General features: G+C 52.1%; 1 protein-coding gene and 2 pseudogenes across 1 annotated transcript; 1 reads left to right on the forward strand and 2 right to left on the reverse strand.

Annotated features, from left to right (window-relative positions):
• Positions 1-19,508: 19,508 nt before the first annotated feature.
• Positions 19,509-20,258, reverse strand: LOC134434167 (olfactory receptor 14C36-like). Its single transcript, XM_063182849.1, has one exon. The coding sequence runs from the start codon at positions 20,256-20,258 to the stop codon at positions 19,509-19,511; it is 750 nt and encodes a 249-aa protein (XP_063038919.1).
• A 7,847-nt stretch (positions 20,259-28,105) lies between these two features.
• On the forward strand, positions 28,106-34,604 carry LOC134434116 (serine/threonine-protein kinase pim-1-like; annotated as a pseudogene).
• A 34,408-nt stretch (positions 34,605-69,012) lies between these two features.
• Positions 69,013-69,193, reverse strand: LOC134434196 (small nucleolar RNA SNORA74; annotated as a pseudogene).
• Between the last annotated feature and the right edge of the window lie 1,698 nt (positions 69,194-70,891).

Here is a 70,891-nt window from a genome sequence, read left to right on the forward strand (position 1 = left end):
CTCCTGGTGTTGCAAGGCTCAGCTTATATCCAGGTAGGAATGCTTGGCTCCTCCCCCTGGGCGGAGCATCCCACAATGGGATGATGGAATTTTATCAGTCCTGCAGAGACACACAATGGCCCATTAGCAGAAGATATCTCCCCTGGGGGGCGTTATCAGGGGTGAGTCATGCAAGAGATAAAGAACACTGCCCTGGCTTTTTACAGCAGTGGATGAAGATGGGGATTGAAAACATGCATTTGGTTACATTTTGCATGGCAACCTGAAACAGTGGGGTAATCCCTGCTCAGGGGTGAATAACCCCCACCCTGGGAAGGCCACAGACAGGGGACAATGTCACACTTGCCCTGCTCCAGGGGAGGTCTCTGTCCCTTGTCACTCCCTTGCTCTCTCCCCCTTTTCTCTTTCTTTCCATCTCTCTCTCTACCTCACATTTACTGTTCAATAAAATGCATTTTGGATTTGGTCTCATTAGCACCTTCCTGGCTGCAGAGGCATCTCTCTAATAATTTTCTTAACCAGATCGTGACATTGTTTTCGCACAGTGAGTTTAGGCACTATTCTCTGACTCCAAGTGCATTTAACAACAGCATGGTTCCCTCCACTTAGGATGGTTGTGGTGCTCTCTGAAAGAACTCTTGGAAACTTGGATGCAGCTTCCTCTGAACGACTTATGGGAGAATTGATGAAGAAAATAGGTGTTGTGGGTGGCCCGTGTAAAGAAAATATTTTGTTGTCCTTCCTTGAAAAGTTTGTTAAAATTGCTGGAGGAAAGGGAGCAAATGCTACCAGCCAGACTGACAAGGTTCATTCACTCCACGATGAGGAACACAAGGCTGCAGAAAGTCCCACAAGAACTCCAGCTCAAGTAGCTAAATTCCAGAATAACTTCTGAATTCACAGGCTTGGGGGCTTTGCCAAATGGGAGAATAATTTTTCTCTTCATTCCTGTCAGCTTTGTGACAGCTACACAGAGCTTTCCCTTCCTTTTCATAATCTGTATTGGGCCGAATTTCTACTTTGCTCTTATTGGAACCTACCAGCAGCTGAGCTGGAGCTGTTCAGGAACTGATCAAACTTGAAATTGCCACAAAATGGCTTCTATTTTTGGTTTATTCATGTTTGCAATTTATTTGTGTTTTCACATATGACTTGTGGGAAAAACAAGTATTCATCAAAGCGATTTATGCAGAGTCAGGTTTGATTTCTACTAAGTTTATTTTGTCCAGTGCCCAGGGGAATCTCCCATCCTGTCTGCAGCTGCTCCCACAGGGATGTGAGGGCTGATCAGAGAGCCCCAAGGGTCACAGTAAGGGCTGCCCTCAGGGAATGCTTGCCTGGTATTGAGGGACAGGGTGGGAGCACCTGGATCTTGGAGCACCCAGCTGCTCCTCATGTTTGGAGGTGCCTGAGGAGGGCTGGGACGATGCCAGGGACATCCTGCAGTGACATCCCTCTGTCCTGTTTTGGGTTAGCTCAGTCCCAAACATGACCCTGACCCTGGTCTCAATCTCACTCCATGTTTAGACACACTCACAGTTCTGTATTTAATCTCATCCCAGTGCCAGACTTGTCTAGCCCCAGACCCAATCCCAACCCCAGCCATAAAGCCAATCCCATGTGTAGCCTTAACCCCAATCCCAGCTCTAATCCAAATCTCAGCCCCAACTCCAACCCAGCCCCAATTCCAGCCCCTTCCTTAATCGTCAGCCCCAAACCAAATCCCAGGTTCAGCCCTTCTGGGGCTTTGGGGGTGTCTCTGTCCCTCTGACCCCGATGATGTTTGGGTGGGGTCACAGCAGGGCTGAGAGGGACAGAGACCCCCCCCCGGCCTCCCCAGGTGTGAGAAGGTCGGAGAGCCCCCCCAGCCCCGAGCACCCTCAGCGGTGAGAGGGACACAAAGCCCCTGGTCCCCAGCCCTGCACAGGCATTGCCTGAGGCCAGAGGGATGGAGACCCCCCGAGCATCCCCCAGGGCGAGGGGACAGAGAGCCCCAAGCATCTCCTGGGGTGAGAGAGACAGAGACTGCCCCGAGCACCCTTTTCAAGGAAGGACAACAAAATATTTTCGTTTTCACTGGTCAGTCAGAACAGCCATTTTCTTCATCATTTCTCCCATAAGTTCCCCAGGAGGAAGGAGGGACAGTTTCCAAGTCCTTCCAAGTTACCAAGAATTCTTCCAGAAAGAACCACAACCTCAACAGAGAAGGGAACCATGCTGTTGTCAAAGGCATTTGGAGTCAGAGAACAGCGCCCTGATCTCACTGTGCCCAAATAATGTCACAATCTGGTTAAGAAAATTATTAGAGAGATGCCTCTGCAGCCAGGAAGGTGCTAACGAGACCAAATCCAAAATGGATTTTACTGAACAGTAAATGTGAGGTAGAGAGAGAGATGGAAAGAAAGAGAGAAGGGGGAGAGAGCAAGGGACCGAGACCTAGCCTGGAGCAGGGCAAGTGTGACATTGTCCCCTGTGTGTGTCGGCTTCCCAGGGTGGGGGTTTTACACCTGAGCCAGTTTGGGTAAGGGGAGGGTTATTCACGCCCTGAGCAGGGATTACCCCACTGTTTCAGGTTGCCATGCAAGATGTAACCAAAGGCAGGTTTTCAATCCCCATCTTCATCAACTGCTATAAAATGGCAGGGCAGTGTTCTTTATCTCTTGCATGACTCACCCCTGATAACGCCCTCCAGGGGAGATATCTTCTGCTAATGGGCCATTGAGTGTCACTGCAGGACTGATAAAATTCCATCATCCCATTGTGGGATGCTCCGCCCAGGGGGAGGAGCCAAGCATTCCTACCTGGATATAAGCTGAGCCTTGCAATACCAGGAGCAGCTTGGCTACTGGATTTCCAGAGGACAAGATCTCCATAACCACCACTGGACCTTCAGAGGAAGACCAGACCCTTTTACAGGATCACTGCTCTGACAGAATCACGTTGATCACTCCAACAGGACTGAAGCCACCATTTAATGTGATTGCTGCCACCACCCTGACCAACAGGGTGTCAGATTATATCCTGACTCTGTCAGTTTAAGGCAGTGTTTCTGTATCATTGCCCTGATCTAAATTTTCTTCTTAAATTGTAACTCCGACTTAGACTCTCCCCCAAGTTTGCCTTCAAACCAGAACAAAAGACAATGTGCACACCCTTAGTTTTTTCCCCAGAACAGGATTTCACATTCCCAAATCTTGATTGGATGGAGGAAGAGGCTTTGAGGAAAAGGAAGGAGCCCTGGGACACCCAGGCAGGTGAGGAGGAAGTCAGTGCCCCTTTCCCCCTCTCTCCTGCTCCCTCTCCCAGCCCAGCACAGACCCCTGGATGCAGGACAACCCTGCTGCCAACACTGTCCTGCTGGGGATGCACTGGGGGGGATCTTCTTCCTCTTCCCTCTGGCACACAGGTAAATTCCATCCTCTCCTTGTCCTTCCTCCCCCAGACAAGAGGCTGAGGATGGAGACCACAGAGGACAAATCTCCTTGGAAGAACCTCATGGAAGAGACAGTTTCGAGTGACTCCACAGTGCAGAATTACAGTGGGGAGGAAAATCCACGGAGATTCCAAAGGAGGAGGGGCTTCAAACACAGCCCAGGTTGCTCTGAGGAGGAAAGACCCACTCTGTGCCAGGAAGGTGGACAGAGCTTCAGCCAGAGCTCAGAGTTGGTAGTCCATGAGCAGCTTCATGATGGGGAGAAGCGCCACAAGTGCTTGCAGTGTGGGAAGAGCTTCAAGCAGAGGAGCAGCCTGATCTGCCATCAGATGATCCACACCAGGGAATGGCCCTACAAGTGTGGGGAATGTGGGAAAGGGTTCAGCTGCTGCTCTGTCCTCATCACCCACCTGCGCATCCACACTGGGGAGAGGCCCTACGAGTGTCCTGAGTGTGGGAAGAGGTTTTGGACCAGCTCCCATCTCCTCCAGCACCAGCAGGTTCACACTGAGGAGAGGCCCTTCCTCTGCCCTGAGTGCGGGAAGGGCTTCAAGCACAACTCCCACCTTGTCACCCACCGGCGCACCCACACTGGAGAGAGGCCCTACGAGTGCCCGACCTGTGGGAAGAGATTTCAGAGCAGCTCCAATCTCCTCCTGCTCGAGTGGATTCACATGGAGGAGAGGCCCTTCCACTGCCCCAACTGCGGGAAGGGCTTAAAGCAAAACTTCACCCTCATCATCCACCGGCGCATCCACACTAGGGAGAGGCCCTACGAGTTTCCCCAGTGTGGGAAGAGCTTCACCCGGAGCTCTCACTTGACCAGACACCAATAGATTCACTGGTAATGGAAGTCCTGTAAATGCTCCAACTGCAGGGGGAGCTTTATCCCCAGTTCCAGCTTCATCCCCCATGTGAGGTCCCACATTGGGAGGAGCCGTGGTGGTCCATGTTCCTTGTGATTCCGTCTGGGAAGACACCTGTCCCTATTCCTGCCCCTGCCAATGACGTGATGTGAGATTGAAGAACATGAGGGTCTGGCCACGGCCTTGTCATTACATTCACTCTCACCTCAGGTCATTGCCAGGGGCAGGAAAGGGTCTCTCTTCCTGAGGAGAAGGGTGTCCTTTGCAGACAGGGGAAATTGTGGCCAGGCAGACCCTGTGAGTTGTGTTTAACTTTTCCTTGTAAACAATTTTATTTACCACTTTTGTTATCAATATTGTTTCTGATCCATTTGTTTCTTATCTTGCTGCTGTTCCCAATAAATTGTTCTTATCCCAGCCCAGGATCTTTGCCTTTCATGCGTTCCATGGGAGGCAGGAGGGCAGCGAGGGCAGCGTGGTTTTAGCAGGAGCAGGAAATTGGGGAATCCCATTCCTGAAGCCCAGCCCGTGGAAACCGAGCATCCCAGCTGGTCCCAGCCCTGGTGGCCATGGCAACAGCCTTGGGAGTGGGTCCCTGGCTGGGGCTGTGGGAACCTCTTCCCTCTGGTGCCCAGGGACAGGAGTGGAGGGAACGGCTGCAGCTGAGTCGGGGCATGCTCAGGTTGGATGTCAGGGAAAGGTTTTTGCCCAGAGGCTGCTGGGGCCCTGCCCAGGCTCCCCAGGGAAGGGTCCCAGCTCCAGGGCTCTCTGAGCTGCAGCAGCATTTGGACAGCGCTGCCAGGCTCAGGCTGGCATTGTTGGGGTGTCCTGTGCAGGGCCAGCAGTTGGACTGGAGGATCCTGATGGGTCCCTCGAAGCTCAGCCAATTCTGTGGTTCTGGGATCCCATAAGCCTGGGGATGGGGCTGCCAATGGTTGCCATGGCAACGGGCTCTGCCTGCAGGCCTGAGCTGGTGTCCATGGCAACCACCCCTGGCATGGGGTCTCCATGGAGCTGCCAAGGGACTGACCATAGCAACAGGGGGCTGGGGATGGTTGCCACGGAAACTGACCATAGCAACAGGGAGCTGGTGATGGTTGCCGTGGAAACTGACCATAGCAGCAGGGTCCTGCTGATGGTTGCCTGCTAGATCAGATTTGTCACAGGCCCTCAGAGGGGTTCCATTGGCATTTCCAGGAGTCTCCAGGCTGTTCCAGATCTGGAGTGTCACAGGCAGAGACAGGGGCTCCATGGACATCTCCCAGGGCTTTCTGGGATGGTAAAGAGCCCTGTGGTCAGAGGCAGTCACAGCCATTCCATGGTGACATCCCAGGGGACCTTGGGCTGCAAAGGCTCCAATCGGTCACAGGCACTCACTGGGGCTCCACAGTGAAATCCCAGGAGTCCCCAGGCTGCCAAAGAGCCGGGATGTCCCAGACACTCACAGGGGTTCCTGTCATGGGCACAATGGGAGCTTCAGGCAAAAGCTTTATTTCTTTATTGGAGAAACTCCTGCTGAGTCATGACATGGGGAAAATACACCCAACAGCCACCATGGATCCTCAGAACCCTGCAGGGCCCCCAGACTTCTAAAATTCCTTCTAAGAGAGGAGACTGTAAGTGGCTGGATGCAATCCTAGCCCCAGAATTTTTCAAAGATTTATATGTAAAATATTGGACAGATGGAATTGAACTTTAACCAAATTTGTCCCACAGGATTAATAATGGAATCCCAGTTAAATTTATATAAATATGGCTCTAGCTGATTCTGATCATGGTCAGATGGAAAGATCACTAGCACAGTTATTTACTCCACAGTTCAGGAGCTATAACCATTATTAGAATATAGTGCTCTAGGAAGCAGTTTTGAAGTCAGCAGGGCCTTGCTGGAGTTGTTGGAGCCCATTGCAGGCAGAGCCTCCTGCTCCAGCAGGAGCTGCCTTTCCTGTGCCATGAGCAGGGCAGGTCCCGCTGCAGGAAAAGCCCCAGGCCAGCCCCAGCACAGGGAAGGGCTCGGGCACAAGGGCAGAGCGCCGTGCTGGGAGCTGTGCCAGGGAGAGCCTGAGGCACCAAAGGCACCTTGGCAGCAGCAGCTGCTTGCAGGCCATGGCCAGAAGCCTCCCTTGGCAATCCGGCCTGGTGGCCACCACTGCAGAGCTGCTGCCTCAGGGCTCATTCCTGGCTGGGCTCTGAAAAGCCACTTCTGCCCCAGGAGCCTGACTGGGAAGCCATTGGCCCCAGCACCTTGAGGACAAGATATTAATGACAAAACTCTTCATGCCAGCAGAGCCAAGGCAGGGGCAAAGGAAAGGGGAGAGCCAGGCCCAGGGGACAGGGCTGCCATGGTGATGGCTGTGAGGTCACTGCCCCTGCAGCAGCCTGGCTGCCCTCAGCAGACATTCTGGCCAGAAGTGCTGTGAGGGCACCCAGCACATCAGGGAACCCACACTACAGGAATTCTGTCCTTAGGGATGAGAGGGTTTCAATGGGTCAGGTTGCACAAAAGTCCTGCTCTTGGACAGTTCCTGGGATTGGGCATCGTCTTCTCTGGAAATACACTTTCTTATAATTGTAAAATATTTCCTCCTTCTAACAAATGTAAATCCATCCTCATTCAGTTTAAAGATATTGACCCTTTTTCTGTCTTGGCAAGATTTGAGAGAAAATACCCTTAACCACTGCCTCTCCATTTTCACAGACCTTGGAGAGGACACAAAAATCTCTCAAGATGGGGTTTGGAGGCCTCATCACATAAGCATCAGGGAGAGGCTGAGGGCTCTGGGCTCAGTGGTGTGGAGACTGAGGACAGAACAGGAGTAGCCTGGGAGGAATGGAAGGGTGGTTCCACAGATTCTGGAGCTTTTCTTCATGGAGGATATAAGCATGAAAAGGAAAAAGTGGCACCAAAGGAACATAGGGAGGCCCAGACTGGACACCAGGAGAAAGGAATTTCCCTGCCAGGGCAGGGCTGTGGTGCCCCACATCCCCAGCAGGAACCTGGAGCAGCCCAAGGCTCGGTGTGGACAGACAGGGGCAGGCAGGAGGCAGAGCTGTCAGCAAAGGAAGGGCCCAGCCTCGTAGGGCAGCTGGGGGATGCCAACAGCCTGCAGGGACAGAGGCACAGGGCAGGGACACTGTGGGACAGCCTGGGCTGCACAGGGCACAGGGATGGGCAGCAGCTGCAAGACAGCCCTGCCAGAGCCAACTTGGGCAGCACTTTGGCCATGGCTGCTGGGCCTGGGCCTGAGGCCACGAGGGGACAAGTGACCCTTGCAGACCTGGGGCCTCATTGCCTCCTCGTCCCTGTTCAGCAGCCTGGCAGGGGCCGCCCCATGCTCCTGCCCTTGGCATTGCACATCCCCACATGCCAGTGCCCATGCCGGGAAGAGCCCTGAGCAAGGAGGGAGGAACAAGATGTGCCTGGCCAGGGGCTGGGGCTCAGGCCTTGGCCCTTTGCATTCCTGAAACACAGCCAGGTTTTGCTCAGCATCAGAGACACCTTTGCCTTGTTTGTCCGCAGCTTCCATCACTGCCTCCAGTGTTGTGCTCTACCTGGAACCTGGGGACACTTTCTCATTTGTGTCCCTGAAAGCGATCTCTTCAAAGTACAAGAAACTTCAGTGTTTCAATGTCACTGAGTTCTTGAGTGTTCAATGAGATCACAGAACTGGCTGTGATGTCACAGAGTAAGGTGTAATGCCATAGAGCAGAGTGTGCCATCATAGAGGGTAGCTCTGTGGCATCAGAGAGTGGGTTGTGACATCACCAGGTGGCTGCAACATATCATAGAGGAGGCTGTGACATCACAGAACAGACTGTGAAATCACAGTGTAACTTTGTGACATAGAAGTCTTCTGTGACATTGCAGCACTGCTGTATGACATCACAGGGTGACATCATAGAGTTGGCTCTGTGACATCACATGGGCTTTGTGTCACGTCTGGAGGCTTTGTGACATCAAAGGGGCAGTATGACATCACAGAGATGTCCATGTGACATCAAGGTGGGCGTTGTGATGTCACAGGGGTAGTATGATATCACAGAGATAGCTATTAGACATCCCAGGAGGCGATGTGACATGACAGGTGGTTCTATGACATCACAGGGGCTGTGTGACATCACAGGGGCAGTGTGACATCACAGGGGCTGTGTGAGGTCCCTGGGGAGGTCACTCTGTCCTGGCCCCCCTCACAGTTCCTCCCAGAGCAGTCCAACCCTGCTCGTGCACAGTGGGGTCCCCTGTCCCCCCGGGTCCCCCCGCCCCCGGCCCCGCAGCCTCCCCCAGAGGATGTTCCACGAGATCGACCCCAGAGCCTGACACGGGGACGGGGGGCCAGGGCCCTGGGGGTTGCACAGGGGGACAGGGACCCCCGGCAGCGTCCCCGTGTCCCCCAGGGCCAGAGCCTGGGCCAGGGCTCCTTCACTATCATGAACGAGGCCTTGAGAGCGCTGAAAAAATCCCCAGCAAGGGATCAGCAAAAACCAGATTTAATATTAAGGGACACGGCACAAAGTTCCTTGCCAAGAGTCACTCTACACCTGAGTGGACACTTCAGGCACATGAAAGAAACAAAGCAACAACAAAACCAAACATAATCCAGGCAATCAAACCAGAAATGAACCCAGAACTGTCCCTGTCTGTGTGTGTGACACAAGCACAGTAAGGGCATGGATAAAAGGAATATGGCTTAAAAGCTTAACAGACCTCAAGCTTAACAGGACTTATCTTATACCTTATATTTAACTGATACAGTCAAGTTCACAATTTAGCAAAAGAAAAGCACTTAACAGTATTTAACCTAACTGAAAACCTATGTTAGAAATTTAACATAGGAATTACACTTCACAATATTCAACTTAGCTTATAAGTTATATTAAACATAACAACTTAGCAAAAGAACAACTCTTAGCAGCATTTGACTTAGCTGAGACTTCATGACTTTACCTTACCTACAGTCCGGACTGACTCAGCTATTCAAGGCACTCCAACTCCTCAGAAAGGAGCATTTCTGCCACATTTCCCCAGCACAGGCACTCCTGTGTACACACAGACACCAAGAGTCAGTGCAAGGCACCTGTGAGAAATTCCCCTGAGGGCAGGGAATGCTCCCTGTGGATGCTTTGGCATCTCCCCAGTGGGTGAAGGGTTGAGCCTGGAGGAGTGGGGGGATCGGCCCAGGCTCTGTGGCTGTTCAGGATCCCCGAGTGCAGCAAACGGGAGAGTTCCCGGCTGGGAGAGGCCCCACTCAGAGGGAGTCGCTGGCCCAGGAGAGCTCCAAGGGCTCCTTTTGGAGCGCTGTTTGCAGGGCCCCAAGAGAGGGGCTTCAGTCCCGGCAGTGGTTCATCCTGGCCGCACTTGGCACCAACAGCTTTCTTTGGCAGTGTGAGAACAGGGATGTTATGCCACTGAGGGAACAAAAACAGTTCCCAGGGCTGATCCTCCAGAAACCAGGAGCTGGTTGGGCAGCAGCAGTGCCTGGAGCAGACAGTGTTTTAGCTGCAGAGGAGCTGAGCCCAGGGGCTGTTGGCCAAGGCCCAGGCCCAAGGATCATTTCTCAGCTGGCAGGGTGGCCTGAGAAGGGGAGGGGGGAATGCAGCAGTGCTGGGCCCATGGAACCAAGGGACCATTGTGACACTGTGGGGCCCTGTGACACCAAGGGACCAATCTGACAATGTGGTATCTTATGGAATCCATGGAGACCACTGTGACATTTCTGGGCTTCATGGAACTGAGGGGGCTGTACTGACACTGTGTGGCTCCATGGAGTGTAGGAATCATTGTGACACTGAGAGGCCCCATCAAACCAGGGGTCCATTGTGACACCACGGGGCCTCATGGAGACATGGAGACCATTGGGACACTTTGGGGTGTTATGGAACCAAGGGGCCATTGTGACACTGCAATACTCAATGGAGTCAAAGGTCCATTGTGATGTTTCAAGGCCTCATGGAACCATGGAGAGACCATTAAGACACTTCACAGCCTCATGGAACAAAGGGGCCATTGTGACACCGTTGGGCACCATGGAACCAAGGAGATCATTGTGACACTGAGGAGACTCATGGAATCATGGAGACCATTGTGAAACTGAGAGGACTCATGGAACCAGTGAGACCATTGTGGCCCTGGGAGTCCCAACAGAACCTAGAGGACCATGGTGATACTGTGGGGCCTCATGAAACTAAGAGGTTTTTGTGACACTGCAGGGCTGCATGGAACCAAAGCTCCAGGGTGACACAGAAGGGCCTCCTTTCATCAATGGTCCATTGAGACATTGTGGAGCCAAAGGAGACCATTGTGACACTGCAAACCTCCAGGGTCCAAAGGTCCATTGTGACATTGCAGGGCTCATGGAACAGAGGAGTCATATGACATTGTGGGGCCTGGGGAACCACGGAGACCATTGTGACACTGCAAGGCCTCATGGAATTGCTGGGACCCCCAGGGTCATTGAGGGGCTGTATGGAATCAAGTGGCCATTGTGAAAATACGGGGCACCATAAAACCAAGGGAACACAGAACAGGTCTGGCTGGTTTGGCCTCCCATGGACTGCCTGACTGGTCCAGCTGACCTTGGCATGTTCAGGGTCTCTTCTCATCTGCTGCTATGACACTGGGGCTCCATTCTTACCTTCCTATGGAAAAGATCTGTCATTCTCCTCCAGGCACCCATGTCCAGAATTGGGATTTCACCTACAAATATCCTTATTTCCAAAGATTGTTTCCATAGAAATATTGCCAGGACAAGTCTTTCTGGAAGTGGTTTCTCAAGGATCACCTCCCATCTGCTCCTGAAACACAGGGGAAGGCTCCATGCTTTCCTTTCTATGGGAAAGAATTGTGCTGCTTCTCCAGGTGCCAATGGCTGAGATTGAGATTCTACCTCCAAAATTCCATAAATCTAAAGACTGCTCTCAGACAAAATCTGCCATTCCTGATAAGTCTGGCTGGCCTTGGACTAGTGAGGCTCTCACCTGCCTTCCAAACACTGGGGATCTGTGCTATGGAAAAGAACTGTCCTTCTCCTCCAGGTGCCCATGGCCAAATTTGGGTTCCACCTCCAACATTCCCTGTTGTGACAGACTGGAGGAGATTGTTGGCTACAAACATTTCATGTGTCAGGCAGTAAGGGGCAGGTCCAGCCTTGCCTTGCCCTGGAACGCCAGCCCTGCCCTACCCTTGAACCCCAATCCCCCCAGAGCCTCTATCCCAGCCCAGCAGTGGCTGCCAGTCCCTGGCACAGCACAGGCAATGCTCCACAGCCACCTCTGCAGCCCCAGCCCAGCTCCTGAGGGACCAAATGAGCCCAATGGGGGAAGGGCCCAGGGAGACCAAGGGGTATTTAAGGCTGACCACAAGGCAAGCACACATCTTGGCCCTACCTTCTCTTGGAATTTCCATCTGAACTGTGCTGGAATCCAGGAGCTGGTAACTCTGTCTGTGCTTCTCTAAATCTTATTTTTATTTTCCTCTTTCTAATTCCCTCTTCTTGCAAATTTTTATTAACTTAAAATGCAACAGGCTTAGAGTTTGTGAAGTTGAATGGGCCAAGGTAATGGTTTGAGAAGTGTTTCTTGTTGATTGAATGTTGTATTAAACCTTTTGCCAAAATTTCTCTGAATTTCTAAAGTTCCCAGTAAAGGCTGTTTTCCTCTTTTGAGGTCTTGAGAATCTCTTGATAGTATTTCTCCAGTGAATCCAAATCAGAAGACACAGACAATTGTAATTCCTTTTAAATGTCTCCTTGAGTGAGTTGTTTTGGGAGATGGCAGTCAGGGCTTGTCTGTCCTGCTTGGCACAGCCCAGGCAGGGCTTTCCCAGCCACATTCCACACTCCATTTCCCAGCTGGAGCCCCTGGTGCCTCTGAGTTGTGCTGCCCCAGCCCCAGGGACGCTCTCCTTGTCTGCCCATTCCCCCACGGTCTCTGGGCAGGGATGGCCTCAGTGGGGGCTGCTGACATCCTCAGCACCTTGGAGGCTGCTGCTGAATTTTCCAGCTCCAAAAGCTTGTTCAGCCTTCAGCTCTTCAGTGCAGGAATTCAGTCTCCCAGGGCTCATTAACATTCAGAACACCTGAAAAACCCGAGCCTCTGGGAGTCATTTGATTTAAGTGTTCTAATCTTTTGTGGTTGATTAGTCAGATTTCAGAAGCCTATTCAATGTGATTACCCTGAGATTAAAAAGACAGCAAGAAAATATTTTTTTAGGTCCTATAATTTTTTTTTCACTAGTAATTCATTGACATGTGCAATGTTCAGACTGAATCCCTGTACCTCCTCATGCAGTTTGAATGGATATGAAAATCAAGACCCTTCATGGCTGACAATCAATCAGACTCTGTCCCTACCCCAACCCCACCATTTCCCCCATCCAAGCACTGGGACTCAGAGCAGCCTTGTGCAAATCTGAGCTCCTTCCACTCCACACTGGACCTAGCCAACAGACCACAGATGAACAGGATACATTTTAATAACAATCACACAATTAAAATAACAATCACACAATTACAAACTCTTCCCTGAGCCATGTGCAATGTCCCAGCAGGGTCTGATGAGTCCACCGTTCACAAGTGATTTCCATAATAAAATTTATTTCACACAAACATGGTTCTCTGATGCATATAAACACAATGAAGTTCTTGTATCAGGATTCTTGTCCCGGAGTGAGGACAGAACAGCTCGAACAATTCCTGATTTGCAAAGCTGTCAGTGGTGGATGGAGAAGGGAGTTTAGGCTGCTCTTGGTGTTGAGGAAGTGCTAAAACCAACCTGACTCATTTCATCTCCTCCTGTCCTGGCTGATCTCCCCTCTTTCCCCTTCCATCCATTGGCTTTTGTCTCCCACCAGGACCCCTGGTGCAGAGCCTGGCTCTGTGTTTTCCATCAGCTCCTTGCTGGCACTGCCAGGCTGGGATGATGAGTCCCTCAGCCTTCCCTGCTCCAGGCTGGACAAGCCCAGCTCCCTCAGTCTCTGCTCACAGCTCCGGACAAAATTGGTACTTCTTCCAAGTTCCCTACATGCAAGGGTTTCTCGTGGACAAAAGCTGCAAGGACAGACAGGCCTGGCTCAATTTGGCTTCTGGTGGTTGCCTCCAATCTGCCCTGGAAACACTGGGGCTCTGTCCTTTCCTTCCTGAGAGAAAGAACTGGCCTTCTCATCCAGGTGCTCATGGGCTGAAATTGGGATTCTTCCCCCAAAATCCCGTAAATCTGAGATACAGAATAGTTATATCTGAGATACAAGATATTTATTCTTTTGCTCCCAGATGAAAGCTGCCAGGACAGACAGATCTGGCTGGCCTTGGCCTCTAGTGGCTGCTGTTTATCAGCTCCTGGAAGACTGGGGCTCCATGCTTTCCTTCCTGTGGAACCATGGTGGCATTTCAGGGCCTCATGGATCCAAGGGACCATTGTGACACTGTGTAGCCTCGTGGAACCAAGGACATCATTGTGGCTCTGTTGGGCTGCATGGTCCCAAGAGGCCAGTGTGAAGCAGCAGGGCTTTGTGGAGCCAAGAGGCCATTGCTGCATTTCAGGCCCTTGTGGAGCCAAAGGACTGTTGTGATTCTGCAGGGCACCAGGGATCAATGGAGAGCATTGTGGCATTGCAAGGCCCCATAGAATCATGGAGACCATTGTGACACTGTAGGGCCCCAGGGAACCAAAGGGCCACTGTGATTCTGCAGGGCCTCTTGGAAGCATGGGGCCACTGTGACACTGCAGAAGCAAGGAGAACATTGTGATACAGCAGAGCACCATGAAACCAAGGGAACATGGAACAGATCTGGCTGGATTGGCCACCCAGAGCCCACTTGACAGGCCCAGCTGATCTTGGAATGTTGAGGGCTGCCTCTCCTCAGCCCCTGGAGAACTGGAGCCCAGTGCTTTTCTTTCCTATGAAAAAGAACCATTTGTCCTTCCAAGTGCCCACAGCCAAAATTGATACTCCCCTCGAAAATTCCCTGTATGCAAGGGTTGTCCCAGACAAAAGCTGCCAGGACAGAGAGCTCTGGCTGGCCTTGGCCTCTGGCGGTCACCTCTCATCTCAAGGAAGCCCTGAGGAAAGTATGTGAACAGGCTTGACTGTTGAAACATCAGTGAGTCTCACACTCTCAAAAACTCAGATGCTCTTCTGATTATGTGTCTTTTCTTTCTTATTGTGTATTATGTGTGAATTATTATTTTCAGCAAAAAATATTATTCTTATCAATTTACCCAAGTTACCTGAAACAAAACAGCTCATCTACATATGACTCCAGGTCACCTGTATAAGCAAACGCAAGAAACAATCCAGCAGGAATTATTTGTCCCTGCTCCCATCTATCACATCTCTGGAGCTGGAGGTGCAGCCCCAGCACTTGGCAGGGCTCAGAGGCTCACAAGCTCAGCTCCCACAAAGAGAACTTGTAGACCCTGGGCTGCTCTTCTTGGCCCCTGCACGCTCAGCCAGGCTGAGATGGACACTGATGGTTTCTGGGCCAGGCTCTCTGAGCCCAGCCCAGCTCCCTGCAAGCTCTGCCAGCTGCCCTGAGCTCTGGGCAGCACCAAGGGCCTCTCCCCAGCCCAGCCCAGCCCAGCTGGCTCTGGCCCCACAGCTCTGCTCAGGCCAGGCTGCTCTGGGCACTGCCCCACGGCCTCAGCCCCTGGCAAGGGCACAGCAGCAGCTGCAGCTGCCACAGGACTCAGCCCCAGCCATGGGGGAAGGTGCTTGGCCAAGGCCAAAGGAGGCTCCCTGGCTGCCCTGCTCCCCTCGGGCTGAGGTGCTGAGAGCTCTGCTGCCATCCCATCTACCCAGGGCAGCACAAGAGCCTTGGGGCCCTCAAGAGCTGCTCCTTCTCCAGGCCCAGGGCCCATGTCAAAGGTGGGGCAGGCACAAAGCTGTGCCCATTTCTGTTCATTGCTGCTCTGATGGGGATGGATCCTCATCCACTTGGAGGTTGCTGATGGATTTTATTACTCCAAAGGCCTCTTCTCTCTTGAGCTGTTCAGGAATTTAATAGGAAAAGTTCTTAAATGTTTGTTCAAATCACACAAAAAAGAAAATCCCTTGAAAATAATGCAAGATTTTTATTCTACTGTTAATTAGACGGATTACAAAAGTGTATTCAAAGTGAATATACTGTATTGAAAACAATGCAGAGATTACTGTTTTGTCCTGTGTTCCTGTTTATAGGTTGGTATCAGCAATCCCCAGTTGATATTGGCCCCCAGTTCCTTCTAATGCAGTCTGACGAGATATGAAGATCAAGACCCTCCATGGCTGACAATCAATCACACTTTGTCCCTATCCCCTCCCCACCATTTCCCTAACCTAACCCCACCATACCCCTATCCCTAACCCTTGGAACTCCTGTGGATCAGAAATGGTGCGTCCAGAAGGACCAGGGCAGTGATTCTTCCCCTGTGCTCAGCACTGGTTGGGCAGCACCTCGAGTGCTGTGTCCAGTTCTTTGCTCCCCAATTTAGGAAGGCCATGGAGGGGCTGGAGCGTGTCCAGAGAAGGGCAGCAAGGCTGGTGAGGGATCTGGAAAACGAGTCCTGTGAGGAGCAGCTGAGGGAGCTGCTGGGGCTCTTTATCCTGGAGGAGGCTCAGGGGAGACCTCATCACTCTCTACAACTTCCTGACAGGAGGGTGCAGCCAGGTGGGAGTTGGGCTCTTTTCCTTGGGAACAGTGACAGGACAAGAAGAGACAGCCTTCAGCTGAACCAGGGGATGTTTAGGCTGGACATTAAGAAATAATTCTTCACAGAAAGGGTGGTTGGGCATTGGAATGGGCTGCCCAGGTAGGTGGATGAATCAGCGTCCCTGGATGTGTTTAAGGAAATACTGAATGTGGCACTCAGTACCGTGGTCTGGGTAACAAGATGGTGTTGGGTCCCAGGTTGGACTTGATGCTCTCCAAGGTCTTTTGCAGCCTGATTGATTCTCCGATGATTTTGACCCTGCAGGGCCCTGGGAAAACAAGAGTCCATTGTGACACTGCAGGGCCTTGTGGAACCATGCAGAACATAGTGACAGAGCAGGACCTGGTGTCATGATGGGGCCATTGTGACACAGCAGGGCCCCATGGAACCAAGGGCCCAGGGCTGCTCCACAGGGACAGATGGAATGAAGGAAACATGTTTGACACCATGGTGGCCCTTGGGACCAAGAGGCCACTGTGTCGCTGTGGAAACAAGGAGAGCATTGCTGCACTGCCAGACCTCATGGAACCAAGGATCAATTGTGACACTGTGGGGCCTTGAGGGACCACAGTGCTATTGTGACACTGCAGGGCACAAGGATCCAAGGGACTTTGTGACAACAAGGGGTCCCATGGAACCAAAGGGACAACGTGACACTGGGAGGCCTCATGGAATCATGGAGACTATTGGGACATTCCAGGGACTCATGGATGCATGGTGTCACCAAGCTGTGTGAGTGTAGATCTGCTGTAGGGTAGGAGGGCTGTGCACAAGGCCCTGTGTTGTGGTGTGCTGTAGTGTCCCATTTTGGCCTTCCAGGTCATTTCCCCAAGTGTGCCTATACCTCTCTCCCTTCCCCCTTGCCCCCATGCTGAGTGAGTCCTGTCAATCAGGCTGAACATTCCAGCAAGGCGTCGTGTGGTTGGTCAAGTTCAAAGGATGCCCCTATGCCCAGAGGTCATTGGCCTTTCTCGGTGTCATCTTCCCCTGAGACCCTGCCCCTCTCACCTGGTTGGTGGCTCACCTGTACCTCCCCTCCCCCTGTCCCTGAGCTTAAAAAGGCGATCAGACCATGCGGCATAGTTCTGTTGGAGCAGTTCCTCACATTCAGACCTCTGTAACCATGGAATAAACCTCTGGACATTAAACCCTCCAGCAGAATCCCCTCCTTTTTCTCTTCACCATCGCCTGAAGCTATTCCTCCTGAGGTAAACGGGGTTCTTAACAAGCCTGGACTTGTTCAGTGCCCAGCTGCAACCCCCAGCAAGCCAAGGTATCTCTGGGGTGATACACCACATTTGCTGCCTTTGGCCCAGCAGCGAGGGTCAGACCAGCCCAGGCACTACATAACTGGTAATATTGGGAGCCTTTTTTTTCCAATAGCCCTGGAAAGGCTGGATCCAGGAACCAAATCCAACAAGGTGAGGTTTAAAAAGTCCAAGTGCCGGGTCCTGCCCTTTAGCCACAACAACCCCTGAGGTGCTGTGGGGCTGGAGAGCAGTCAGGCAGACAGAGGGGCTGGAGAGCAGTCAGGCAGAAAGGGACCTGCAGGGACTGATGAAAAGCAGGCTGGACAGGAGCCAGCAGTGTGCCCAGATGGCCAAGAAGGCCAATGGCTCCTGGCCTGGATCAGGAATGGTGTGGCCAGCAGGAGCAGGGCAGGGATTCTTCCCCTGTGCTCAGCACTGGTTGGGCAGCACCTCGAGTGCTGTGTCCAGTTCTGGGCCCCCAATTTAGGAAGGACATGGAGGGGCTGGAGCGTGTCCAGAGAAGGGCAACAAGGCTTGGGAGGTGTCTAGAACACAAGAGTTGTGAGGAGCGCTGAGGGAGCTGAAGTTGTTTACCCTGGAGGAGAGGAGGCCCAGGGAGACAAGGTGGTGTCAGGGCACAGGTTGGACTTGATCTCCATGGCCTCTTCCAACCTTGCTGATTCTGGGATTCTCTGAAACCACCCTTGGAGTAGTTGCAGGATGAGACCTGGGCCCCCTCTTCAGAAGCTCCAGCAGCCCAGGTTCTCCTGGCAGCCCCAAAGCCCATCCTGTCAGTCCTGCAGTGCCTCTGCAGCTCCTCCTCACTGCCCAGAACAGGGAGCCCCAGAGCCAGACACAGCAGCCCAGATGTGTCCCTCTGGCCTGGGGTGCCTCTGGCAAGGGAGCAGCACCAGGCAATGCAGGAGCCTGAAGACAATTCCTGCATCACTTGTAGGATGATCCTGCTGCCCAAGGGACGTTCCCATGGGGGCAAGTCAGGAACTGCAATGGGGAGTGGGGCCAGAGAGGAAAGGGCAAACAGGGATGGGCTGTTTGCAGGGGAGGGAACTGGGGTGGGAAAGAGGTAGAAATTTGTATCAGGGAGAGTAAAGAAAGCAAAGATGAAGCCAAGGAAATGCTGAGGGCAGTTTGGGGGTGGCTGCCAGGCAGCCTTGGCTCTGAGCAACAGCGTCTGCAGTGGGACAGGAAACTCCCAGCTGATGGGAACAAACTTTCTGGCTGAGTGCAGAGGCCAGGACAAAGCTGAGTGGTTTCCCTTGTGTCCCCCAGCCCTTGCTGGCCCCAGGGGCTGATGGCATTTGTGCTCCCTCAGGTTCATGTCCCCACACCAACAGCATGGGGGTGCTCCTGCCTGCTCTGTGCACAGCAAACAGGGGCTGCTGATCCCGTGCTGCTGTGTCTGTGCCTGCAAGGATGGGGCACCAGTGTGAGCTGGGGGAGAGGCCAGGGCTGCAGAGGGGGGATGTTGTTGGCAGCTCCATCAGGACGCTCTGGGATGCTGCCCTGGGCTGTCCAGTGCACTGGAGATGGATCAGCCCCTGCTCTGCTGCTCCTTCCCGTCTGCCCCAGGGCCCTTGCAGAGCCCCAGCCATGCTGTTTGCCCCCAGCCTGCCCAAGGCCAGCCTGGGGCTGCTCACGGGGGCTTTCTGTGCTGAGCATTGGCCTGGCCATGTTCTTGAATGAGCCTGGGCAAGGAGCCTGGAGCCCCCAGGGCCTGGGCTGAGGCGTCAGTGCTGCCCCAGCAGTGCCCATGGCCTGTCCCTGCTGCAGCCCCGGCACTGCCACCCCCAGGACTGTGCCCAGCCACGAGAGCACTCAGGCCCTGCAGCAGCACCAGGGCCACCAGGGCAGCAGGGCAGGGCCACGGCAGCAGCACTGGCAACACCAAGTGCTGCTGCTGCTGCTGGGCACAGCTGCTGGGCCAGCCCTGATCTGCCCCAGCTCTGCACACAGACATTGCTGCTGCAGCTCCAGAGAAGGCAACAAAAGGGCATCTCTGCAGAAAACTCTGCTGGTAGATCCTTTAGTTAATTTAAAGGCACCAAGAGCTCATTGACACAGTCTGTGGCCACAGGGAAGGTGAAGAGAAACAAAATGAAAAATGGCAAAAACAATTATATTTATTAGTGGACAAGACTAAAAAAGTAAAATAAAAAGAGAAAGAACCTCCAAAATGAACCAAAAAGAAGGATCAAAGATGACTTTATTTCAAGTGGTTTGCAGAAATTGGCCAGCAGTTTAATGTTTATGAAACTATCCAGTCATCAGTTTCCACACTGCAGCCTTGAGCTCCTGGTTCCTCAGGCTGTAGAAGAGGGGGTTCAGGGCTGGAGGCACCACTGAATAGAGAACTGACAGGGTCACATCCAGGGATGGGGAGAAGATCAAAGGGGGTTTCAAGTGAGAAAACACTGCAGTGGTGGTGAAGAGAGAGACCACGGCCAGGTGAGGGAGGCAGGTGGAAAAGGCTTTGTGCCGTCCCTGCTCAGATGGGATCCTCAGCACAGTCCTGAAGATCTGCACATAGGAGAAAACAATGAACACAAAAGATCCAGAAAATAAACAGGCACTAACAGCCAGAAGCCGAAGTTCCCTAAGATATGATTTGGCACAGGAGAGCTTGAGGATCTGAGGGATTTCACAGAAGAAATGTCCCAGGGCATTCCCCTTGCAAAGGGGGAGGGAAAATGTATTGGCCATGAGCATGAGAGCATTGAGAAAGCCAATGGCCCAGGCAGCTGCTGCCATGTGGGCACAAGCTCTGCTGCCCAGGAGGGTCCCGTAGTGCAGGGGTTTGCAGATGGACACATAGCGGTCGTAGCACATGACAGTCAGGAGGAAATACTCTGCTGAGATGAAGAAGAAACTCAGAAATAACTGTGCAGCACACCCTGCACAGGAGATGTCCCTGGTGTCCCAGAGGGAATTGTGCATGGCTTTGGGGACAGTGGTGCAGATGGAGCCCAGGTCGCTGAGGGCCAGGTTGAGCAGGAAGAAGAACATGGGCGTGTGCAGGTGGTGGCTGCAGGCTACAGCGCTGATGATGAGGCCGTTGCCCAGGAGGGCAGCCAGGGAGATGCCCAGCAAGAGGCAGAAGTGCAGGAGCTGCAGCTGCCGCGTGTCTGCCAATGCCAGCAGGAGGAAGTGCCTGATGGAGCTTCTGTTAGACATTTGTTCTGTCTTGGAATCAGGATCTGTAAAAAAAGTAATCATGGAATAATTGTGCTTGAAGAGGACTTTAAATATCCCAGCACAGCCTGGAGGCACTCTCCCTCCACTGCCTTCCCAGGGCTCTGCTGCCGGGAGCTGTCCCTGCCAGCAGCTGCTTCCCTGTCCCCTTGGCTGGGCACTGCCAGTGCTGCCAAAGCCCAGCTGAGACCTGGGGGTTCAGGTCTGCCATGCAGATCCCTCCCAGCTCTGGCACTGCCCAGGGGCAGCTCTGGCTCTGCAGGGTCTGATACGAATGTCAGATCAACCCTGAGGAGGCTGGAAAAGCGACACTGATTCTGCCTGTGAGAGGCCTTGTGCTGATTTCTGTCACTTATTGGTTTATTCACATCTGAGAGAATTTTTTTCATTATCTTCACCCAAACTAAGAGATTTATATCTTTGGGCAATTACCATCAAGGCAGCCCAGGTCATTAGATTAAAAAAGCAGGATTTTCCCTTTTATGTAGCCCCTTTCTTGCTGTGCACCCTGTATAATCTATTTGGAAATGTTCTGCAGGTAAATGCCATGCAGGGAGGAGTCCTGAACAATGCAGCATCCTCCCCACACAAGGAGAACACTTCCAAGCCTTACCAGCTGTCTCCTCCCACCCACATCTTGTCCCCCAGTGCTGGGAGCAGCTGCCAGGGCTGGCTGAGAGCTGTCCCTGGCAGGCAGCAGAGTCCCTGCCCAAGCACAGCACCCTGGGCTGCAGGACCCTGCTCTGCAGGACAGCCCTGGGCACCCCTGGCTGCTCTGCACAAGAGACAATCAGAGAATGTACTCACAGGGTCTGTAGGCATTGGGATGTTCCAGCTTGAGGGGATGGCTCCAGGAGCTGCAGCTGCATTGTCCTGCAGCCAGAGGTTGCTGTGCCAAGAGCTGGCAGTGATTGTGCCCCAGGCACTTCTCAGCACCTTCCCAGCCCTGACTGATTGAAGCTCTCTGTGCCTCTGTGCTGTGCCCGGGGTGGCTGCAGGCAGTGCCCCAGCCCTGCTGGGCTGGCAGAAGAGCTGCTCATCAAGAGAAATGTGCTTTTGAAGCTCTTCTTGGTTACCAGGAGCTGTCTCTGTGCCAGCAGCCCAGCCCAGCTCAGCAGCACAGACACAGCACAAGGACTTGAATGACCCTCAGGGGCTTTGTGCTCAGGCCCTGAATGTCAGTCTCTGAGAGGGAGCTGAAGAAACGTCTGTAGAACTCGGAGTCAGAATCCAACTCCAAAGTTTCTTGGACTTTTAATGGGTCCCACTGAGGGACACGACTGACAAAGTGTCCCCAGACCCCAGGCAGAGCAGAGAACTGGAGGCAGTGATGACAGGTGGGGACAAAGAGAAGCCAAGTCTTGGTGCCCTGGGGCACAGCAGGGTCTGTGCCACCAAGGGCTGTGAGGAGGCACCTTGTCCTGAGGCCCTGGGGCCTCCTGGCACAGCCCCAGCCAGGCTGGGCACTGTCAGCCCCTTGTCCTGCCCTCAGCATCCGCCCCTAGCCCACATCCCAGTGGCCTCAAGGATCTGCTGGAAGGAGTCCCTGGGGAGCCTTGGCCAGGAATGGCCCTGGGGGCTCCTGAATACTCCCTGCAGGGACTGCAGGTTTTTCAAAGGACTTTGGGTTTGGCTTTTGCCTTGGAGTCTCTGAGAGGTTTGTGCAATCATGGCCTCCAATTACCTGCTGTAATTAGTCCCTGGACAGGCTTTGTCAGTAACAACACTCAGTGGGCTGTATAATGCTTCAAGGTACTTCAGTTATTTTAAGGTACTTGGTTGTTTCCCTTTTGATAGAGACTCTGTGAGAGGTTTGTGCAATCATGTCCCCAGTTATCTGCTTTAATGAGTCCCTTGAGAGCTTTGTACTGACACTCAGTGGGGCTCATTAATGCTTTAAGATACTCAAGATTTTTAAGGTACTTTGAATTTTCCTTTCTACACTCTGATTCTCTGAGATTTTGTGCCATCCTGGCCTCCAATTCTGTCTTCCAATGAGCCATTGAGGAGCCTGTGTTGGGGATGGACCTCTGTGAGACCCATTCAAGCTTTGAGACACTTTGAATTTTTCCTCTGATTTCGGCTCTTGGAAAGGTTTGTGCAATCCCCTCTCAGGCCCTGAGGTTCAAGGGCTCAGTTCCAAATGTACCACAGGGCTCATTAGGATCAAGCAAGTCCTCACAAACCATGGCTCTGCCTTGATTTTCCTCAGCTCTGGAACAGTTCATTCAAAATACTTCTTTTTATATTTTTGGAGAAATATTTCAAAGAGCTTCTAAGAAATATGTATTCCTATCTTAAGGAATGTATTTTATTACTGTTCTCTGTAGAGAAGTGGTCATTGCAGCATTCTGTGATTGATTTTTATCCAGGCTATTTCCTAAGGAGGTCTGGGGTGGTCAGTGAAGTTGTACCTTGAGAGCTGACCCAGTGTGGACAACCTTGCCCCAAATTCCCCATTTCCATGTGAGAAATAATTTTTACTTTCAAAATTTTAAATACTTTATTAAGACCTTATAAAAATACAACAGAAGACTGAATAAAGAAAACAATACAGCATCAGGGGCAAAAAATTCAGTCACCATGTGTGTATCTACAGATTGGATGCTCTGTCTTTTATACCTCTAGCCCCTCCCAAAGCCTTGTCAATTGACTCCTTCTTCTCTGTCCAGTGGTGGAGATCACTGTCTTACACCTTGATTGGAGGTCAGGTGCTGCCATAGTAACAAGCCAACCCTCCCAAATGCCCCGACTACTCAGGCCATCCTGTGATAACAATGCAAGGGGGAGGGGAAGGATAACTATACATATACAAAACTTCTCATAACATATATTTAATGTCCACTCCTTCATTGTGAGTGTCAACCATAGGATTACTCATCTATAATAAACCCTCCATTTCTTTTTCTAGAAGTAATTTTTTTCAAACAATTGATTCAAAAATTTTCTCTCACTTTTGAATGAGTCATACCAGCATCTGTTGATGTCGGCAAAGACATGGGAACAGGAGAAAAAATCTCAGGTTTTCCCTAGACACACTTATTTGGAATGAACAAAAGGGCATCCCAGAGGTCCAGTATGGCTTTGACTCCCATCTACCGTGCCTATGTGTATGCTGCCCATAGTCAGTGTATCTTAGGGGTGAGTACAGAGGACAACTTGGCCCTGCCCTCCAGTCCTTGTTGAATTAAAAGACAATTGAGGAATTATAGAGGTCCAGTATGGCCTTTTGTCCCTACCTTACCATGCCTACGGGGTTGCTGCTCGCAGCAGGGCTATGGAGCCTTCTTGGTAGCAAACAAAGGGGCCAACCCAGTCTTGCCCTCCTTCCTTTCTCTTTTCTCTTATTTTCTTGAAGAAGCTGTCCCATTACCTTTTACAGTCCCTTGTGTACTTCCCCTCAACAGATGCTGGTAATTCTCACCCATTGAAACAGGAAGACAGATCTCAAGATGGCTGATGGAAGCTTGACTCTACTTTTTGGGCATCTTGGTGTTTTTCTGGTTGTCTTTCAGTCTCTGCTCGAGAGTCAATCTTGTTTGACCCAGCCTGGATGTTGTAGTCCACTCTTTGAGTTCTTCTACTGGGCGTTTGACTCTGTTGCCATGAGTCCATCCCTGCTCTGCAGTTCGCATGGCCGATTCGGTGGTGAGCAGTGCCTGAAAGGGACCTTCCCACTGAGGAGTTAGAGGCTGATCTCCCCATGACTTAAATCATCACCCAATTCCAGGGATTAATATTATGGATTCTGAAATCCAGGGTGGTAGTTTGAGGAATTGCCCTTTTTTGTCGTATCCCTTCTAAGGTTTGTGCTATAGACATAACTTATTTCTTGGCATTGGCTTCCCCTCCCTCATAGGTGGCAACCTTCTGGGGTGAGGTCAGGAAGGGTAACCCAAACATCATTTCATGGGGTGACATCCCTATATCTGACTGGGCTTGGGTTCTAATTCTTCCTAAGGCCATAGGGAGACATTTTATCCATGACATTTGGGTTTAAATCATTAGCTTAACTAGAGCTCTTTTAAGAGTTTGATTCATTCTCTCAACCCGAGCAGAACTCTGTGGATACCTTGGAGTGTGTAATTCCCATTTTACTCCCAGGGCCTGAACAACTTTCTGCAATATCTTTGATGTAAAATGAGTTCCCCAGTCGGGATCAATCCTGTTTGCCATCCCATATCAGGGAATGATTGATTCTAGAAGTGTTTTACTCACAACATTGGCATTGGTTTTCACAGTGGGTACCATTTCTATCCAATGAGTCAAGTGATCTACTATCACTGGCAAAAACTTCCACTGTTGTATGTGGGGAAGCTCAGTAAAGTCTACTTGGATATTTTGGAAGGGCCCTAATGCTAGTTGTCACCCTCTTCTGGGGGTTTTCCTCATGATTTTCTTATTCACTTGTTGACATATCACACTCCATTCAGTTACTTGCTTAGCTATTCTGAAAATTCCTATGCAGTCCTAATCCCATAGAAATTGATCACTTAGCACTTGTGTACCCGAATGTGTTGTTTCATGTATGCCTTCTAGCATTTTCCTGGCCAGGAGTTTATTCAACACTTGCCTCCCATCTGCTAATCTCCACTTCTCTTTTTTATCTTTCTTAGCTTCTCTTTTAAGGAGTTCTTCCTCTTCTGTCCCACTGAATATGGGGACTTTTTGCATTTCTCTCATGGCTGTTAATACTATTATTACTTTTTTTTGTCTCTGATTCAACTGCATTTTTAGCCTCTAGATCAGCCTAACTGTTCCCTCACTCCTCCTGAGTTGCCCCTTTTTTATGTCCTTTAACATACACCACTGCTACTTCCTCTGGTAATTGTAAGGTTTCTAACTCTTCTAAAAGAAATTTTTTGTGAATCAGTCCCTTTCCCTTTAAATTGAATAGCCCCCTCTCTTCCCATATTTTTCCAAAGTCATGCACTATTCCAAAAGCATATTTTCAATCTGTATCTATTGTTCCAGTTTTCTGTGTAATGTTTCCAGAGCTTGTTTTAGGGCATTCAACTCACACCTTGGGCTGACCAGTTGAAAGGTAACTTTCTCTTTTCTCGCTACCAACACTTCATGCACTATAGCGCACCGCAATACCCTGTGCCCCTTTATTTCTCATGAAGATCCATTGATGTACAATCATTTTCCACCTTGGAGTGGTTGATCTGTTAGGTCCTCTCTTCCTTTAGTTTGATAGTTTATAACCTCTAGGCAATTATGTATTAGTTCCTCATCTGGTTCTCCATAGAAAAACTGGGCAGGGTTGAGTTGGTTACACACAATTCCCTCTAAATCATTATCTATTAAGATGGCCTCATAATTTAACATACAGGAATCAGTGAGCTATTTCTCAGCCTTTTGGCTTAGGATACTTCTAACTGAGTGTGGGGTATATATTTTCAATTTCCCCCTAAGGGTTTATGTCTTGGTTTGAAGAGAGGTGTCTGCTAAGGAAGGCAGGACCTTCCCTGGAAATGGAAAATGTAAACCCTCTCCCTCTGAATTATTGTAATTTTGAAATGAAGGGGGGGCTCTCAGGCAAAGATATGGGAGCAAGAATAACGGTTCTTTATTAGGGAAGAAAATTAAACAAATAAACCATGCAGTAATACAAACAGCACTGACAGAGTCAGAATATTTCCTGACACCCTGTTGGTCAGGGTGCTGGTAGCAGTCCAATTGAAATGGTGGCTGAAGTCCTCCTGAAGTGGCAGATGTGGTTCTGTTGAAGCAGTGATCCTGTAGAAGGGTGTAGTCTTCCTTTGAAGATCCAGTGATGGTGTAGATAGGCCTGGTCTTCCTCCGGGAATCCAATGGAAAAGGCTGCTGCTCCTCTGGGAATCCAGTGGAAAAGGCTGTTCTGGTGTCCCAAAATCTCAGATTTTATATCTAGTTAGGAATGCTTGGCTCCTCGGTCTGGGTGGAGCATCTCACAATGGGATGATGTAATTTTGATCAGTCATGCAGTGACACTCAATGGCTCATTAACAGCAGATGTCTCCCCAGAGGGAGGATTGGTTTGTGGAAGAGATAAAGAAAACTGCCCAATTAACAGAAGATAACTGCTTCACCTCTAACAGATGGGAACAGAACACACATATTTCCTTGCAATCCAGGACATTATCCACCCCTTATTCTATTTCCATCTGCATCAGAGTAAAACCGTACACACAGTTTTCACTTATGACTAGGTTTCCTTGTAGTACACAACGGCTTTCTCCATCTTTTTGCATTACCCACCAAGTGTAACCAGGTCCTTGAGCAAAAACAATCCCATAGATGGGGTTGTCTTTGACTGGGGCGGAATTAATACAAACAGTCTTTCCTAAAACACCTTTCATGTGTACAACAGGGACTTTATCTCCATCCACTGTGTGCAGGGGTTCAGACTGGGCAGGACCAGCTCGATTTATGGACCCTCAGATGTTGACCATCCAGGTGGCTTTTGCTAAGTTCATTTGCCAGTTTCTAAAAGTTCCACCACCAATTGCCTTCAGAGTCATTTTAAGTAGTCTGTTGCACCGTTCAACTTTCCCAGCAGCTGGTGCATGATAGGTGATATGATATATCTATTCAATACCATGTTCTCTGGACCAGGTATTGATAAGGCTGTTCTTGAAATGAGTCCCATTGTCTGACTCAGTCCTCTCAGGGGTTCCATGTGTCCACAGGATTTGCTTCTCCAGGCCCAGGATGGTGTTCCTGGCAGTGGTGTGAGGCACAGGGTAGGTCTCCAACCATCCAATGGTGGCTTCCACCATGGTCAGATCATAGAACTTGCCTTGGCATGACTGGGGCAGTGTGATGCAGTCAATCTGCCAGGCCTCCCCATACTTGTACTTGGACCGCCGCCCACCATACCACAGGGGCTTCACTCGCTTGGCCTGCTTGATGGCAGCACATGTCTCACAGTCATGGAAAACCTGAGAAATACTGTCCATGGTTAGAACCACCCCTTGGTCTCGTGCCCACTTATAGGTAGCATCTCCACCCTGATGACCTGAGGCATCATGGGCCCATCGAGCTAGGAAAAACTCTTTCTTATGTTGCCAATCTAAGTCTGTCTTTGACACCTCTATTTTTGCTACCTGATCTACCTGTTTGTTGTTTTGGTGTTCCTCATTAGCCCAGTTCTTGGGGACATGAGCATCTATGTGGTGGACCTTCACAGGCAGCCTCCCTATCCTGGAAGCACTGTCTTTCCACTCATCAGCAGCCCAGATTGGTTTTCCTCTATGCTGCCAGTTAGCCTCTTTCCAGCCACCTCTCCAGCCACCCCCACAGAGAATTGGCCACCATCCATGAATCAGTGTAGAGGTAGAGCTTTGGCCACTTCTCTCTTTCTACAATGTCCAGGGCCAGCTGAACAGCTTTGAGTTCAGCAAATTGACTTGATCCACCTTCTCCTTTGGTAGCTTGTGCAACCTGTTGTGTGGGGCTCCATATGGCTGCTTTCCACTTTCGGTTCATCCCTACGATTGGACAGGAACCATCAGTGAAAAGACCGTAGCGTGTTTCCTCTGGGAAAACTTGGTTATATGGAGGAGCTTCTTCAGTCCATGTTGCTGGTCTTGTTCTTCATCTGTGACACCAAAATTTTCACCTTCAGGCCAATTTGTAATTACCTCCAAAATCCCAGGGCCATTCAGTTTACCTATATGGGCAGTGTCTCTGTCCCTTTGGGAGCCTCTCAGGAACCCTCAGCCAGTCCCGAGTTGGCAGACACCGGGGGGAACCCCGACACGGCCGACAGCGGGGAGACACTCTCCCAAGCCCTGAGGGTATGGAGGGCACGTGGTCATCTTTGCAGCAGGAGAGACACCAGAGACATGGGTAAAAGATTAAGGCCCGATTCTTAGCAGGGGTTAATCCCAGGTTTTATTCTAGGAGTCCCAAAGGAGCCCCTACACCTCAGGCGGCTCCTGCTGAGAGCCCCGGGAGATTTGACAAGGTTACATTTAAAGGGAGGTGGAAACCAAAAGTAGATAACATTTTACTAAACAATAAGTGACCCTAAGGGATGGGTACTGGGGGACAGACATTTAGGACAGCATTTGGGGCAAGGCTTGGGGGGCTCACCCCTGGCCTCTTGCTAATCACTCGACATCCTGGACCAAAGCTTCTAGATGGAGGGGATGGGATGCTGAGTGATTGACAGAGAGCCAGGCTGGGGATTTGGGGATGATCTCAGCAAGTGAAAGGGATTACACAGGTAAAGGAAGGGGGGTACCATCTGGGATGAACCATTTGGGAAAAAGTCAGGGATTCAAAAACAAAACTATTGCAAAGTATTATAAAGTATAAAAACACACGATGAGACACCACCCAGATCTGGTGTTTGCTGCACAAGTGCCCAGATCCGGAAATTTCCCAGGGCTGGCACAGCCCAAGTCCAGCAATTTGCTGGCACAGGAAGCCAGAATCTGGCAATTATGCCAATATTTATTATTGGCCAACCAGATTATGCCAATACAGGTGCCCAGACCTGGTGTTTGCTGCCACTGCCAGTGCTCAGATCTGGATATTTCCCTGTTCTGGCAGAGCCAAGTCCAGCGATTTTCTGGCAAAGAAAGCCAAAATCTGGCAATTCCCTGCTACCGTCATTGGCAATGCCAAGATCCGGTGTTTGCTGGCACCACCAGTGCCCAGATGCAGGAATTTCCTGGTGCCGGCACAGCCTGAGTCTAGTAATTTTCTGGCAAAGAAAGCCAAGACCTTGCAAATACCTGGTGCTGGCCCCACCCAGATCTGGTGTTTGCTGGCACTGCCAGTGCTCATATCCAGCAGTTTCCCAGTGGCAGCACGGCCCAAGTCCAGCAGTTTGCTGGCACAGAAAGACAAATCCTGGCAATTTTCTGGTGATAGCACCGGCACCACCCAGATCTGCGGTTAGCTGGCACCGCCAGTGCCCAGATCTGGCAATTTCCTGGTGCTGGCACAACCCAAATGCAGCAATTGTCTGGCAAAGAAAGCCAAAACCCGGCACTGCCCAGATCTGGCGTGTTGGGGTTGGTTTAAAAGAATAGGGAGACCTCAGCTTAAGGCCGTGGGAAAACTCTCTTTAGCTGGGGTCAGCAGGAGCTCCCGCCCATAATCCTCTTGTTCAGTTATGCAATTGTTACTAGAAAGTTCTGAGTTCTCTTTGCTACCATTGGTTACTTTATACTGCAAAAACTGTAATATTCTTAATCCTTCCTTCCTCTTGGATCCTTCCCTCAGATCCCACCTTAACCCCTCCCCATAAATAAATGTATAAATATTCCTGCTAGACCCTGGACCCAGGCCTTTTTCTGCTTCTCTCTCTGTACTGTGTACGCCGTCCTGTTTGTTGTGTTTGCCTTCAGTAAAGTTCTGTTTCCAGACAATGAGATGAAAGCAGTCTCTGTCTGTAAAGTTGCCAGAGCTGGTTCTCAGGGAAACCACTGGTCAACAGTGCAGACAAGGACCAGAAGGTTTCACTGGTGTTTGCTGGCACTGCCAGTGCCCAGATCTGGAAATTTCCCTATTCTGACACAGCCCAAGTGCAGCAATTTGCTGGCACAGAAATCCAAAACCTTTCACCTTTCTGCTACTGGGTCTGGCACTGCCCACATCTTGTGTTTGCTGCACCAGAACCCAGATTTGGAAATTTCCCGATGCCAGCAGAGCCCAAATCCGGCAGATTTCTGTCACTGGCAACGACACCACCCAGATCAGGATTTTGCTGGCAGTGCCAGTGGCCAGATCTGAAAACTTACTGGTGCTGGCACAGCCCAAGCCCAGTGATTTGCTTGCACAGAAAGCCAAAGTTTGGAAATCTTCAGGTTCTGGCTCCAGCGCCACCATGATCTGGTGTTTGCTGGGACCGCCAGTGCCCAGATTTGGAAATTTCCCGATGCCTTCACAGCCAAGGTCCAGCAATTTGATTTTAGCCACCTCAGGAAGAGAAGTTCCTCGGACTGTGACTTTCCTTTTTCTTGGAACTGTTTAAACCTGCTCTGGACTGAAAACCCAGACAAACACCTGCAGCTCACACCTGTGGCCCCCCGAGCTCTGGAATGCTGCATTCCAGAACCAGAGGGACTTAGAAGAGACTGAGTGAGCCAACTACAACCCACAAAAAGGACTTTCTGAATTGGCCAACTCTTCAGCACTGTCCAAGGTTTTATTTAATATTATTCATTTTTCATGCTTGTGAATACTTTACTCGTTAAAAAAAAATGGGGTTTTTTTTCACTTTTCTCCAGGGAAGTCTTTTCCTGAACTAGTAGGGGTAGGGGCCACTTCAACTTGCTTTCTAGACAGACCCCTTTAGGAGGTTTCCTCCCCAAATTTACCCTAAGCCAGCACAAACAGTCACAATGAAAATTTCACCAGTGGCGTAATTTCCTGGTGGCAAATCTTGTGACAGAAGCTTGACCTTGTTCTCCATGAGAGATTCTTGTGAAGAGCAGACAGGAGAAGACTCCTGGAAAACTGAAACAGCTTTCCAGATGTAAAATAAAAGAAACAATCCAAGGTGTTTTCCTCTATTTTTTTCTATGCTCCCCTTTTCTATGTTGCGTCCAATAATTCCAGATGCACCTCGCCTCTAGGATCGATGACTTAGTGATTTTTAGACACTCTAAAATACCATGAGCCACACACAGTTTTCCTTCCCCTGTTTTTACGGGAAAGCAACACTGGAGGTGTAAGTGCAGTGCTGGGCTCAGGTAGGAATCCTACCCCAAGGGAAGGTGGCCCGACAGTGTTTGACCCTCAGCAATGACAATGCACAGCAGCAAGCGAGGGCATCGCTGTGCCAGTGTGCAGGAGTCAGGGCTCTGCATCCGGGCTCAGCGCTGCAAAGTTCCCGTGTTTGGGCAGACGGAGGGGCTGTCCCCGGGGCGCGCGGGGCTCGAACGTGGGGCTCGTGGGGCGAGCGGGGAACGGACACGGGGACGAACGGCCCCGGTGCCTCAGTTGCGGCAGCGGCAGCAGCAGCAGCAGCAGCAGCAGCGGCGAGAGCAGCAAAACTGATAATTTAAAACACGCTTTCCCCTATTTTTCTTTCTCTTTCTCTTTGTCCTATTATTTCTCTTTCTCTCCCTTTCCCGCTGTCGGGCACCCTTCTCTCGGGGTCCCGTGCCCGGCGTCCCTTTCCTCTCCCCGCCTCCCTCTCCCCTGCAGGGCAGGGCCATGCCCCCGGCCCGCCCCCGGCCCCGTGCCCGGCCCCGGCCGTCCCGCCGCGGTCTCGCCTCCGCCCGGCTCTGGCCGTGCTGGCGGTGGCGCTGCTGGGCGGGCATCAGTGCCTGGTGCGGGGGCGGCATCGCCGCCCTTCGGCTCCGCCTGGCCCGAGCCCGGCCCCGGACCCGACGCAGGGTCCAGTCCCGGCCCCGGCCCCGGCTTCTCCCGGGGCCCGCGGAGCACACCCGCGGCGCGGCCGCTCCCGCCGCTTCCGATGCGGCTTCCCCGGCCCGAGCTCCGCCGCTCGGAAGCGCGGCCTCCGTCCCCGAGCTGTCGGGGCCCGGGGCGGGTGGGGATGCCGGGCCCGGGGCGGGTGAGGGGCGCTCGGGGGCCGTTGCTGGCCCCGGGCCGAGCGCTGACAGCCGCGTCCCGCCCGCAGGGAAGGCGCAGGAGGCCCTGCAGGAGCGCTACCGGCTGGGCTCGCTGCTGGGACGCGGCGGCTTCGGCAGCGTCTTCGCAGCCACGCGGCTCTCGGACGGCGCCCCGGTGAGCGGCAGGGCCGGCGGCGGCGCAGGCGGAGGGGGCGGAGGAGGAGGGAGGAGGAGGAGAAGGTCGGGGCGCGGCGGGACAGGCGGCGAGCTCACCCCGCTGCTCTCCCTCGCTCGCAGGTGCCATCAAACGCGTGCCGAGGGATCGCATCCGGCACTGGGGCGAGCTGGTGAGTGAGCGGAGCCAGCGGCAGCAGCCGGGCCGTGCCGGGCGGCGAGGAGCCGGGGCCCGGCAGGGTGGGAGACGCCGTGAGCCCTGCGGGGAGAGCGGGCGTGGGCTGAGCGGGGCATGCAGAGCATCCCGGGCTGGCTGAGGGCTCCCAGAGCCCTGGCACGGCCTCGGCCCCACTGACGGCGTCGTGCTCCTCCCGGAGCCCGACGGCACCAGCGCACCCCTGGAGATCGTGCTGCTGGCCAAGGTGTCCTGTGGCTGTGGCGGTGTCATTCAGCGCCTGGAGTGGCTTGAGCTCCCCGACAGCTTCCTGCTGGTGCTGGAGCGTCCGGAGCGGTGCCAGGAGCTCTCGGGTTTCCTGGCGGAGCGGGGGTTCCTGCCGGAGGAGGAGGCGCGGGGGCTGTTCCGCCAGGTGCTGGAGGCCGTGCGGCACTGCACCAGCTGCGGGGTCCTGCACCGGGACATCAAGCCCGAGAATGTCCTGCTCGACCTGGCCAGCGGGCAGCTGAAACTGATTGACTTTGGCTGTGGCGCCTTCCTCCAAGACACAGCCTACACCCAGTTTGCAGGTGAGGCCTCGCAGGGGGTGCTCCTGGGCATCTCGTGGCCCAGCCTGGGTGCAGCACTGGGGCTTCCGCCTATTGCAGCCGGGATGGGATTGATGCTAGAGCCGAGTTGATTTGGGTGGGGTGTGAGGGCGGCCAGCTCCCAGCCCTGCTGACAGCCTTCAGCACCCACTGTGCCCTGGGCTGGGGCTGGAGCTGAGGCAGCCAGCCCAACACAAACCCCCATGGGGGCAGCAGAGAGGGGGGTCTGACCCCATTCCCCAGATGGTTTGGTGTGCAGGCAAGGAAGGGCTGGACTGCTCCGCTCTCCTTGTTCGCCTTGGCTTATTAACATTTTTGGAGGCCGTGCAGGTGGGGAGGAGAGTGGGTTTTCTCCACTACTGGGTGGGTTTTTCCTTTGTGTGTCATGGTTGGGCTTTCCCAGGGATTGTGCTGCCCTCTTCCAGTCCAGTGGCTTCTTTTCCAGCCGCGAGTTTGTGCACAAGTCCCAGGTGCTGGCGAGAGGGCAGCGCTCACCCCGTGTGCCTCTGGGGCAGCCCCCACATGCCCAGGGATGCTGGGGCTGGGCTCTGGGAGCAGCAGCAGCCCCCTGCTGAGCTGTGTCTGTGTTCCACAGGAACCCTGTCCTACAGCACACCAGAGTGGATCCAGCACCAACGCTACCACGGCGAGGCAGCCACGATCTGGTCCCTTGGCCTCCTGCTGTGCCACCTGGTCATGGGGAAGCACCCGTTCAGGAGGGGCCAGGAGATCATCCGGGGGCGGATCTTGTTCCCACGACGGCTCTCTCGAGGTGGATCCTCATCTCTGGGCACGGGGGGAATACCAGTGCTGGGAGACAGCAGCGGGCTCATGGGCAAACCACTCTGGCAGCTGCTGAGCAGGCACATGTCCTGCTCTCCTGCTGTCCTCCAAACAGAGCATCCATGGGGAAGTTTAGGCCCAGCTCTGGTCACACCCAGCATGACCTGGGCATGGGAACAGGAGGGCAACTTCTCCAACTGACTGGTGATTTCTGGTTTCTCTCCCCAGAGTGCCAAGATGTTATTAAGAGGTGTTTGTCCATGCAACCCTCGGACAGGCCATCCTTAGAAGATCTTTTCTGTCATCCTTGGGTGAAGGGTGTTTCCCTGCCCTAGAAGACTGAAGAAATCCACGTGCACAGTTGGATCCAGGGACCTAGCAGGTACCAGCTCCACACATCTCTTGGCAATCAGTGGCAAAGCAAACCAGGCTGGTTTTGTCCTGCCTGTAGCTGTGAGCAGGGGTCAGCAGAAGGCAACATGCAGCGCTTGGGCTGGAGCTGAGCTGGAGACCCGGTGTGACAAGCACTGGTGGCCACCATCCCCCTGGTTTTGTTTGTATGGTTCATGGATGGCTGGGGCCCTAGGCAGAGCCCTGACAGCCTGGTCTGACCCCAGGGAAGGAGAAGGAGCCCCTGGAGAAGCTGTTCCAAGTGGGGCTGGTGCTGGAGACACCAAGGACAACCTCAAAGATGATAATCTCTTCCTTGGCCTGGCCAGCTGAAGATGATGGACTTGGATTCTGGCACCTTCTTCAAAGCCAGGCTCCAGGTCCAATTTGCAGGTGAGTCTACAGGCATGGGGTTGCTCCCAGGTCTGGGCATGGCACAGCTGGGCACCAAAGGTTCCCCCTTTGCTGGGGCAGACGCAATGAATTCTTCAGTCAGCTGCCCAGCTGCTTTTTGGCTCTGGGCAGCTGCTGACGGCTGGGTGTGCCCTGGCTGGCTGCAGGCTGGGCACATGTGCTGCCCTCCTGCTCTGCTGCCAAAGGCAGCAGGGATGGGCAGCTCTGGGCACAGCTCTGGGCACGGCCAACATGTCCTGGGCACCGCAGGCCTTGGCACAAGGGCACAGGAGCCCTCAGCTGATGAGCACTTTCTGCTTTCTCCCCTTGCAGCCAGGCTCTGCAGGTGCTGAGGCTGCTCTGGGCTCTGCCAGGGCTCTGCTGGGCTCAGCCCTGTGCCCAGCTGGGCTGGCTCTGCCCTCACATTGCTCTGACAGCTTTGCATCAGACGAGCCCGTTGTGAGCACAGCGCCTGAGCTTTCTGCTTTGGCAGGTGAGTGAGACTCTGCTGCAGGCCCAGAGATTGCAGATGGGGACACACATCCAACTGGCAAGGACCCAAACTCTCCACAGTCCTGGCTGAATGCCTGGATCTGTACAGGGTGTTTTGTCTGTCCCATTCTTCCTTCTTGATTGGCTGGGATTGTGCAACTGCACTTTCTTCCTCCTCTAGCAGTGCCACGAGTGGGCCAAAGCTGGCGAGTGGGCCGTGCTCCTGAGGCAGTGCAGGCTGGAGCTGGTGGATGGAGAATTGCCCTTCTGCACTTCCACACCAGAGCAAAAAGCTGTCAGTGGGACTTTGTGACTCTAAGAAATCCCTGAAAGTTTCAATGGGAATGTTCCGCTCATTCCCAGGCTGAGAAGGAAGGTCGTCTTGTAAAGGATTTGGGCTTTGACAGAGTTTCCACTCCCAGTCCTGCTTGGAGCTGGAAGGGCACAAAGCAATTTCCTCTTGCCTCGACCACAATTTAAAATAACAATATTGGAAACAATCCTCAAAAACTTTTTAAAAAGACTGCTGAGGTCAGTAAGATGGATCCATGCCATCAGCACATTTACAAAGTAAATAACTGAGTTCTCTTTCAAAATATCAGTTGCCTCTTAATTCAAAGTTAGAGATGATTTTTCACTGCACACTTGGGGTTTTTTTTTATCTTTCACATTTTATATAGTTTTTGATTACTTTTTCCTTTTTTTTCCTTTCAATAGAAAACATGTCCTACAAAAAGAATGTCCTTTGCTCCTGGTTCGTGTGTGGAGCAGCTCCCTTCCTGCTGGCTGAGCTGCTCAGGCAGAGCCCGGCAGCTCCTGGCCCTGCAGGGCTGAGGCTTTTCCCCGTTGCTGGGCACAGACTGATGGAGCAGCACTGCTGAACTCGGGCACACAGAGGGACCAGCAGCAGCTGCCTTTGGCCACCTGAGGCTCCAAGGCCCAAACTCTGAGCAGCCAGGGCTGGAAGAGACTGGCAGGATCTGATCCCTGACTCTGGGCCAGGGCTGCACAAATGACACCACAGCAGCCGCAGCAGCAGCAGATGGAGCTGACTTTGAGCACAGCCCCTGCCCCTCTTGCCTCCCGTGTGCAGCGGTGTCACAGCAGCCTGAGGCACCTGGGAGCCCCCAGTGCCAGCAGGGACTGGAGATGGCAGCCCTGGGCTCCTGGAGGCTGTGCAAGGAACGGAGCTGGGCACTCCCTGTGCATGGGGAGCTTCCAGATGGAAAAGGCTGCTGTGCCCAGGCAGCTGCAAGGGCACAGAAAGGAGGCTCTGGAGCACTGGATCTGTGCCAGTGCCACAGTCCTGGGCAGCAGCCAGGGAGCCCTGGGGGAACAGAGGGCACAGCAAGAGGGACAGAACCAGGCAAGGGCAGAGACTGGAGAGAGCCAGGCCTGGGAGCAGGAGCAGCTGCTCCATTGCACTCTTGGAGAAAGCTCTTGGCTGGTTCAAAGCGCTGAAAGGCGTGAAGGGCAGAGAGCAGGCCACAGCAAACAAAACAGCAATGCAAACAGCTCCTGTTTGCACAGCCTCCCCTCTCCATGTCCCAGAAGGAATTGCATGGACTGTGTTCTTCTCTCCGAGCCGTCTCGTTCAGCATGAGCAGCTCAGCACCAGGAGCTGAAGGAGCTGAAGCCTCAGGCCACAGGAGCTGGGCAAGAGGGAACTTTTGGAGCAAAGGAATGCTGCTAAAATAGCCCCTGCTGAATGCAGTGGATATAATCATGGAATCACAGAATCCTTTCTATTGGAAAAGCCATCTGAGCTCACCCAGTGCAGCCGCTCACCCAGCAGTGCCAAGCCCAGCAGTAAACCATGTCCCTGAAGTGCCAAGGCCTGGACACCAGCCCTGAGTGAGGCCTGGACAGCAGGCCCTGAGCCAAAGGTGGCCTCTGGATGAACCTTCCCAGCAAAGGTTCTCTTTGTATCTGCTCCCTGATGAAATATGCATGGTCATTAGCACTGTAATAGATGTAGCCACTCATAAGTGAAACATGGATTGACCTTTGTGTATTTAGAAGCCAGACAAGGCCATGAAATCTGACATCTGGCCTTGTTTGGGGCTGTATGGTCAAAGTCACCTCCCTTGGTTCCTCTTTGAGCCCTGGCCAGGCTTTGGGAGGGACCCAAGAGGAGGATGAAAGCAGATGTTGCCACACTAGCAGTGCTGTCAGTTTGTTCATTCAGCACTGTCAGAGCTGGGCCCTCTCCCAGCGGGGTTGGAGCCTCACCTGGGGCTGGAGGCACTTGCAGGAATTCCCAGTGCCCAGGAGTGGCTCTGCAGCCCTTGGCTGTGACAGCTTCCCCAGCTGCTGTGTCGGTCTGGGGGATGGTAAAGGCTGAGGGTAAATGCTGCTGGATCTTTCTTAATTACTGCAGGCAATCTTTGGTGGGGATGGTTGGGTGCATTGCTGAGCTGCTCCTTTTGTGATTCTTTGCTTCCCTGAACTGCAGGAAATGACACTGATTCCTTCAGCTGGTGTCTGTCTTTGGTGCTGACCCTGCCCACTGGTAAAACAAAACTGGCACAGTCTGGCCAGATGCCAACAAAATGTCACTTGTTCAGTGTAAATGTGAGGAATCAGTCCCATCAGAAATTGCCAGCTGGGAAACCCTTCCATGGAGTTTCCTGGCTCTGGAGTGAGCTGAGGTCGGAGCCCTGTGTGAGCAGTGGGGCAGTCGGGTAAAAGAAACTGCACCCCTGGATGGCTTCAAATGCATCCAAAAATTGCAAATGGAAAAGGAAAAGACCTTGTGGATTTGGGCAGACAAAGATGAATTTGTTGAGAGTACGTGGGAAACAGCACCTTCAGAAGGAACAATTATTGTTGGAATGCTCCCACATGGAGCAACAGAAGAAGGTTTTCATCTTGAGCTCAGATGCCCTTGTGCAAGTGAAATATCAATATAACAAATAACTATATACATATTTATAGTATAATAAGACCTTCATGTTTATATTTATAGATTTTTATGTATATATGTCTATATCTACATGTCTATATCTGTATTTATATATAAATATGTACATATAATAATAATGTGAAATAGTGCTGACAATACTAATTTGGTATCTTTGGCTGCTCAGGGATGTAACACTAAATACCCTACAGAACAGGATTGGCCAGGACCCTCATGTCAGTGGTCAACTTTGTGAGATTGTATACAATGGAAAAAGGAGGAAGGGAGGAAATTGGCGATTTTTACAGGGTGTGCTGATACTGTGATGCACAGTGTTTTGTCTGTTCCTGTGAAAAACACAGTGATTAGGCCTGCAGGGTTTTTCATGTACCAGACTATGCACAAGCTGCAGAATTGGTTGAAAGGGTGAAGGGGTTGTTAAAAGAACAGTTGGAAAGATGAGGAGGTGGGAACCTTTGCCCATGGAGAACCCATCTCCCAGATGTGCTCCATGCCCTTCACAATGGCCCACTGGGGAAATGGAACCCCCTGGCTGTGCACGGCTGCCCCCAATTTGCAAATCCAGCCATGGGCAGTGAGACTTGGGCTGCCTGGGAAATTGTTCTGGTTGTGATGGTCCCTGGCAGGGCCAGCCCAGAGGCTGCAGGGCTGGGCCTTCATGCATTGGAATTCATTAGGAGAAATTCAAAGCAAATGAGAGCTGTCAATTCTGAAACAGGAATTCAGATTCCTCCAGGACACTTTGCTTTGGTAACTGCCCCCTTGGAGCTTGGCCTTGCAAAGTGTTCCTGTCATGGCAGGAGGAATTGATGCAGAATATCCAGAAGAAATTACAGTAATTCTGTTAAACAATAATGAACAAGATTGGATTATTCAACCCCATGACAGGGTAGCACAATTATTGATCTTGCAATTTTAAGAACGATTGTGAAAACAGGAGATCCAGCTCCAATCACCACCATTTGTGGAGATAAAGGGTTTGAATCCAGCAGCCCTAATAATGGAGCCAGTGTGGGTCCAGAGGCCAAAAGGCCCTCCCGAGGCAGCTGAAGGAACAGCTCCTAAGAAAGACAACTCTGAGTCCTGAAACCTGGGCAGGAACAATGGGAATGTGTCCCTGCAGCCAAGGATTCTGTGTGAGAACAAGTAGATCTGCCAGGAGATTGTTTTACACATCCTGCCAGACCAGATCTCCCTGTTTGCCCCAAGGGCCCCTTGTGGAAAATGCTCTGATCCACGGGGCTCCGTGTGAACGCTGCTGTGACACTGAGGGACTTGCACAGGAATTCCATCCAGGAGCCTGGGTGCCCCTCAGGGACTGGGACCCGGCCCCTTCCAGCCAGAGGGGAAAGGGCCCCCCAAGCCTTGTTAGCCACAGACAGCATGGGAAAGCTGAACAGCAAAGGGCCTGGGGGCATTATTCTGGAATTAAAAAGGTGCCAGCTCCATGGACAACAGAATTCTTCTTCCTAATTCAAATGAGATTGAGAAAAAAGAATGTAGAATGGTGTCACTAAAGTACTACTGAAGCCTGTAAGGTGTACCTTGATAGTCAGCCAGAATCTTTGTCTGCCACAAACACCTCTCGTGTTTCACCAAGGGATTGGTCATCAAAATGTAATGATGGGTTATGATGGATTGCTGAGCTTCTTTTGTAATTCTTTGCTAATGATGATGTGCTTTGCTGAGCTTATCCTTTTGTAAATCTTGGCAGCTGTGCTCTATATAAATGACACAATTCCTTAAGTTGGTGTCTGTGTTTTTGGTAGTGACCCTGCCCACTGCTGAAACAGGGCCCCCTCTTGCCTAAGTATTCCCTGGGAAGGCAAAAGCCCTCACTCCAAAATTCCCCCCTTCCTCCCTGTTCCCCCCTTCACACCCTGAGCATGATGTGCTCTGGTCTGCGCTATGCCTGGGGTCAGTTGGGGTCCCCTGTCCTGGCTGTGTCCCCTGCCCAGCTCCCCCGCAGCCCCAGCCCCTCCCCAGCGTGGCTGACGAGGGGCAGGACAGGCCTTGGCTGTGCTGCAGCTCAGCAAGAACAAAACCATCTCTGCGTGCTCAGCCCTGTGCCCAGCACCCGGCCCAGCAGTGTCTCAGTGCCAGGGGCTGTGCCCTCAGTCCCTGCCAGGGGTTTCCATGGCAACTGCCAGGCCAGGTGACCCAGGTGTCCCCCCAGTGCTGGTTGCCATGGAAACAGTGCCCAGCCCTGCCCCTTTCTGTCTGGCTGACCTGGCCTTTGGCCCTGGCAGTGCCGGTGGCTGCTGGTTCCTGGTGCCTGAGCGGCCAGCGCAGCACAGGGCAGGTGGCCATGGCACAGCCCCCAGCAAGGGATCCCCTCTGGCTCTGGGCATTGACACCAGCCCTGAGTAAGGGCCCAGGGCAGCTTTCCATGGCGACCAACCATCACAATGGGGCCGGGAATTGGTTGCCATAGCACCAAACCAAGGAATGGGTCCCCCATGGCTGTTGCCATGGCACCTGGTGGCACCACCGAGTGTCACTGCAATTGTACCTGGAACACCCCTGGCACCGCTTTGTCCCAGGGTTGCCATGGCAGCTGAGGGCAGCAACAGCTGGTGCTCTGCAAGGGCCCTGGGGCAGATGGGAAGGAGCAGCAGATCAGGGGCTGATCCATCTCCAGTGCTCTGGACAGCCCAGGCCAGTGTCCCAGAGCATCCCCATGGAGCTGCAAACATCATCCTCCCTCTGCAGCCCTGGCCTCTCCCCCAGCTCACACAGGTGACCCAGCCTTGCAGGCACAGACACGGCAGCACTGGCTCAGCACCCCCTGTTTGCATTGCACACAGCAGGCAGGAGCACCCCCATACTGCTGCTGTGGGGACATGAACCTGAGGGAGCACAAATGCCATCAGCCCCTGGGGCCAGCAAGGGCTGGGGGATGGCAGGGAAACCACTCAGCTTTGTCCTGGCCTCTGCAGTCAGCCAGAAAGTTTGTTCCCATCAGCTGGGAGTTTCCTGTCCCACTGCAGATGCTGTTGCTCAGAGCCAGGGCTGCCTGGCAGCCACCCCCAAACTGCCCTCAGCATTTCCTTGGCTTCACCTTTGCTTTCTTTCCTCTTCCTGATACAAACGTCTTCCCATTGCCCACCCCTGTTCCCTGCCCTGCAAACAGCCCATCCCTATTTGCCCTTTCCTCTCTGGCCCCACTCCCCATTGCAGTTCCTGACTTGGCCCCGTGGGTGTTGTTATTATATTTCTAGAGTCCCATACTATTTCTAAAGTCCCATATTTCTCAAGTCCCATACCTCCTCTCCTCGGTGTTTTCTTATAGCTAAAGACCTACACAGCACAGACTCCCCCTTCTGCATGTTTGTCCTTCTTAGTCAGGGCACCCACAAGGCTCTCCCTAACTGGCCAACCCACCCCCTTTTATCCCAGTTAACTTCACTAGCCACAGCTGCAGCCCAATGAAGGACATCACAGCTGCAACCCATCAAGAACAACTGGGACTTACCTGGGCAAGGCCTATATATGGATATTCAAGTACAACACAGATATTTTACTAGGACTCAAAAGCCACCTATACTATATATGGGAACGTCCCTTGGGCAGTAGGATCATCCTACAAGTTCTGCAGGAATTGTCTGCAGGCTCCTGCAGTGCCTGGTGCTGCTCCCTTGCCAGAGGCAGCTCAGGCCAGGGGGGCACATCTGAGCTGCTGTGTCTGGCTCTGGGGCTCCCTGTTCTGGGCAGTGAGGAGGAGCTGCAGACGCTCTGCAGGACTGACAGGATGGGCTTTGGGGCTGGCAGGAGAAGCTGAGGGACCTGGGCTGCTGGAGCTTCTGAAGAGGAGGCCCAGGGCTCCTTCTGCAACTGCTCCAAGGGTGGTTTCAGAGAATCCCAGAATCAGCAAGGTTGGAACAGGCCATGGAGATCATCAAGTCCACCCTGTGCCCTGACACCGCCTTGTCTCCCCTGAGCCTCCTCCAGGATAAACAACCTCAGCTCCTTCAGCCACTCCTCACAGCTCTTGTGCTCCAGACCCCTCCCCAGCCTTGTTGCCCTTCTCTGGACATGCTCCAGCCCCTCCATGTCCTTCCTAAATTTGGGGCCCAGAACTGCAAACAGCACTTGAGGTGCTGCCCAAGCAGTGCTGAGCACAGGGGAAGAATCCCTGCCCTGCTCCTGCTGGCCACACCATTCCTGATCCAGGCCAGGAGCCATTGGCCTACTTGGCCACATGGGCACACTGCTGGCTCATGCCCAGCCTGCTGTCCATCAGTCCCTGCAGGTCCCTTTCTGCCTGGCTGCTGTCCAGCCACTCTGTCTCAGCCTGTAGAGCTGCAGGGGTTGTTGTGGCCAACATGCAGGTCCCAGCACTTGGACTTGTTCAACCTCACTGTGTTGGATTTGGGCCCTGGATCCAGCCTGTCCAGGTCCCTCTGCAGAGCTCTCCTACCCTCCAGCACATCCACACTCACACCCAGTTTGGTGTCACTGCAAATTTGCTGATGCTGGACTCAGTCCCCTCATGCAGATCATCAGTGCAGACATTGAAATCCACGCTGGCTGGCTCTGACCCCTTGGCCATCCTGTTCGTGCCCTGTGATGTCACTCAGGGTGATCTGTTCCATAACCTTGCCGGGCACCCAGGCCTGGAGTTCCCCAGCTGCTCCTTCCAGCCCTTCTTGGGGATGGGCTCACATTGGCACCTCCAGTCCTCTGGGACCTCCCTGATGAGCCAGGACTGATGGTAAATGATGGAGAGCAGCTTGGGGAGCTCATCCACAGCTCCCTCATCCCCCTAGGATGGATCCCATCTGCTCCCAGAGACACCTGTGAGAATCTGAGAGGCTCAGCAGGTCACCAACTGCTTCCTCCTGGATTACAAGGGCTGTTCTGCTGCCTCTGCCCATCTACCAGCTCAGGAGAACACTTGTTCTTAGGACAGCCTGTCCTAATATTGAAAATTGAGAGAAACAAGATGTTAAGTAGCTCTGCCTTCTCCTTATCTTTAGTTACTATATTCCTCACTGCATCCAATAAAGAGTAGAAGTTCTCCTTATCCCATGTTTTGCTATTAATTTAATTGTGGAAACATTGTCTATTTTTTTTTTCACAGAAGTGGTCAAGTTAAACTCTAATTGAGCTTTCACCTCTTAAGTTTTTTTTCTGCACGACTTTACAACATCCTTAAACATTTCCTAAGCTGCTTGACCTTCTGTCCAAAGTTGATGCACCTCTTGTTACCCTTGAGTTCCCACAAAATCTCCACGCCCAGCCAGGCCAGTCATTTTCCTCACTAGCTCATCTTTTGCCACACTGGGAAAGCCTGCTCCTTCCACCTTAGGATTACTTTCTTGAAATGTGTCCATCCTTCCTGGACCCCTTTGTTTTTAAGGGATGTTTTCCTTAAAAAAAATCAGTGCCTGATTCATTACACCCCAAATCTGCATCCCAAATAGGCCAAAGTCTGCCCTTCCTAATTCCAGTGTAGAAGTTTTGTTGCTGTCCCTCCTTCTTTCACAGAACATTGAAAAGTTGATTATTTCATGGTCACTGTGCCCCAGGCAGCCTCCGAGCCCCACATCTGCCACCAGCCCTTCTCTGTTTGTGAACAGCAGCAGACAGAGCTTTCCTTGGCAGTGGGAGTGCTACCAAAAATTCAGTAAAATTGAAAACTCCTTAACACCAATGCAGCATTAAAAAGCAGCATTATTTATTCAGGGGCATGCATGGGGGACAGCTCCTCCCAAAGCCCTGCAGGCTGAGTAACGGAAAGTTTCTGCTTATATTCTGTATTTTGTATACATATTCATTAATTGTCCCAGACTAAATATACATCTGATAATCATTTTCCCCAAATCATTAATGTATTTCCCCTCCCCTGTTCTCCTGGGGATCTCTCTGGTGGTCCCTGGTGGTCGTGGACCCCAATGTTCGAGTGGGCCTGGCTGAGCTGGCAGGACACTGAGGCTGGTGAACTTTCAGTTCCCCTTCTCACACAATGGGCACTGTGTGGTTTCCACAGGCCTGGGGTTGTGGAGAACAAGCTCCAGGTGTGAGCTCACCTGGTGGAGACAATTGATCATCTGGTAACATGAGGTCACAGAGTGGGCTGTGACATAACAGAGCAGACTGTGACATCCCAGAGGGGCTGTGTGACATTAGAGAATGGTCTGTGACATCACAGAGAAGGTTGCGACATCACAGGGCAGAGGTCTGACATCACAGTGCATACAATGGCATCACAGACTCTGGTATGACATCAGAGAGCAGCTCTGTGACATCAGAGGGGGTCTGTGACATCACAGAGCAGGCTGTGACATCCCAGAGGGGCTGTGTGACATCCCAGAGGGGCTGTGTCAGGTCACTGGGTTGGTCACTCTGCCCCAGCTCCCCCTCACAGTTTCTCCCAACAACTCCAACGCTGTCCATGCCCAGCAGGGTCCCTGTCCCCCAGGATCCCCCCAGCCCCCCTGGAGCCACAGCCTCCACCAAAGGATGTTCCACAGGACCCACCCCAGAGCCTGACATGGGGACAAGGGACCAGGGCTGTGTGACCAGGACATCAAGGACGTGGATTATCCAGGTCACTGTGGCCTGGGTTGGGTTCCCCAGGGTAGGAAAGATGTCTGGCAGCTGGAGCAGGGTCTGGGAAGGGCCTCCAAGGTGGGGCTGGAGCCCTTGGGCTGTGAGCAGAGGCTGAGGGAGCTGGGCTGGTCCAGCCTGGAGCAGGGAAGGCTGACGGGCTCCTCACCCCAGCCTGGCTGTGTCAGCGAGGAGGGGATGGAGAACACAGAGCCAGGCTCTTCACAGGGGGCTGGTGGGAGACAAAAGCTGATGGGTGGGAGGGGAGAGAGGGGAGATCAGCCAGGGCATGAGGAGATGAAATAAGTCAGGCTGGTTTCAGCATTTCCTCAACACCAAAAGCAGCCTGACTCCCTTCTCCATCCACCACTGACAGCTTTGCAAATCAGGAATTGTTGGAGCCATTTTCCCCACACTCCAGAAGGAGCATCCTGATACAAGAACTTAATTGTTTTTATACCTATCACAAAACGCCGTTTGTCTGAAATTAATTTTAGTATGGAAATCACTTGTGGATATTGAACACCAGACACTGCTGGGACATTGTACATCGCTCAGGGAAGAGCGTGATTGTTATTAAATTGTTTCCTGTTCAACTGTGGTCTGTTGGCTATGAAGAGAAACTTTCTGTGCCTCTGGGTCTCACCAGTTCCTGACCCCCAAAGGACACAAACTTGATGAGTTGTGGTTCCCACTCCAATGGTGGCATTTGCACCTCCCTCCATATTCAGAGCAGAGCTCCCTTGTCCCAGAAAGTCCCTGGCAATGCAGGGATGAAGGAAACAGGACAGGCTGTGGGGATCGGGGCAGGACACAGCCAGGGATTTGGAGCCTGGTTGTGAGCCCAGGGCAGGCTTGTCCGCTGGCCTTGGTGAACCTCATCCCATTGTCCTGGGCCCATGGATGTCTCCAGCCTGTCCATATCCCTCTGCAGAGCTTCCTGCCCTCCAGCACAGCCACACTCCCACCCAGCTTGGGCTCACCTGGGAACTGACTGAGGGTGCCCTTGATGGCCTCATCCAGATCAGCAATAAAGAGATTTCACTGACCTGGCTCCAATTCTGAGCCCTGGGGACACCCCTGGATGTGACTCCATTCCTCAGCAGCTCTGACTGCCAGGGGTTGGGTGAGGGAAATGGCGGGGTGGGGGTAGGAACAAAGTGTGATTGATTGTCAGCCATGAAGGGTGTTGATTTTCATATCTATTCAGACTGCATTTGAAGGGGTTAGGGGTCAATATCAACTGGACATTGCTGATACCAATCTATAAACAAGAAAAGAAAACTGGACAAAACCAGTTCTCTCTGCTTAGTTTTCAACATAACATATTCACTTTGAATACACATCTGAAATCTGACTAATTAACCACAGAATAATTGAAAACTTCAAATTTTCCCACGGGGTTTTCTTGTTTAAATGTTTTAAACAAATGTTTAATAGCCTTTTTCACTGAATTCCTCAACTGAGTAGCTCAAGAAAGAAGAGGCCTCTGGAGGAGTAAAATTCATCAGCAACCTCCAAGTGGCTGAGGATCCATCCCCATCAAAGCAGCAATGAACAGAAATGGGCACAGCTTTGTGGCTGCCCCAGCTTTGGCATGGGCCCTGGGCCTGGAGCAGGAGCAGCTCTTGAGGGCCCCAAGGCCGGGACTCTTGTGCTGCCCTGAGCAGATGGGATGACAGCATGGGCTGCAGAGCTCTCAGCACCTCAGCCCGAGGGGAGCAGGGCAGCCAGGGAGCCTCCTTTGGCTTTGGCCAAGATCCTTCCCCCATGGCTGGGGCTGAGTCCTGTGGCAGCTGCAGCTGCTGCTGTGCCCTTGCCAGGGGCTGAGGCCGTGGGGCAGTGCCCAGAGCAGCCTGGCCTGAGCAGAGCTGTGGGGCCAGAGCCGGCTGGGCTGGGCTGGGGAGAGGCCCTTGGTGCTGCCCAGAGCTCAGGGCAGCTGGCAGAGCTTGCAGGGAGCTGGGCTGGGCTCAGAGAGCCTGGCCCAGAAACCATCAGTGTCCATCTCAGCCTGGCTGAGCGTGCAGGGGCAGGACTCAGGCCAGGCCTTGTGGGGCAGGGCCAGTGCCTGTGCAAGGCATTGCAAACAGTCAAGTGGCCCAGAGAGGAGGCTGCTCTGTGTCCTTGGAGGCATGGACAGAGCAGGGAGGGGGCCCAGGACAATTGTCAGCACCAGCCTCTGTGCCCATGCATTGGCAGCCCTGGCTGCTGAGCCCAGCTTTGGCCTGGGCTGAGTTTGGCTCCAGCTCCATCCTCCTGCAGGGCTCAGGGCCTGTTCCCGGCCATGGCCAGCCCTGGCTGCCTCTCTGCTGTCCTAGAGGCCGGCAGAGCCTGGGGCAGGGCTGTCTGTGCAGCCCCACAGGTGCCAGGGGCTCTGCAGGAGCTGGCAGAGGCTGCCCAGCAGAGAGGCCATGGGACACAGAGCCCCAAGGCTGCTGTGGGCACCACGGCACAGAGGCCGTTCCCAGCCGCAATGCTCCTGGCCTGGGCTGGGCCTGCACAGGGACTGGGCCACCATGGCTGGGCCAGCACAGGGCCACAAAGGGGCCATGCAGCCACTGCCGGGGCTGACAGCAAGGCCAGGCACACACAAGCAATTGCTGAGCATGGCCTGTGCTGGCCAGGCCTGACTGTGCCAGAGGCAGAGCTCAGCTGCCCTTGGGGGCTGCAGCAACACTCCAGAGCCCAAAGAGCCTCCACGGCTGTGCTGGAGACCAAGGCTGCAGGAGGGAAATGCAGGGCTGCTGTGGGATGGGGAGGGCATTGAATTCCAGCACACACCTCAGCTCTCTGATGATCCCGTCACCATGCTGGGCCCTGTTTCAGACTGGAACAGAGCAGATGTTGATGGGAGAGTAACCCTGCGGGGCTGTCAGGGACCTGCAGCTTACAAGGTGCTCTGCTCTCCCTCAAGTGCTCTCTGAGTGATCCAATCCCAGCTGGGCACCTCAGGGCACAAGTGGCACTGGCTGTTCATGGGCACATAACTGATGTCAGCCTGAATAGAGGCACAGCTTTTATTACCTGTTAGTTTCATAATATACAAGCAAATCTTTATTATCTGGGTCATTTGAGTACTGTTAAGAAATGGAACAGTTTTCCCATCAGGAACAGGAATTTCCTGGAGGTGTACAGATGGCAGGAGGAAAAATACTGATCTTGTCTTCTACTGGTGTGACCAATGTTCTGTTTATTACTTCCTCTCCATTTTCCTTCAGGTGTTTTCAGCTCTTCTGTTGAAATGGCCATGTCTAAGAACATCTCTTCCTTTACGGCAGGTGGATCTATGTACTTCTACTGCTCTCTGATTTCCTCCTCTAGATGCTCTCTGGTCATTCAAGTGCCTCTCAACTGACTGGCTTCATGCTTTGAGCTGGAAGAAATTGCTCAATATTTCTGAAGTTCAAATAAATATATAATAAATATCCTTTTAATTGTGTTTTTATCTATCACAGAACTACCTTATGACTTTTTCTAAAACTGTTCATGTACAGAAATCCCTGGGGGACGGGGCACATTTCAGATGCTGCTGACACATCACAGAGAGCTAAGGGAAGAGCTGTGATGGTTATTAAGCTGTTCAAATGTTCAACTTGTGTTTTTTGGCAAGAAACCTTTCTGTGCCTCTGAGTGTCACCAGGCCCTGAGCCCAAAGGACACAAACCTGATGAGTTGTGGTTCCCACTGCAGGGGCACTTGGACCTTGGCTCTGTGCAGGAGAGCTCTTCATCCCATTTCTCTCTTTTCCTCCCTCTGGGCATGGAGGGAGCTACTGACTTCAGCCTGTGACTCATGTGTGCAAAGAATAAATCTGGGCAGAATTGGGGCAGGGAGGGTTTGGGGGAACATTGGGATCTGTGCAAGGCACAAAAGGTGTTTTCCATTGCTCTGAGGCTGCCTGATGTGGAAAGTGGATTTAATATCCAGCAGAGAAATGACTTTTGCCTTTGATGGAGCTGTGCCTTCCCTTGGCTTTGTTGGCTGACATTAAACAAACATCCCTCTGTTTCTTGGGCAGCTCCTTCTCCAAGGAAAGCAGGTGGGAGTTGGAGCCAAGGAGCTGAAAGCTGCAGGTGCAGCCTGGGCTGGAGGGAGCTCAGATTTGCACAAGGCTGCTCTGAGTGCCAGGGCTTGGATGGGGGAAATGGTGGAGTGGGGGTAGGGACAGAGTCTGATTGATTGTCAGCCATGGAGGGTCTTGATTTCCATATCTATTCCAATTGTATGAGGAGGTACTTGGATTCAGTGTGAATTGGAGACTGCAAAGATCGATTTATGAACAGGAAAAAATCCTATACAGGATGTAAAAAATATTTTCTCACTGTATTTTTAAATATAATGCATTTACTGTGAACACACTACTGAAATCTGTCAAATTACCCGCAAAAGATTTGAACACTTAAATCGAATTTTCCCCTCAGGCTTGGCTTGTTAAGGTGTTCTGAATGTTAATGAGCCCTGGGACACTGAATTCCTGCACTGAGGAGCTGAAGGCTGAACAAGGCTCTGCAGCAGGAAAATTCAGCAGCAGCCTCCAAGTTGCTGAGGATGTCAGCAGCCCCCACTCTCCTTGTCTGCCCATTCCCCCATCCCTGCCCAGAGACCGTGGGGGAATGGGCAGACAAGGAGAGCATCCCTGGGGTGGGGCAGCACAACTCAGAGGCACCAGCAGCTCCAGCTGGGCAATGGAGTGTGGAATGTGGCTGGGAAAGTCCTGCCTGGGCTGTGCCAAGCAGGACACACAAGCCCTGACTCCCATGCCCCAAACAATTCTCTCAAGGAGAAATTTAAAATTAATTACAGTTCTTTGCGTTCTTGAGTTGGACTCACTGGAGAAATACCAACAAAAGATTCTTAGGAGCTCAAAACAACAAAACAGCTTTTACTGGAAAATTTAGAATAACAGAGAAACATTGGGAAAAGGTTTAATATGACATTCAATCAACACAAAACACTTCTCAAAGCTTTAACTTGGCCCCTTTACCTTCACAAACTCTTAGCTTGATCAATTTTAAGTTACTCAAAATTGGCAAGAAGAGGAAATTCGAAGAAGGAAAAGAAAACACAGAAAGAGAGAAAGTAATACAAGAAAATACAGAGCAGCACACACATAGCTACCAACTCCTGGATTCCAGCAGTGTTCAGATGGAAATTCCAAGAGGAGGGAGGGTCAAGATGTGTGCTTGCCTTGTGGTCAGCCTCAAATACCCCTTGGTTTTCCTGGGCCCTTCCCCCAGGTGAGACTTGGGCTCATTTGGTCCCTCAGGAGCTGGGCTGGGGCTGCAGAGGTGGCTGTGGAGCATTGCCTGTGCTGTGCCAGGGACTGGCAGACACTGCTGGGCTGGGACAGAGGCGCAGGTTTGCTCAGCACCAGAGACACCTCTCCCTTGCTTGTCCCCATCTGTCATCCCTGCCACTTGTGTTCTGCTGTACCTGGAATGTGGGGACATTTTCCCAGGCCTGTCCCTCAGATGTATCTATTTAAAGTATGAGGAACTTCAGTTTCACTACCTTTTGAGTCCCTGAGAATTTCTTTGGCACAGTCTGTGGGACTCAGTCTGATGCAAAGAGCACCAAAGCCCCAGAGGGTCATTAAAGTCCCTGTGCTGTGTCTGTGCTGCTGAGCTGGGCCGGGCTCCTGGCCCAGAGGCAGCTCCTGGCAAGGGCAGCGTTGCAGAGGGAAAGTTCTGGCCAGGAGCAGCTCCTGTGCACAGCCCAGCAGGGCTGGGGCACTGCCAGGGCCCCTCAGGGACACCAGCAGGGCACAGACAGAGCTCACAGGGGCTCAGCACTGGCAGGGGCTGTGGGATGGTCCCGACACAGCAGCACCTCTGTGGCTGTGTCACAGAGGCACAGAGCAGCTGTGATGTCAGCAAGGGGCTGTGTGACAGCACAAAGTGGGCTGTGTGAGGTCACAGATTGGGCTATGACATCACAGAGTTTGTTGTGTGAGGTCATTGAGCAGCTATAGCATCATAGAGTGGACTGTTTGACACCACAGAGCGGGCTGTGAGACCATGGCATGGCTGTATGACATCATAGAGCTGGCTGTGAGGTCAGAGTGTGTGCTGTGATATTACAGAGTGGCAGTATCACTTCACAGACAGGGTTTGTGACATCACTGAGGGGATTGTGACAGCACAGAGCTGCCTGTGATGTCATAGAGTAGGGTATGAGGCCATAGAGCAAATTCTGCCATCACCGAGTGTTGAACTGGGGCATCAGAGAGTGGGTTGTGACATCACTGGGTGACTGAGAAATGTCATAGAGCAGGAGGTGACATCACAGTACAGATTGTGAAATCATAGGTTGACTCTGTAACATCACAGAGACTTCTGTGACATCACTGAGCAGCTGTATCACATCAGAGGGTGGCATCTCAGAGTTGGCTCTGTGACATCACAGGGGCTGTGTGACATCACAGCAGGTTGCATGACATAACAAGAGGGTGTGACATAACAGGAAGGCTGTGTGAAATCACAGGAGGCTGTGTGACATCACAGGATGCTCTGTGACATCACAGGGCCTGTGTGAGGTCCTTGGGGAGGTCACTCTGTCCCGGCCCCCCTCACAGTTCCCCCCAGAGCAGTCCAACCCTGCTCGTGCACAGCAGGATCCCCTGTCCCCCCGGGTCCCCCCGCCCCCGGCCCCACAGCCTCCTCCAGAGGATGTTCCACGAGATCGACCCCAGAGCCTGACACGGGGATGGGGGCCAGGGCCCTGGGGGTGGCACAGGGGTACAGGGACCTCCTGGCAGCATCCCCATGTCCCCCAGGGCCAGAGCCTGGGCCAGAGCTCCTTCACTCTGATACAAAAAAGGGCTTCAGAGCCCTGAAAAGTCCCTGGTGAGGGATCAGCAAAAAACAGGTTTAATATTAAGGGACAGCAGCACAAAGTTCCTTGGCAAGAGTCACTCTGCTCCTGACTGGACTTCTAGGACACCAAGGAAACAAAGCAACAACAAAACCAAACCAAATCCTGGCAATCAAACCAGAAATGAACAGAGAACTGTCCCTGTGGTGTGTGACACAAGGGCAGTGAGGGCAAGGATAAAAGGAATACCTCCTAAAAACTTAAGAGAGCTCAAACTTAACAGGACTTAACCTTGACTGATACCGTAAACTTCACAATTGTGCAAAAGAACAGCACTTAACAGTATTTAACCTAACTTCTAACCTATGACTTTGACATTTAACAGAGGAATAACATTTAAAAGTATTCAACTCTGCTTATAACTTATATTAAACAACTTAACAAAAGAACAACTCTTCACAGCAATTACCTTAGCTTACACTTTTTGACTTAACCTTACTTACAGGCATGACTGACTCAGCTATCCAAATCCCTCAGAGAGCAACATTTCTGCCACATTTCCCCAGCACAGGCACTCCTGTGTGCACACAGACAGAAGGAGTCAGTGCAAGACACCTGTGAGCAATTCCCCTGAGGGCAGGAAATGCTCACTGGATTTGACTAAATCCAGTGCCAAAAGTGGATCCTTTGGCATCTCCCCAGGAGACAAAGGGTTGAGCCTGGAGGAGTGGGCGGATTGGCCCAGGCTCCATCGTTATTCAGGATCCCCGAGTGCAGCAAACAGGAGAATTCCCAGCTGGGAGAGGCCCCACTCAGAGGGAGTCGCTGGCCCAGGAGAGCTCCAAGGGCTCCTTTTGGAGCGCTGTTTGCCGGGCCCCAAGAAAGGGGCTGCAGTCCCAGCAATGGCTCATCCTGGTCACACTTGGCATCAACAGCTTTCTTTGGCAGTGTGAGAACAGGGATGTTGTGCCACTGAGGGAACAGAAACAGTTCCCAGGGCTGCTGCTTAAGGAACCAGGAGCTGGTTGGGCAGCAGCAGTGCCTGGATCTGACAGTGTTTGTGATGAGCTGCAGAGGAGCTGAGCCCAGGGGCTGGTGGCCAAGGCCAAGGCCCAAGGAGCATTTCTCAGCTGGCAGGGCAGCCTGAGAAAGGGAGGGGGGAATGCAGCAGCACAGGGCCCATGGAACCAAGAGACCATTGTGACACTATGGGGCCTCATGGAATCATGGAGAGCACTGTGATATTGCTGGGCCTCATGGAACCAAGGGGACTGTACTGACACTGTGTGGCTGCAAGGAATGCAGGGATCATTGTGACACTGTGAGGCCTCATCAAACCAAGGGTCCATTGTGACACCGCGGGGCCTCATGGAACTGTGGAGAACATTATGACGATTTGAGGTGTCATGGAACCAAGGGGCCATTGTGACACTGTGGGGCCCCTTGAGACACAGGGGCCAATATGGCACTGTGGGGCCTTGTAAGACCAAGGCACCATTGTGACACTGTGGGGCCATGCAGCACCAAGGGACCTTTGTGACACTGTAGGGACTCATGGAATCATAGAGAGCCCTGTGACATTGCGGGGCCTCATGGAACCAAGGGGACCATTGTGACACTTTGGAGTGTCATGGAACCAAGGGATCATTGTGACACTGTGACACCCCATGGATTCAAAGGTCAATTGTAACATTGCAAGGCCTCATAGAATCATGGAGAGACCATTATGATACTTCACAGCCTCATGGAACTAAGGAGACCATTGTGACACTGTGAGGCCTCATGGAACCAGTGAGAACATATTGGCCCTAGAGGTCCCCACAGAACCAGGAGGAACATTGTTATCCTGTGGGGCCTTTTGAAACCAAGAGGCCTTTGTGACACTGCAGGGCTGCAAGGAACCAAAGGTCCATTGTGACGTTGCAGGGCCTCATGTCATCAGTGGTCCATTGTGACACTGGGGAACTACAGGAGACCAATGTGACACTGCAGGGCTGCATGGAAACAAAGCTCCAGAGTGACACAGAGGGGTCTCCTGTCGTCAATGGTCCATTGTGACACTGAGGAGCCACAAGAGTCCACTGTGACACTGCAAATCCCCAGGGTCCAAAGGTCCATTGTGACATTGCAGGGTTCATGGAATAGAGGAGTCACGTGATATTGTCGGGCCTGAGGAACCACAGAGACCATTGTGACACTGCAAGGCCTCATGGAACCAAGGCACCCTTGTGATACTTCAGGGCCCCATAAAACCAAGGGAACACAGAACATGTCTGGCTGGCTTGGCCTCCTGGGGGCCACCTGACTGGTCCAGCTGACCTTGGCATGTTGAGGGTTTTTTCTCATCTGTTGCTGAAAGTCTGGGGCCCCATGCTTTCCTATGGAACTCTCCTTCTCCTCCAGGCACCTATGGCCAGAATTGGGATTTCACTGCCCACATTCCTTCTATCCAGGGATTGTTCCCATAGGAATATTGCCAGGACAAGACTGGCTGGCAATGGTTTCAGATGACTCACCTCCCATCTGTTCCCAAAACATTGGGGAAGGCTCCATTCCTCCTTCCTATGGGAAAGAACTGTCCTGCCTCTCCAGGTGCCCATGACCGAGATTGCGGTTCCACCTCCAAAGTTCCCTAAATCCTAAGACTGCTCCCAGACAAAATCTGCCATTACTGACAAGTCTGGCTGGACTTGGCCTAGTGAGGCTCTCCAAACACTGGGAGTCTCTGCTTTCCCTCCTGTGCAAAAGAACTGTCCTTCTCATCCAGGTGCCCATGGCCAGAATTTGGGTTCCACCTCCAACATTCCCTATTGTGACAGACTGGAGGAGATTGTTGGCTCGAAACATTTCATGTGTGGGGGGAAGGAAGGGAGCAGGTCCAGCTTTGTCCTGCCCTGGAACCCCAGCACTGCCCTGCCCTAGAACCCCAATCCCCCCAGAGCCTCTGTCCCAGCCCAGCAGTGGCTGCCAGTCCCTGGCACAGCACAGGCAATGCTCCACAGCCACCTCTGCAGCCCCAGCCCAGCTCCTGAGGGACCAAATGAGCCCAAGTCCCACCTGGGGGAAGGGCCCATGAAAACCAAGGGATATTGAAGGCTGACCACAAGGCAAGCACACATCTTGACCCTCCCTCCTCTTGGAATTTCCATCTGAACACTGCTGGAATCCAGGAGTTGGTAGCCGCGTGTGTGCTCCTCTGTATCTTTTTTGCCTTGCTCTCTTTCTGTGTCATCTTCTTCTGTTTCTGTGCTCCTGCAAATTTTGATTAACATTAAATTGAACAGGCTTTGAGTTTGTGAAGTTGAATGGGCCAAGGTATTGCTTTCACAAGTGGTTTTTGTTGATTGAATGTCTGTTGCAGTTTGACATGAGAAGAATTTTTAAAAGTAGTACAAAACTTTTTGTGTAACTGACAATCTGTTAAACCACTGAGATACTGAACACGCCTCTGTGAAACACATATGTTAAAGATTAAAAAACCCAGGAACCTCCTCTTTCTTTTCCAGTCAACAAAGAAGAAGTGGGCCCTCGCCCTGGCCCCCATCTCAACCAAACCAAACCAAACCAAACCAAACCAAACCAAACCAAACCAAACCAAACCAAACCAAACCAAACCAAGCAACCCTGCCATGGGCTGAGCCCCTTCCCCCCTCCCCAGACTGCCCCCCTCCATTGGCCCTATTCTAACCAAACCAAACCCCAACAACTCTTAAACAGGAAAACAAAAGAGGCTACAAAACCCCAACCAGAACAAAGCTGGCCACAGCAATTAAAATCTTACCATCAAGTCCCCTCCCCCAACACAATTAAAACTAAAAACTCCTACAACCGACAACCCATACAAAATAACCCTACAACTAATATTAAACACAATAAAAAGCCCCAAACTAGTCATAAAAGCAATCCTAATACAACTCAACCACAACTTCCCCCACAAGTTATCGGTGGGTCAGGTGTAAATCCTTTCAATACTTCAATCCTCCCTCAACTAAAAAAAAATAAAAATAAATATAAAAAAAGAAAAACATAAAACCATAAAAGTCAGTAAAAAGTTAAATCCCTCCCCCAAAAAAGAAGAAAAAATACCTTAATCTTAAAACTAAAATCGTCTTATAAACTATAAAGAAAAACTCTTTTTCTTTATAACACATAAAACTATAAAAAAAATTCAAATTAATCAAAATATTTCAAATTATTCAAAGAAAAACCTGCATGTTAAATAAATAAATGTTAAAATAACTGTAATTTTACAAAAAGTTTAAACAGGGGGGAAAAAAGTAATCCAGTGTCCCCAAAAGAAGATCTCCATTGTCAGATATAAAAATAATTTTAAAAGAAAATAATAAAAAATTTTACCTTTAAAAAACTCATCTTCAAAACAATACCCCTTAAGTTGACATGACCCATCAACAAGCTGTAAAAAAGCTTGTAGCAATAAAAACATCACAATAACAAAGATCCCCAGACAACTGTTATCCATGACAAAACTAAGAACAAAAAACAACCTATTTTTGTAAAAACATCTCCATAACCTTAACAAGAAAAACTTCTCCCCACAGTAAACTAAAAAAGTCAATTCTAGAAATAGTGAACTGACTAGAAATTTCTGGTTTACTTTCTTTAAATTTTTAGTAAAATGAAGAAGATGAAAAGAAAAAAAAAGTATTCTAAAAAATTTATTTTAATTCTTACTACCTTTTATTTAATTTTACTTTTAATAAATTTTTATTTATACCCATTTAAAATTTTAAGCCCACTATACCTTTCTTGTAGTCCTATCTCACAACAAGATAAATACATAAATAATTAACCAGCACTAAAACCCAACATACTCATCAGTACATTAATTAAGAAATCTCAAGATTAGAAAGATCTATAATTAACAAACAAAAAGCACTACAGTGTCATAAAAAACATTTTGCCAAAGTTTCTCTGATTTTCCAAAGTTGCCAGTAAAGGCTGTTTTGTTGTTTTGAGTTCCTGAGAATCTCCAGTTCGTATATATCTAGGGAGTCCAACTCACAGTACACAAGCAATTGTAATTCCTTTTCAATGTCTCCTTGAGAGAATTGTTTGGCGTTTAGGGGTCAGGGCTTGTCTGTCCTGCTTGGCACAGCCCAGGCAGGACTTTCCCAGCCACATTCCACACTCCATTTCCCAGCTGGAGCCCCTGGTGCCTCTGAGTTGTGCTGCCCCAGCCCCAGGGACGCTCTCCTTGTCTGCCCATTCCCCCACGGTCTCTGGGCAGGGATGGCCTCAGTGGGGGCTGCTGACATCCTCAGCACCTTGGAGGCTGCTGCTGAATTTTCCTGCTCCAGAGGCTTGTTCAGCCTTCAGCTTTTCAGTGCAGGAATTCAGTGTCCCCAGGCTCATTACCATTCAGAACATCTTAACAAGCCAAACCTCTGGGAATGATTTGATTTTAATTTCAAAATCTTAATTAGACAGATTTCAGAGGCCTGTTCAATGTGAATACACTATATTTAAAAAGACAGCAAGAAAATTTTTTTTTTAGGTCCTGTAATTTTTTTATTGTTAATTCATTGATATGTGCAATCTCCAATTGACACTGAATCCAAGTAACTCCTCATGCAGTTTGAATAGATATAAAAATCAAGACCCTTCATGGCTGACAGTCAATCAGACTCTGTCCCTACCCCCACCCCACCATTTCCCCCATCCAAGCCCTGCCACTCAGAGCAGCTTTGTGCAAATCTGAGCTCCCTCCAGCCCAGGCTGCACCTGCAGCTTTCAGCTCCTTGGCTCCAACTCCACCTGCTTTCCTTGGAGCCAAGGAGCTGCCCGAGACACAGAGGGATGTTCATTTATTGTCAGCCAACAAAGCCAAGGGAAGGCACAGCTCCATCAAATGCAAAAGTCATTCTTCTCCCTGGCTCTGCCCTGCCCCTGATCCCCACAGCCTGTCCTGTTTCCTTCACTCTTCCTTTTCCAGGGACTTTCTGGGACAAGGGAGCTCTGTTCTGGATATGGAGGGATGTCCAAGTGCCACCACTGGAGAGGGAACCACAACTCATCAGGTTTGTGTCTTTTGAGGGATCAGGAACTGGTGAGACTCAGAGGCACACAAAGTTTCTGTTCATGGCCAACAGACCACAGCTGAACAGGACACAATTTAATAACAATCACCCTCTTTCCTGAGCTATGTACAATGTCCCAGCAGTATCTGATTAGTGCACCATCCACAGGTGATTTCCATACTAAAAAGTAATTTTGGACAAATGGGGCTGTGTGATAGATATAAACACAATTAAGTTCTTGTATCAGGATGCTCGCCCTTGAATGGGGGAAAAACAGCTCCAACAATTCCTGATTTGCAAAGCTGTCAGTGGTGGATGGAGAAGGGAGGTCAGGCTGCTCTTGGTGATGAGGAAATGCTGAAAGCATCCTGACTCAATTCATCTCCTCCTGCCCTGGCTGATCTCCCCTCTCTCCCCTCCCACCCATCAGCTTTTGTCTCCCACCAGCCCCCTGTGAAGAGCCTGGCTGTGTGTTCTCCATCCTCTCCTCGCTGGCACTGCCAGGATGGGATGAGGAGCCCCTCAGCCTTCCCTGCTCCAGGCTGGACCAGCCCAACTCCCTCAGCCTCTGCTGACAGCCCAAGGGCTCCAGCCCCACCTTGGAGGCCCTTCCCAGACCCTGCTCCAGCTGCCAGACATCTTTCCTGCCCTGGCCAACCCAACCCAGGCCACAGTGATCTGGATAATCCACGTCCTTGATGTCCTGGTCACACAGCCCTGGTCTCTTGTCCCCATGTCAGGCTCTGGGGTGGATCCTGTGGAACATCCTTTGGTGGAGGCTGTGGCTCCAGGTGGGTCGGGGGGATCCTGGGGGACAGGGACCCTGCTGGGCATGAACAGCATTGGACTTGTTGGGAGAAACTGTGAGGGGGGGCTGGGGCGGAGTGACCAACCCAGTGACCTGACACAGCCCTGCTGGGATGTCACACAGCCCCTCTGTGATGTCACAGCCTGCTCTGTGATGTCAGACCTCTGCCCTGTGATGTCACAGCCAACTCTGTGATGTCATAGTCTGCCCTGTGATGTCAGACCTCTGCCCTGTGATGTCACAGTTGGCTCTGTGATGTCACAGAGGCAGTTCATGATGCCATAGCTTTTCCATGACCTCACATAAGCCGCTCTGTGATGTCATAGTGCACTCTGTGACCTCATGTTACCAGATGATCAATTGTCTACACCAGGTGAACTGACACCTGGAGCTTGTTCTCCACAACCCCAGGCCTATGGAAACCACAGAATGCCCATTGTGTGAGAAGGGAACTGGAAGTTCAGCAGCCTCAGTGTCCTGCCAGCTCAGCCAGGCCCACTGGAACATTGGGGCCCACAAGCACCAGGGACCAGCAGAGAGACCCCCAGGACAGAAGAACACATGGGTTAAGGAGAGGGGCAATATGTTAATGATTTTGGGAAATTATTATTATATGTGTGTTTAGTCAGGGAAAATCAATGCATATGTGTGCAAAATACAGAAAATAAATAGAACTTTCCTGTACTCAGCATGCACGGCTTTGGGAGGAGCTATCCCCCTTGCATCCAGCTGAATAAAGAATGCTGCTTCTTTATGCTACATTGGGATTAAGGAATTTTCTGTTTTACCAAAATTTTGGTAACACTCCCACTGCCACGAAAAGTTCTGTCTGCTGCTGTTCCCAAACAGAGAAGGGCTGGTGGCAAATGTGGGGCTCGGAGGCTGCCTGGGGCACAGTGACCATGAAATAATCAAGTTTTCCATGTTCAGTGAGAGAAGGAGGGGCAGCAATAAAATTTCTGCACTTTAATTAGGAAGGGCAGACTTTGGCCTTTTTAGGATGCAGATTTGGGGAGTACCAAATCAGGTCCTGATTTTTTGAAGGGAAACAGCCCTTAAAAACAAAGAGGTCCAAGAAGGATGGACACATTTCAAGAAAGTAATCTTAAGGGGGAAAGAGCAGCCTGTCCCAGTGTGGCAAAAGATGAGCTGGTGAGGAAAATGACTGGCCATGTGGGAATCCTTAAAATCAGAGGGGTTTTGGAAAGCTGCAAAAAGCAGGCCACTGAGACAGCAGAATTGTGATTTGAGCTAAGCAGTAGCCATGAGATAGGTCAGCAGGAAAATTATGTAAAAAGTAGAAAACTAAGGACAAATAGAACAATGATCTGTGTATTAACGCTTGTCTAGAACAACTCCCTAAGCTACAGAGAAGTTTATCTAGCAAGATATTAGGAAGTTTGAAGATTAATAATGGAGCTCTGTGCATTGTGTTTTAAGGCTTACATGCAGGCATTGTATTCGAAATAAGCAAGCATTGTTTTAACCAAAGATACATGTGCTTAAAGTGATTGGATAGAACTGTCAATATGCTTTTACTTTGTGTGATTGGTAAAAAAACTTTTAGAATAAGTTGTAACATTAAGTTCTCTGTCTACTGCCTGGGCTGTGGACTGATGGCATCTTCCCATTGCCATAACCATGTAATGAGACTGATGCTGAAAAATAAAACAGCTCAAGGAAAGTTCCTAGCTGCCCCATCCTATTTGTGAATTGTAAATAGCCCTGGCCAGTGATATGGCCTGACTGCCCATGGAACTTTTTTGGGAACTCAGGGGAAAAAGGACCAGCAACTCAGGAAGTCTTTAAGAATGTCCTTACATTATGCAGAAAGAAAAGTTGAGAGATGAAAGCTCAATTAGAGCTTAACCCGGCCACCTCAATAAAAAAAAGGATATTGAATTGTTTTTATAAAAAAATTATAGCAAAAGTAGGGAGGGGAAGAACCTCTACTCTTTTTTGGATGCAGTGGAGAATATAGTAACCAAAGATAAGGAAACGGCTAAGTTACTTAACACAGTGTCTGTCTCAATTTTCCATATTAAGACAGGTTGCCCTCAGGACAAGAGTTCTCCTGAGCTGGTAAATGGGCACAGGGAGCAAAACAGCCCCCTGTAATCCAGGAGGAAGCACCTGGTGACCTGGTGAGCTACTCAGGTGCTCACAGGTGTATGGGATCAGAGGGGATCTATCCCAGGGGGATGAGGGAGCTGGGTGATGAGCTCTCCAAGCTGCTCTCCATCATTCACCATCAGTGCTGGCTCACCAGGGAGGTCCCAGAGGACTGGAGGTCCCAGAGGACTGGAGGTGCCAGTGTGAGCCCATCCCCAAGAAGGGCTGGAAGGAGGAGCTGGGGAACTCCAGGCCGGTCAGCCTGACCTGGGTGCCCAGCAAGGTTATGGAACAGATCACCCTGAGTGCCATCCCAGGGCACCCACAGGATGGCCGAGGGGTCAGAGCCAGCCAGCGTGGATTTCAATGTCTGCATTGATGATCTGGATGAGGGGACTGAGTCCAGCATCAGCAAATTTGCAGATGACACCAAGCTGGGTGTGAGTGTGGATCTACTGGAGCATAGGAGGGCTCTGCAAAGAGCTCTGGACAGGCTGGATCCAGGGCCCAAATCCAACACAGTGAGGTTTAACAAGACCAAGTGCTGACTCCTGCACTTTGGCCACAACAACCCCTGAAGCACTACAGGCTGGGGACAGAGTGGCTGGACAGCAGCCAGGCAGAAAGGGACCTGCAGGGACTGATGGACAGCAGGCTGGACATGAGCCAGCAGTGTGCCCAGGTGGGCAAGAAGGCCAATGGCTCCTGGCCTGGATCAGGAATGGTGTGGCCAGCAGGAGCAGGGCAGGGATTCTTCCCCTGTGCTCAGCACTGGTGGGGCAGCACCTTGAGTGCTGTGTACAGTTCTGGGCCCACTGGAGTGGGCAATGGGAAGAAATTTGTAGCAGGAAGAGTAAAGAAAACAAGGATGAAGCCAAGGAAATGCTCAGGGCAGTTTGGGGGTGGCTGCCAGGCAGCCCTGGCTCTGAGCAACAGCGTCTGCAGTGGGACAGGAAACTCCCAGCTGATGGGAACAAACTTTCTGGCTGACTGCAGAGGCCAGGACAAAGCTGAGTTGTTTCCCTGGTGTCCTCCAGCCCTTGCTGGCCCCAGGGGCTGATGGCATTTGTGCTCCCTCAGGTTCATGTCCCCACACCAACAGCATGGGGGTGCTCCTGCCTGCTGTGTGCAATGCAAACAGGGGCTGCTGAGCCAGTGCTGCCATGTCCGTGCCTGCAAGGATGGGGCACCTGTGTGAGCTGGGGGAGAGGCCAAGGCTGCAGAGGGGGGACGTTGTTGGCAGCTCCATGAGGATGCTCTGGGACGCTGCCCTTGGCTGTCCAGCGCACTGGGGATGGATCAGCCCCTGCTCTGCTGCTCCTTCCCATCTGCCCCAGGGCCCTTGCAGAGCCCCAGCCATGCTGTTTGCCCCCAGCCTGCCCACAGCCAGCCTGGGGCTGCTCACAGTGGTTTTCTGTGCTGGGCATTGGCCTGGGCGTGTTCTTAAGAGAGCCTGGGCAAGGAGCCTGGAGCCCCCAGGGCCTGGCCTGAGGCGTCAGCGCTGCCCCAGCAGTGCCCATGGCCTGTCCCTGCTGCAGCCCCGGCACTGCCACCCCCAGGGCTGTGCCCAGCCCCAAGAGCACTCAGGCCCTACAGCAACACCAGGGCCACCAGCGCAGTGGGGCAGGGCCACAGCAGCAGCACTGGCAAGACTGTGGTGGTTTGACCAGGAAGAAGTGGGAATTCTGGGATGCTGTGGTCAAACCAATGGGTGCTTGGATTTTGATATTGGTACCTGGTGTAGCCAGTGGGATTTTGGACACACCTCCGAGAACACACAGGGGTTAAAAGCAGAGCTTCGGCCCTGGGAGGCTCTCTTGGGACTTCGAGGGACGGAGGTCGAATCTCTCTTCCCCCATCCAGCCGCTGCTGCTGGGTGGGGGAGGGGCAGCCATGTGGTAGGCCTGGGCCTGGACAGAGATGGGGAGTGAGGAGGCCCTGGTAGATGGAAGGGTGGAGGAGCCCCAAGAGACATCGGGCAGCCATTCCCCCCCCCTTGGAGACAGACAGAGAGAGAGAGAGTGCAGCCTGTGTCTGTGTGCCATTACCTTGAATTCAGTAAACATGTGCTGGCAGCAGGCAGCCCGGCTGAGGAGATGGGGGGGGGTGCAGCCAGGAGTCCAGCCGCTTGGAGGAGTTTTTAACCCTTTTTTGGACAATGAAAACCTTACAGAACATTAACTCTTCCTAGACGAGTGATAAGAGTGGAGGAGGACGAAGGAAATGAGCGAGCGATGGAGGTCTGGACCGAAGAGAGAGAGAGAGTGAGAGATGAGGGAAGATTGGAGAAGAGGGAGTGGCATTTTATGCTGGACTGTTTTGTGTAGCCATGGACAGAGCCATGTTTCCGTGTGATAGAGAGACTGAGTCCAGGGGGAGAAATGTCCCAGTGCCAAAGAATATTCAGTGTGGTTACCCCTTGGCCCCAGGGGGTATATAAAATATGGGGGGGATAGATGTCCCAAAGGTAAGAAGGTGAGATACTGTGCTTCTCTGGGACTGGACAAAGCATCCTTAAAAAGACAACCCTGGAAGCAGTCCTGATCCCTGTTCAGACGGAAAAGGCCACCACGACACATGGAAGGACTCCCTCTCCTCTTGAGGAACTGAAAGTTTGATCATTCTAAAGGGTGGTGCTGGACCCAGAACTGTTGATTTTGGAGGATGTATTGTGTTGGGAATTTAGGGGGGAGGAGGAGGAGAGTGTTTTTTGGGAGGTTTTCATTTTCCTTGTGTTTCTTTTTTTTTCTTTTGTGTGTAGTTTAGTAATCGTTTGTGTGTAGTTTAGTTAATAAACTTTTCTTAACGTTTTAGCTGGAGCCTGCTTTGCTTATTCCTGGTCACATCTCACACAGACACCAGGGAGAAGGTATACTCATGGGGGCTCTGGCTTTGCCAGGCCCAAACCATGACAAACACCAAGTGCTGCTGCTGCTGCTGGGCACAGCTGCTGGGCCAGCACTGATCTGCCCCCAGCTCTGCACACAGACATTGCTGCTGCAGCTCCAGAGAAGGCAACAAAAGGGGCATCTCTGCAGAAAACTTTATTTGGAGATCCTTTAGTTTATTTAAAGACACTGAGAACACAGCTCCTCATTGACACAGTCTGGGGCTACAGGGAAGGTGGAGAGAAACAAAGTAAGAAATGGCAAAACCAATAGCATTTCTTTTGAACAATCTTAAAAAAAATTTAAAATAATGAAAAACATCAACCAACCACCAAACGCAACAAGAACAATCAAAGATGACTTTGATTACAAATGATTTGCAGAAATTGGCCAGCAGTTTAATTTTTCTGATATCCTCCAGTCACCAGTCTCCACACTGCAGCCTTGAGCTCCTGGTTCCTCAGGCTGTAGATGAGGGGGTTAAGGGCTGGAGTCACCACCGAGTACAGAACTGACAGGGCCAGATCCAGGGATGCGGAGGACATGGAGGGGGGCTTCAGGTAGGCAAATATGCCAGTGCTGACAAACAGAGAGACCACGGCCAGGTGAGGGAGGCAGGTGGAAAAGGCTTTGTGCCGTCCCTGCTCAGAGGGGATCCTCAGCACAGCCCTGAAGATCTGCACATAGGAGAAAACAATGAACACAAAACAACTAAAAGCTAAACAGACACCAAGCAATGAAATCCAAATTTTTCTGAAGGTGGAGTGTGAGCAGGAGAGCTTGAGGATCTGTGGGATTTCACAGAAGAATTGGCCCAGGGCATTGCCATGGCACAGAGGCAGGGAAAATGTATTGCCTGTGTTCAACAGAGCATAGAGAAAGCCACTGGCCCAGGCAGCTGCTGCCATGTGGGCACAAGCTCTGCTGCCCAGGAGGGTCCCGTAGTGCAGGGGTTTGCAGATGGACACGTAGCGGTCATAGCACATAATGGTCAGAAGGGAAAACTCTGCTGCAATGAAGAAGATAAAGAAAAACACCTGTGCAGCACATCCTTTGTAGGAGATGTCCCTGGTGTGCCAGAGGGAATTGTGCATGGCTTTAGGGACAGTGGTGCAGATGGAGCCCAGGTCGCTGAGGGCCAGGTTGAGCAGGAAGAAGAACATGGGCGTGTGCAGGTGGTGGCTGCAGGCTACAGCACTGATGATGAGGCCGTTGCCCAGGAGGGCAGCCAGGGAGATGCCCAGCAAGAGGCAGAAGTGCAGGAGCTGCAGCTGCCGCGTGTCTGCCAATGCCAGCAAGAGGAAGTGCCTGATGGAGCTGCTGTTGGACATTCCTTCACTCTGGGCATAGTGAACTGTTGAAAGAAGACTTTGACAAGCTTGGACAGATTTCCTTGAGTCCATCCTATGCTCTTTCATTAGGAATCCCCTCAAAATATTTATCTTGTTTTGAAGGAAATTTTCTTTAATTTCTTTATTTTTGATTCTGGATTTCTGCTCCTTCTGAGTTACTGCTTTATCTTCAGCATTGCTCTCAGGCTGAACACTGGGGAGCACAGAGGGAAAACAGGCTCGCTGTGCCCTAGTGCAGTCAGACCTGCTGGTCCCACACAGGTGCCCTTTGTTCATTTAACCTGTCTCTATTTCAGCATGATCACACTTAAATCTTTCTTGAAAAATACAGTGGACTCTTGGAATTCTCCAGTTTAAAAATAACTTTATCCAAACCCTTCTCTCTTTCCCTATGCAGCTTAACAGGATGGGATACCAAGGGCTGGTCTGGCTCTCTGCTGCCTGGAGTTGTGCCTACTGGGAGCTGTTTCTCTCTATCCAAGCCTTGTTCCTGCCAGTGCTGCCAGAGCCCAGCCCAGCCCTGGGGGCTCAGCTCTGCCCTGCAGACCCCTCCCAGCACAGGGCACTGCCCAGGGGCATCTCCCTGGCAGCGGGGCCTTAAGGGTAGGGCAGACAAACAGAGATGCTGCAAGCCAAGGTGCTGCTGCTGCTGTCTTAGGGAGAGGAGAGTGAGGAGGCGCTTTCTGAGGGAGATCTGAGGCCCATCTGCTGATGCCCAGGGTTACAGTACAGGAGTCTCAGTGACACAGCCAAAGCTGACAGCCCCTTTCCCTTCTCTTTAGGAGAAAGCTGAGAGCAGCCCTGGCCATGCAGCACCATCTCCAGAGCAGGAGGAATCTGACCTGATGGGGCTGGCTCCTTCCACCTCCAGCTTCTCCCCTGCAGCGTTCATGGGGAGCTGCCAGGCAGGCTGAGAGCTGCTCCTGGCAGGTGGCACATGCCCTGGGCTGGCCAAGAGCCCTGAGGGCTGCAGGAGCTGCTCTGCAGGACAGCCCTGGCCAGCCCTGGCTGCAGCCCCAGCTTAACCCCGTGCAGCCGTCCCTGGCAGCAGGAGCCATCCTGCCCTGTCCCTGTGATGGTGCCCAGGGCAGCCCCATTCTGCATCACATCCTCCTCCTCCTCCCCCTCCTCCTCCTGTGCCAGAGAGAAACTGGGAGAGTCCTCCTGACACATCCCCCAGGCTGTGGGGTGCGCTGGCTTCAGGACATCCCTCCAGGAGCACGGGGGACATTGCCCTGCATCCACACACTCACCGTGCACAGGGCTGTGAAGATCTTTCCCCAAGTGAAGTCTCAGCTCAATGTCTTCCCAATCCTGATTGCCTTCAGCCTGTCTCTGCCTGGCTCCTGTCCCCTCAGTGTCTGCAGGCAGAGCCCTCAGCCCTGCTGGGCTGGGAGAGGAGCTGGTCCTGGGAAGAGCTGTTCCTTTAAAGCTCAGCAGTACAGACACAGCACAAGGACTGAAATCAGACTCTTGGGGATTTGGTGTTATTTACATCAAACTGAGTCCCTGAGAGAGTGTTCAAAAAACTTCTCAACAACTCAAAATTAAATTGAAACTCCAAAGTTTTCCAAGTTTTAATGGGTACCTCTGAGAGACACAAATGAGAAATTTTCCCCTGGTTCCAGTTAGAGCAGAACACTGGAGGCAGTGATGACAGCTGGGGACCAACAAGGCAAATGTGTCTCTGGTGCTGAGCAAACCTGGATGTGTTTGAGGAATGCAAAGAGCCCAGGCCTGAGCCCCAGCCCCTGGCCAGGCAGATCCTATCCCTCCCTCCTTGCTCAGGGCTCTTCCCGGGATGGGCACTGGCATGTGGGGATGTGCAATGTCAGGGACAGGAGCATGGGGCGGCCCCTGCCAGGCTGCTGAGCCGGGACAAGGAGGCAATGAGGCCCCAGCCCTGCAAGGGTCACTTGTCTCCTGCTCCTGCCTCAGGCCCAGGCCCAGCAGCCATGGCCAAAGTGCTGCCCAAGTTGGCTCTGGCAGGGCTGTCTTGCAGCTGCTGCCCATCCCTGTGCCCTGTGCAGCCCAGGCTGTCCCCCAGTGTCCCTGCCCTGCGCCTCTGTCCCTGCAGGCTGTCGGCATCCCCCGGCTGCCCCACCTGGCTGGGCCCTTCCTTTGCTGACAGCTCTGCCTCCTGCCTGCCTCTGCCTGCCCACACAGAGCCTGGGGCTGACCCAGACTGCTTGAGATGTGCTGTGCCACAGCCCTGCCCTGGGAGGGAAATTAATCTCTTCTTGTTTCCATTCTGAGTCTTCACAGCTGCGCTTGGTGACATTATTTCTATCTCGGGTTCATTTCCACTATGAAGAAGAGGTCCAATATATTTGAATCCACCTTTGTCATCCTCACAGGCTGTTCTTGTTCTGCCCTCAGTCTCCACTGAACCCAGGACTTCCAGTTCCCATACAGTGATCATGTTCTTGGGGCCTCCAAATCCCATCCTGGGAGATCTCTGGGCCTTCTCAAAGGTGCTCAGCCCTGGAGATGTGATTTAAGTCCAGGAATGGCTGAGTACATTTTTGCCCAAGATTGTATTGGAGAATATAATACAGAATAATACACTGTATCTTTTAAGTGACTGAGGGCAGATTTAGATTTTCTGTAAGGATGAAATATTTTTTGATGATGGTGGCAGGACACTGGCATAGGCTGCCCTCAGAATTGAAACCCCATCACTGGATGTGTTTAAGGTCAGGGGCTTTGTACAACCTGAACGAGTGAAGGTGTTCCTGGGTAATGGGAGTTTTACCAAAGACTCTTTTCGGTCTCTTCCAACTCAAACCATTTTACACTTCTTTGGTTCTTATATCCCAACTGCTTCTCCACAGGGCTGCAAATACCTATGCACACCCTGCCAGCATTTTAATGTGGCCTAATTGCCAACACTTTCATTAAAAGGAAAGAATTGCCATATTAGGGACATGAATTGCCATGTTTATGGAGGAATCATTAAAAGCCCCAAAAGTAAAGAAACTGAAAGGAAGGACCAAAATCTCAGTGTGAAAGATTCACCAAGTGGGACAATAGCAGAGACTCTGATGGTGACCTCCCAGCTGACGATGGGGATTTCTGCCTTGGGGTCTGAGTATCAGGATGGAAGGTCGCTCCCAGGAGGAGTCCCTGTGCATTTTCCTCCCCCATGGCTCTGCCCTTCCTGATCCAGCAGCTGTGGGGCAGCAGAGCGGGGGCAGTGCAGGGACAGGCCTGGTTCTGACAGGGCTGTTGTGGTTTAGGAATGGTGCTCCCAATTTACTACACGTACTACCAAGACCACATGTCGCCCCAGATTTATATTCCCACCATTGCCCCCCCACACCACAGGGGCTTTGCCTGGCCTGGCCCTGATTGATCTCAGCCCATATTTCACAGTCAGGGATAAACTGGAGATGGTGTCCAGGGTTCACCCTTGTGTGGCCAATCCAGACCCCCCTGAGGCGCTTTAATCCTGGCCGCCCCATCCTCCTGTCTGTTGTTGTGATGCTCTTCAGTGCCCAACTCTTGGGCACATGAGCATCCACAGGAGGGAGTTTCACAGCCAACTTCTCCCCCAGACAGAGATGTCTTGCCCCAGTCCAGCAGCCCAGCTGGGTTTCCCTCTGTGCTCCCAACTGTCCTTTTTCCATGGTTCCAGCCACCCCAGAGAGCATCTCCCACCATCCCTGAGTCAGTGCAGAGGTGCAACGCTGGCCATTTCTCTTGCTCAGAGCTCCAGGGATGGTCCCAGTGCTGCAGTGACTGCAGGAAAGGGGACCCCACAATGGGACATTTCTTGGTCAGATACAGACAGGAAGAGTGACAAACTGTCTGTGACTCAGGTTTTGGCCTCGCAGCCCCCCCTGTGGTTTGCAGGGAGCTGCAGTGTGGCTCGGCCCTGGCTGTACCCAGCAGTGCTGGCCTGGGAGAAGGTGTTGGTGCCAGCTGGCCCAGGGAGCTGCAGCATTTGGGGAACGAGTTCCTCCTGGCCTCCTGCCTAGGGTGACACTGCAGGGCCTCATGGAGCCGAGGGGCCATTGTAGGACTTCAGGGCCCCATGGAATTAAGGGGACTCTTTGGACATTGTGGGGCCTTGTGCTACTGAGGCCATCGTGACACTTTAGAACCAAGGGGCCACTGTGAAACTACAGGGCCTTGTGGAACTGACACTGAAATCACCCAAAAAGAAACTTTCTAACACAGTTTGAGTATCAAAAAGCATTCATTTTTATTGCAGCACTGATCACTTGGAGGAGCCTTCCTCCATCATGCGAACAGAGGTTTTATGACACACACAAGTTCCATATTTATAAGCTATTCCTCTGTGATGCTCTACATCTGGCCTGTAGGCCACACAGTATAAATAATTCCAACTTCATAAGTGATTTATTATATAATTACCTTGCTTATGTAATTCGACCAGTAAGAGCAGGCCCAGGCCATTGGAGACTCAGGCTGCTATTGGCTGGTTAGCTGAGTAGTAACTGGCTCAGCCAATGAGGATTACCTTCATGGGCCTTCTTATCTATATAAGGAAGTTAGATCTCAATAAAGCTGCCTGTTGCTGCATGAACACTCACAGTCTAGTCACCTGTCTCCACGGGCAGGAGTTACTCCACTCTCAGCCATGCAGAGTGCTGCCAAAACCTGGCACCACTGAGCACCAAGACGGCCTCGCTGGTGCCAGGAAAGCTTAGCAGCACCTTTCTCTCCCAGCAGCATAACACTGGCACAGGCACTGAGCAGCCACGGGCAGCTGACTACTGCTGGGAGACAAAAACCCCAGAACTGGGGGGTTTACAGTGCAGAAAAAACGTGGAGGCACTTTTCTGATGATGCCTACTCTCATCAAGGCTTCATCCAGCAAGAGGAATAGATAAGCTAAACTTATTTCTGGATAAACCACGTTATTTCCACCCTGAGGACCTGAGGCTAGCACAGGAGCCAGCAGAGGCCTTTTAGACAGCAAAATATTTTTGCCCATTTTCCCAGGCTGGCTCACGGTCACACCTCACCCATGTGGCTCCAGAGCTCTTGCTGTGTCCCACGGGCAGGTTATCCCTTCACATCTGCTCTTGCAGGCTCCAGTGCCCTCCCGGAGCACCTCCCCGGCTGTCCCAGCACAGCTCAGCACAGCTCAGCTCGGGGTTCCACACGCCACGGGGCCGGGGCACCTCAGAGCTGCTCCTTCGGGCGGGTCACCGCCATCGGTCATCGGCTGAAGGCCTAAAGAGAGGACAGCAGAAACATCACAAATAAGCCATTAGTTCAATCTGTATTCACAAAGCTCAACAGCAGCGGCCTGGCTTGTGGCAGAGGACAAAAGCCAGCACACCGAGCGAAAGGCTGAGGAATTAATGCTGAACCGCACAGCCGAGCAACATCCCCAGTCCCCCGGCCGAACAGATAAATAGGAGACAGTGAGTATTTCAGGTGGCGCTTTCCTGCCCCGGAGCCCCGGTCTCCAGCCCCGCTGCCGCCGCCACCCGTGCCCTGTACCCGCCCCCCCCCCCCTCACCTCATGGCGGTGGTGGCCCCTCATGGCGAGGGAGCTCGGCCCGCCAGAGCTGCTCCTTGCCCTCACGGCGGCGAGCTGAAGGAGCCCAGCCCGCCAGAGCTGCTCCTTGCCCTCATGGCGGCGAGCTGAACGAGCCTGGCCCGCCAGAGCCCCTCCCTGCCCTCACGGCAGCGAGCTGAACGAGCCTGGCCCGCCAGAGCTGCCCCTTGCCCTCACGGCGGCGAGCTGAACGAGCCCAGCCCGCCAGAGCCCCTCCCTGCCCTCATGGAGAGGCAGCCCGGCCCGCCAGAGCCGCTCCTGGCCCTCATGGCGGCGAGCTGAAGAAGCCCAGCCCCCCAGAACCGCTTCATCTCCACACGGCGGCAGGGGCAGAAAAGGCGCAGTCCTCTCCATGCTGCCGGGGTGATTCCACAGACACCGCCCCGCTCGCTTCGGCCGCTCCCCCCGGGGCGGGGAAAAACCCTCGGTAATCAGGCACCGGGAGGGACTTTAAGATCGTCTCGTCCCACTCCCTGCCATGGGCAGGTACACCTTCCACTGTCCCAGTTGCTCCAGTCCCTGTCCGACCTGGCCTTGGACACTTCCAGCATCCCTGACAGAGCCGGAGCAGGAACACGATCTGTGGAGCTGGGAGAACTGAACTCAAGCACCGGCTCATGGGAAGCAGAGGGCCGGTGAGCTGCCTCTGCTTGCCCCTGATGTGTCCCACTTCGGGCACAGGAGCTAGAAGTGTCAGCTCAGAAACAGCTGCCAGCAACAAAAATCCAGCCCTGAAATAAGCAGAGAAAAAGCTGTGGTGCTGCCAAGTGCCTTGCTGGGAGAAGCACAATTCCACACCTTCCCTGACCTCCACTGGATGCTGTAACATCAGCCCAGTGCTCTGTGTATCCATGTCTGGGCACAGCAGTGTAACTGTAACTCCCTCGCTGGGGATCCATTCAAAGGAAGTTT

This window comes from Melospiza melodia, unplaced genomic scaffold, assembly GCF_035770615.1.
Source record: "Melospiza melodia melodia isolate bMelMel2 unplaced genomic scaffold, bMelMel2.pri scaffold_32, whole genome shotgun sequence".
Lineage (NCBI taxonomy): Eukaryota > Metazoa > Chordata > Aves > Passeriformes > Passerellidae > Melospiza > Melospiza melodia.

What these genes read in the sequence shown, in the direction of transcription:
- LOC134434167 (XM_063182849.1), bottom strand. Translation starts at nt 20,258, where the DNA reads ATGTTCTTCTTCCTGCTCAACCTGGCCCTCAGCGACCTGGGCTCCATC.